At 41.4% G+C, this 72,089-nt stretch overlaps 2 protein-coding genes across 6 annotated transcripts; both read left to right on the forward strand.

Annotated features, from left to right (window-relative positions):
- Positions 1 to 43,584: 43,584 nt before the first annotated feature.
- On the forward strand, positions 43,585 to 57,674 carry LOC143883854 (fluoride export protein 1-like). 3 transcript variants are annotated; one of them, XM_077387204.1, is made up of 6 exons: positions 43,589 to 44,048; positions 49,197 to 49,274; positions 53,675 to 53,767; positions 54,020 to 54,212; positions 54,445 to 54,845; positions 57,251 to 57,674. In XM_077387204.1, exons 1-6 carry the CDS (start codon positions 43,869 to 43,871, stop codon positions 57,467 to 57,469), a joined length of 1,164 nt encoding a protein of 387 aa, XP_077243319.1. In that variant the 5' UTR covers positions 43,589 to 43,868; the 3' UTR covers positions 57,470 to 57,674. The 3 variants fall into 3 exon arrangements, with proteins under 3 accessions (XP_077243377.1, XP_077243448.1, XP_077243319.1); XM_077387262.1 differs by lacking the exon at positions 49,197 to 49,274 and having other exon boundaries at positions 43,585 to 44,048; XM_077387333.1 differs by lacking the exon at positions 53,675 to 53,767 and having other exon boundaries at positions 43,588 to 44,048.
- Positions 57,675 to 59,526: 1,852 nt separating this feature from the next.
- Positions 59,527 to 60,561, forward strand: LOC143882683 (cold shock protein 2-like). Of its 3 annotated transcripts, none has more exons than XM_077386144.1 (2): positions 59,529 to 59,893; positions 59,960 to 60,561. In XM_077386144.1, exons 1-2 carry the CDS (start codon positions 59,563 to 59,565, stop codon positions 60,274 to 60,276), a joined length of 648 nt encoding a protein of 215 aa, XP_077242259.1. In that variant the 5' UTR covers positions 59,529 to 59,562; the 3' UTR covers positions 60,277 to 60,561. The 3 variants fall into 3 exon arrangements, with proteins under 3 accessions (XP_077242251.1, XP_077242259.1, XP_077242264.1); XM_077386149.1 differs by having other exon boundaries at positions 59,963 to 60,561; XM_077386136.1 differs by having other exon boundaries at positions 59,527 to 60,561.
- Positions 60,562 to 72,089: the final 11,528 nt, after the last annotated feature.

The raw sequence follows: 72,089 nt of genomic DNA on the forward strand, positions 1-72,089 counted from the left end.
TTATATCAAATAATTCATGTTCTTTAGTGGTTTAAATAATGGCTAGAGATATATAGCTCCTCTGCGGTAAAATTGCATTAGGCTTTATGCTTTTGACATCAATGTAATGTTCGAGTATTAAGTTTCAAGTTCAGAATATTGTTTGCCAGGTTCATTATAAAGGTCTTGTATATCAATTTTATATTCATCTTATTGTAAGGATGCGATAACTCATATGGAGTCTTCTTCATTCTCTCAGGTCGCTAATTCCTATTTTGATAGTTATGTTTGGAAGGGGTCTAATCTTTTGATTAAAAATTCCACTCACCTTGGATTTTGATATATTTATCTGTTAGACAAGAATGACACAAAGTTTTTCCCTCAACCTTGATTTTACCTCCTTGTTGACTGCAAAATAAAATTCAAAAGATGTGGATCGGATTTGTTTTTTTTTAGAATTTATAAAAAAAAAAGAGGGGGATCATTCCCAACAGCTTGTTAATGTCAAAATATAAGGAGGGTTAGTGTAAGTACTTGGGATATGGAGGTAAAAGATATAAGTTCAGCTCATGTATTTTAAACAATTCAGGGTGTTGCATTTACCCGGCTAAGCTTATTTTTCTTCAAAGTATATGATGTCTTTAGATATTAAAAGATTTGATAAGTAAAAGCATATTTGAAAATCACCATGCTGACATTAGTTGTTTACATAGGATTTTTTTTTTTTTTAGCTTCCCATTGATTAACATTATTTAGTTTTGATAAGTACGTGGAATTAGTTCATTTTTGCTTAGAGATTGGAATACGCTTGGACAGGGGACTTTCATGCATTTATATTATTAATTTTAGATAATGGTATCGAATTTTCCAGCACTTCCTATCATATTTGGTAGCTCGGTTGAATGCTCGAGAGGTAGTTATTTTGTATAGGAGCCAAGCAAATAATGCAAGGAGTATTCATAGTGTCGCTCCATTTTATGCCTCAACTCTTGACATTAATTAGTTGCAATAGTAGTATGGAATGAATTTGTCATTGTTGTTTTAACCTGTTACATCTTTTATGCGATTGCAGCAGTCCATGTGATTATCTTGATGTAATTTTAAGATGTGAAGGTTCTTCATTTGTAGCATCCTCATCTTCTTTTGTTTCAATGGTAATCCACGTGCATGCCGTTATTCGTACGTTTTTGTACATAAAGCTTATTGAATTAATATGGTTGAAATCACTTATAAACAGTACATTAGTGGAGTCCAGTGGGAGTTTCATGCATAGCACCTTGGTTGGGTCTGATGAGATTACGTGTGCACAATTCACTACGTAATGGGTTTGAATTAAATGGTTACTTGCGCACAGGGCATTGGAGTTATAGGTGTTGGATGAAGGTGAAGCCCATATAGATTTGATTTCAATTAATGTGCATACGATGTGTGAGTTGAAATCTATGTGAGTTATGGTCTTAGTCTAGATTTGGTAGAACAAATGGGCATCCGGGTATTAATACTAGATAGAACTCAGCTGATTTTGAGATTTGGTTTAATATGCGTAGTACATGTGTTGTCTACACTTATTTTTAACATCATGAATACTTCGATATACATACGTCAAGGTCACTTAGAACTCTTTGTAAAACAAAATAGAATAGTATGGAGCACACTGTTTTGCTGCTTGCCAAAGGTTATTTTATACTTTGAATTTCGTCCTGAGTCATTTTATTTATAGACTTTGAAGGTGATATCCCTTTTTGCATGGCATTAGGATTGAAAGATTCACTCCATCATGTAACTGCATAGGAAATTTGGATATAGAGGTTCTGGTGGTTACTTAGAGAAGCCATGATAATTTTGATGATTCGAGATAATGTTGTGGTTGAAACATGACATATTTTAATGCTAAAGTTAAAGTATATTTGCTCAGCTTATCCTTTGCATGTGTTGTTTAATTTGAAAGAACACTTAGTGATGATGTTGGGATAATTAAATATTCTCTAATGGTGAGAAGTCTATCTGGAAGAATACAATATCAAATGGTATCAATGATTACAATCTCTCTTGTTTTGACATTTCTCATACCATAGTTCTTTGGTTATTTCATTCTATCATCGCAAGGGCGATGAAGGTGCTAGCCCAAGCCCATATTTAGAATGACATACCTTGTCATGGTAGTAACCCCTGTTTTCTTTCTCCTTCTTTAGATAGAAGTTTCTTAGCTTTTTAGACACCCTTTGAACCCTTGCCATTTCTCATTATGAAAGGGCGATGAAGGCGCTAGCCCAAGCCCATCCTTAGGGGACTCACTTAGTCCAAGTAGCACTCCCTTTTTTTCATTTAAAAGACTTGCCCAGTTTTTTAGTTGTATATCCTTTAAGACCTTAGGTTCCCCTTTTCATTGCACGGGCAATGAAAGAAATCTCTAGAGCCCTTGTTTAGGGAGACAGGCTATGTCTCGTACAGAGAAAATCATACCTTTTGAAAACAAGCTTTGTCTCATTAGCGAGTTATACATAGGAGACTATCCAAGTCTCAAATAGAACACCTCATTTAGGTTAAAGACCGACTTGGTCTGTTAAAAACCATACCCTTCTTATCATTGCAAGGGCAATGGAGCCATCTCTGTGTTTAGGAGACTTGCTTAGTCTCACTAGCACCCTTCTTTGTCTCATTTTCTTCTAAGAGACATGCCTTGTCTCATTAGCACCTCCCTTTCAGAGTTACCAGTTTCAGAACCAATTTTTTAGTGTAAGAGTCTATCCTTAGCCAGAGAGTCATTCTTTCAGGAGTCAGTCCTATCATCATAGGGGTTAGATTTCCGTCCAACCTCTTATCAAGTCATATGATTTTATCAAGTTCCTTGCAAGGTATAGGATGCTGTCCAACCCTTGCAGAGCTGTGATTCTGTTCTTTTCCCCCGCAAAGCATAAGATACTGTCCAACCTTTGCGGGATATTCAGGAGTCTGTCCTACCCTTATGATGATAGGATTCTGTCCTCTTATGTCAAAAATTCAAAAAATCCTGAAAAACCAAAAATCTCAAAAATCTTGAATCATTAGGAGAGTAGTTAGGAATTCTGTTCTGAACTACGTTGGCTTAATCCCTTTCAACAAGGTACGTAGTGCAGCTTGGGATTCACATCCCAAGTCTAGCCAAACCTTTTTTAAAAAAAATAATTTCAAATCTTGCAAAAATACAAAAATTCTTCAAAACCTTTTCAAAAAGATCTTCCCCTAGAGTTAGGAGCCTGTCTTAGCTGTTTGGGGTGTTTTAGAGTTAGGAGTCTGTCCTGATTTGTATTGATATGGTATGTCCTGTTGTGTGAGTGTCCCTAGAGTTAGGAGGCCTCAAGTTGATCGGTTAGACATTTAGTCGAACCGATGGCTAGACTAGGAAACATATAGTCAGCCCATGGTTTTCCTTAGGATGCACAGCCTAGTTGCACATAGGGTATAGGGCCCACCTGCATTAGCTTAAGGCTAACCAACTTGCATTAGTTAGGGCATATAGAGAGTCCTAAAAATTATAATTCACTTGAATTTAAGCAATCGTACAAAAAAGCTTTAAAAATCAATCGAGTCTAGTGGATCGAATCTAGGATAGCGGTTCAAGATGGTTAGGCATTGTAGTTTAGAATAGGTCATCGAACTACGTTGACTCCGATTCTTTCCGAGGCCGGGATACGTAGAGCAGCTGGGATGGACGGCCATCTTGGTCCGAGTCAAGTCTTGCATTAGAGTTTTAGAATTCGTCTTGTCCAGTCATGCATAGAGTTGATTTGTGTTGCGTGTTTTGCTGTGTTTTCTTACTTTCATGTACAGATCCTATACCTTTAGCTGTAGCATGCATGTGTTTGCACACCAAAATTTAGACATCAATTAGGTATGACACTAATAACCTAGCTATTCTCAGGTGACACTTATTTCATTTCTTTTATGTGTGCTTATTATTCCTCCGAGACATGCATGATTAGATAGACGTCTTCTCGGATATATGTGTTCCCATTTCACATGACTTTCGCCCAAAACTCTTCAAAATCAATAAGTAAATGGCATAAGAGACCAGGTGTTTGCACTTGGGCGGATGAGGTGCTCTTCGGACCTTCCAAATTCGTAACCAGGCACGAACCTTCTTTTATATCTCTGGTTATCCGTTGCAACAGAGCATAGTATGGGATCCAGGGCCTACTTCCTTGGATGGCGACTCTTCTTTGTTTAAGGTACGCCTCGAATCTGGGCTAGTCCCCGAATCGAGAGGTATCTCCCCTTGTATCGCCACTCATGCTGTGAGAGGCACATTCTTTCGAGAGTTCCTTGGTAGAGCTCTCCAATCACGTGGATGATTCCAGAGAGACTTAGCGTGGGGCCCGTCCCACGCCTCTCTCGGATCGGGGTCCACACACATGCATATGGAATTTTCCTCATCTCATTTCTTTCTAATTCATTCCTCGTACATTGTTCCTCTTGGAACTTATTACCCTTCAGTATAGGGGCTACACTAGACGAGTAGTTTTGCGTCCGAAATCTCTCTAGAATTTTGTTAATGTAGGCCTTCTGAGATAGTCCTAAAAGTCCTTGTGACCTATCTCTGTGAATCTCTACACCTATGACATAAAAGGCTTCACCCATATCCTTCATATCAAAATTCTTAGTGAGAAACTGCTTTACCTCATGTAGTAACCCTAGATCATTAATGGCTAGCAAAATGCCGTCTACGTATAGGACTAGAAATATAAATTTGCTCCCACTGACCTTAAGGTATATACATTGATCCACGACGTTCTCTATGAATCCGAACGAGGATATCACGTTGTGAAATTTAATATACCATTGGCGGGATGCCTGTTTTAGCCCATACATCGATTTCTTTAATTTGCATATCAGGTGCTTTCCTTTATCCGATGTGAACCCTTCAGCCTGATCCATATAAACTTCCTCGTCAAGATCCCCATTGAGGAAGGCCATTTTCACATCCATTTGGTGTAGCTCTAAATCAAAATGAGCCACCAATGCCATGATTACCCTTAATGAGTCCTTCTTAGAAACTGGAGAGAGGTCTCATGGTAATCCACGCCTTTACGTTGAGAAAATCCCTTAGCCACAATTTTTGCCTTATACCGTTCGATATTACCAGATGAGTCTCTTTTAACCTTATAAACTCATTTGCATCCAACGAGTTTGACTCCTTCTGGTACTTCAACGAGATCCCAGACTTGATTTTTAGCCATGGAATCTATCTCATCCTTCATGGTGTCATACCAAGACGTGGGATTTCTCCACTCATGGTTTGTGAAAATGAGATTGGGTCACCATCGGTATTAGCTTCATGGTCAATCTCTTGCAAGTACACCTCATAGTCATGTGGAATAGTCGATCTCCTTACTCTTGAGGATCTCCTTAAAGTCACATCTTCGTCTACTGGTTGTGGACTTAAGGCAATAGACATATAAAAAGAATTCTTGGAATTCCACGGGGATTCTTGATTGGTGCTAAGCTAACTATAGCGGAAAGGGTTCAGTGACGATCGGTTCCTCTTGGGACGGCACTGTATTGGTTGGTTGCTATATCGTGATATCCTGTGGGATGTCAAGGGGTGCAATCATCTCTAGTGCAGGTGTAAAATCCTGAACCCGCATCTCCTCGAGTTCGAGACTTCGAGGTTGCTCGCTCCCACTAATATCACTATCCTCAAGAAATCTGGCATTCCTAGCCTCAACTATTTTGGCCGAGTGGGAAGGACAATAGAATCTGTATCCCTGGACCTATCAGCATATCCTATAAAGAACCCACTGATAGTCATTAGGTCCAACTTATTCTCATGTGGATTATACACCCTTATCTCAGCTGGACAACTCCATATGTGTACATTGCCTTAACTGAATTTACAACCATTCCAAAGCTCAAAAGGAGTCTTTGGAACTGCCTTACTGGGAACCATGTTAAGAATGTATACAACGGTCTTAAGGGCTTCACTCCAGATAGAAATTGGGAGAGTGGAGTTGTTGAGCATACTCCTCACCATATCCATTACCGTACGATTCCTTCTTTCAGCCACGCCATTTTGTTGTGGCGTTCCCGGCATGGAGTATTGCGGAATGATACCCTCCTCCCTGAGGAAGTTTGCAAATGAACCAGGCTTTTGTTATGTTCCCGTGTACCTACCATAATACTCTCCTCCTCTATCTGACCTCAAGATTTTAATTTTCCTTTCCTTCTCTTTCTCTACCTCCGCCTTATAAGATTTGAAAGCATCTAGTGCCTCAGTTTTCTCAAATAGAAGGTACAGATACATGAATCGTGAATGGTCGTCGATAAAGGAGATAAAGTATCTTTGACCGTCCAAACATGGAGTAGGGAAAGGTATGCATATATCTATATGTATGATCTCTAAGGTCTCAGTACCCCTCATGTCACCTTTCTTGGTTTTGTTGGTCTGCTTTCCCTTTATGCAATCCACACAATCACCAAAGTCAGTGAAATCTAGTGTCTTTAAGATATTGTCATTCACTAACATTTTTATTCTTTCTATGGAGATAGTGCCTCAGTTTTCTCAAATAGAAGGTACAGATACATGAATCGTGAATGGTCGTTGATAAAGGAGATGAAGTATCTTTGACCGTCCAAACATGGAGTAGGGAAAGGTCTGCATATATCTGTATGTAGGGCTGCAACAAGGTCGGGTTGGGTCGGGTTTTCCAAAACCCTACCCCAACCTTGGATCCCATTATCTCGGCCCTGACCTGCCCTGACCCTGAGTCAGGGCCGAAAAACCTCAACCCATTACCCGCCCTATAGGGTATTGTGCTGGCCCTAGCCCGCCCTTATTGGCCCTGATTGGGCAGGGTCGGGCCGGCCCGACCCTAATTGACCCTAGTGCAAATACCTGTTAAGAGTACCAAAAATAAAGCAACCACTTATCATATGGAACAAAATGATCATAAACAGAGAAAGGAAACAAAATAAGACAATATGAATTCAACAACATGCGGGCAACAGAGACAATTAATAATAATAATCTAAAGAAACATCAATCCAAGATAATAGAAAACATTAGCAAAAGAAACATGCACAGATGGTTCAATTCTATAATAGAAAACTCAGGGTCGGGCCGGGTCAGGGTACTCGAGGCATTAACCCAAAACCCGCCCGACCTGAGTCAGGGTAAAAAAAAATGAACCCTGACCCGCCCTCAGGGTTAGAAAATCCAGCCCTGACCCTGGGTCAGGGGTGGGTCAGGGCTGACAGGGTATGATCTCTAAGGTCTCAGTACCTCTCATATCACTTTTCTTGGTTTTGTTGGTCTGCTTTCCCTTTATGCAGTCCACACAATCACCAAAGTCAGTGAAATCTAGTGTCTTTAAGATACCGTCATTCACTAACCTTTTTATTCTTTCTATGGAGATATATCCTAATCTCCTATGCCAGAGGATAGACGAGTCCTTATCTATATTACGTCTTTTAACGCCTCTTTTATCATGCAGGGCCATTGTAATCAGAAGGAGATTTAAGGTGTAATTTATACAAACCATCAACAAGATTACCATAGCCAATAACTGAATGGTTTTTAGATAGCTCAAATGTAGAGTCAAAGAAATTAAACGAAAAAGCACAAGCTGTAAGTTTGGAAATATAAATTAAGTTCCTAGAAAATGATGGAATGTAAAAGACCTTATCAAGGTGCAAACTAAAACCAGACTGAAGTGCAAGTGTATATGACCCAACTACTTCCACACGTGAGCTCATCCGGTTTCCTGAATAGATGAACTGCTCACCTTCAGTTGGGGTTCTGTGGTTGGTTAAGCCCTTCATGGTATTGTCAACATGGATTGAGGAACCAGAGTCAATCCACCATGAATCATGAAAGACGTCAACAATATGAGATTCATAACAAACACATGAACAGAGGTTACCTTTCTTTTCAAGCCACTTTGCATATTTGGGGCAGTCTTTCTTGATGTGCCTTTCTTCCTGCAGAAGAAGCAAGGGCGTTGATCTTTATCGCCAATAAACCGAGCCGATGGTTTCTTATGCTTCTTCTTGTGAACACCTGGACGCTTCTTTCCTCGCTTATTTCCATGAGTAGCTAGATGAGGACTTTCTAACTTCTCCTGCTTCAGCCTCCCTTCCTCTTGAACACACATGGTCAACAATTCATTTATGGACCAATTCACCTTATGTGTGTTATAAGATATCTTAAATGGCCTATACTGGCTTGGAAGGGAATTGAGTATGAAATTCATGAGGAAAGACTCAGAAATCTCAATCTCCAGTGAGTTGAGTTGAGCGGCTATATCCCTCATCCCCATGATGTGTTCGCAGATCCCTCTCTCTCCAGTATGTTTTAAAGAAAATAACATGCCCATTAGGGTGCCAGCCAGAGCCTTATCATAACTTACATACTGCTCTTCAATAGCAGGAAGAAATTATGTGGCCTTATCGCACTTGGGGATGAATCCCCTAATGCCTCTTAATTATGTGGCTCTATATGAGTAGAAAACTCAATCGGTTGGATTTATCCCACCTCTCATACAGATCGTTTTCCTCTGGCTTACTGGTTTCCGTGGGTTTAGGAGGTTCTTTCACACGGAAAGCCAAATCAAGGTCCATCCACCCTAATGTGAGCAAGACCTTATCTTTCCAGTCCGAGAAATTTTCCCCATTTAGAAAGGGAATATGAGTAACTTCATTACTTAACATAGCAGAACGTGCAACTGTAAAACATAAAAACATACCATTTTTAATAAAAATGCATGCTAGATTCCATTTAAATATATCAGGTCATCGACCCACATTAACGACACTAGCTGCAAATAAAATGCGTCATTGCAACCCACCTGTGTGCAAAGGTTACAACACACTAGTAATTTGCCAGAATTCATATTTATGGGGTCAACCAGTTACAAAACCAAACCCAAAGATATCCTTATACCTGGGGCCTCTAGACATATCCCCAAATTTGATCTCCCACTGTAGACACCCTCATTTTGCTACACTTTAGCCAACAATAACCTAATATATTGATCCGTAGAATTTCGCTGGTAAAATATGCATCCTTAAATTTCCTGAAAACCAAAATAATAAAGAGATGTACCTGGTAAGATGATTAGATCCGAAAAATTGAAAAAATGCCCTGATTGGTGACTTTAGAGTATTAAATCCATGTAAGAGTCCCTCTATCATGGATTTATATGTTTTAGGGCAACAATATCTCGATCTGACTTTACGGATCATCAATCGGGACAAAATAAGCTATGGTCACTTCACAACTCGGACCCTGATTCCATCCTGAGATCCGATTTCCGTAAATCGTCAGATCGAGGGCTGATTTTTGACCTAGGTATCTTTCTTTACCAAGAATTTGTGATCATTTATTCAAAATAATATCAATCAAGGTCGATCTTAAATTTGGATTAAACATTGGGCTACTTTAATTAAGCAAAAACCCAGTGAAAAGTTACGGATCAAGGCGGGATAAGCGAGATCCGTCGAAATCGTCCCAATAAATCATCGATATCAAAACTTTCTAATGTCTCAATCATTGTCAATATCATGGTTTAATGGTTTTAACAGTTGACCCAAAGTTGATCGAATCGGTTGGTTCGTTTAGATCGCCGATTTGCTCGATCTTTGGAAAAACGATCTACACGCGGAGATCGGGGGCCCTCACTGGTCGAAAATTTCAAAATCAGTATTTCTATGGCAATATTGGGCTTAAAAGAAAGAGGAAAAATCAACAATTCCAACGGCAAAAGAATTATCGAAATCGGACTTTAAAATCTCCTGAAAACCGCGTTTTTCGATTTACACATTCTAGGAGATTTGGAGGCATCATCCCATCCATTCTTTTGATCCCCTAAGGATTGCAATTGATCTCAACCACCCAATCTTAGTCCATATATTTCCAAAGATTTCAGGATATTTGGAGACCCCATCTCGCCCGTTCTTTCGATCACATGGAGATTACAGTTAATCGCAGCCATCCAAATCGTTGCCATTCTCTACAAAGGCAACCAAATTGGACATTTCCCTTGTCTTGAAATTTGATTCCAAATCCACAAAGATTCCAAGGACAAGTGGCATCATCCTGGACCTTGAATTATTCCTAAATCTTTAGTGCTTGATCCTGGCCGCATAAGTGCCTGCCATTTTGAACATGGCCATGTCTAAATGAGAAACTGCTAAAAAGTGGAGAGAATATTCTAGAAGGATTCAATCTTGGCCATTCGTTTTCCTTCCTTTTTCCCTCACTCAATCTCCACCCTACACCTCTAGAACCCAAAGATGGCAACTTAGGTCCTCCTTCACCTACTGTGTTCATGCTACTATGTGATAAGGCTATTTGTTGAGTTGCCACATTCGGTAGTGTTGTTTGTTACAATAGCGCTGGTGTTATCTTGGAGAATGATATATACCAGGCCATGATACCCTTTTGCCATAGTCTCGTACCCATGACCCTGTTCATGCTACTGTGTGATAAGGCTATTTGTTGAGTTGCCACATACGGTAGTGTTGTTTGTTACAATACGCTGGTGTTATCTTGGAGAATGATATATACCAGGCCATGATACCCTTTTGCCATAGTCTCGTACCCATGATGCCCTTTACATGCCATGTAAAATCAAAAGCCTAAACTACATGCATCGAATACATGTGCCCAAGTGAGTGGTTTGCATTGAATACATGAATACAGACTATAAATGGTCATATATATGCCTATGATGGTGCATACATGCAAATTTAAAAAAAAAAAAAAAAACACAGCCGAGTGAATGATATGCACTCTACAGGCATGAGATGCAAGCTTGTGTGCCAAGCCCTTTCAATGAAACCCAATACCTGTAATCCAGCCCCCTCTGTCCCTATCCACTTTGACCGAAACCATTTGACCCAATCCAACTCGGGTTGCACCCTCCTGCCCCCTCACTCTGCACCCCAACCCAACTCGGGTTGCACCCTGTTTAGCCCCTGGTTGCACCTTGTTTAGCCCCTGGTTGCATCCTGGTTCGCTGCTGGTTGCACCCTGGTTCCCTGCTGGTTCGCACCCTGGTTCCCTGCTAGTTCGCACCCTGGGCGCACCCTGGTTGTAACCTGGTTCTCCCTGGCACGCACCCTGGTTCACCCTCGCCCGCACCCTGGTTCACACCCTGCTTCCCCCTGGTTAGCCCCTGGTTGTACCCTGGTTCGCACCCTGGTTCACCCTGGTTCACCCTGGTTCACCCTGGTTCACACCCTCCTTCCCCCTGGTTAGCCCCTGGTTGCAGCCTGGTTCCCTGCTGGTTCGCACCCTGGTTACCTGCTAGTTCGCACCCTGGTCGCACCCTGGTTCACACCCTGGTCGCACCCTGGTTCACACCCTGGTTGTACCCTGGTTCGCACCCTGGTTCACACTGCTTCCCCCTGGTTAGCCCCTGGTTAGACCCTGGTTCGCACCCTGGTTCACCTTGGTCCGCACCCTGGTTCACACCCTGCTTCCCCCTGGTTAGACCCTGGCTAGTCTCGGGTTTGCTCCTAACTTAGACCCGACTCACTTGACCCTAACCATTAACCCAATCCAACCTAACCATTAACCCCACCTAAGCCCAAACCCACAGCCCCTACCCAAACCTTGTATCAGCCACACAATTCGAACCCGCATCAGTCCACAAACCCGACCCCGCATCAGCCCACAAGCCCGAACCCCGCAATATGATCCCACAAACCTGAGCCCCGCAACCTGATCCCGACCCCGCATCAGCCCAACAAACCCGAACCCCAAAAGCAATTTCCACTTTAGCTATTGGGTCATCCAATTCTAGCCAATTCGGCCAACTCTACCTCGATTCGAATCATAGTTAATTCGGCCCTATCATTTCCAGACCCTTGTACTTCACTCGATCAACTCATCCCATACCATCACCCTATGATCACAGCTGACCCATAGCCATGCCCCACCCTGTAAGTCGTAGCCATAACTACTTTTCATATTTAGTGTATTCATGTTTAGAACATCATCCCATGCATCCCAACAAACCCAACATTCACATCCCCATATACCTTGCCCCCACAACCGTAGCCCATCTATAAACAGGCCACTCCCATGACTATGGACCATCCACATTCCCATCCATCAGACCTCATCCGAGCCAACATCACTATAGCTACATAGATATGTAACCCATACCCCTCTCCCTTGGCCTCATCATCGCATCCCTATTCCAACCGAACCATTCCTACTTCTATAGCCCGAAATCAAATAACCTCATCCTCCAACAGTATACTCCACATCCCATCCTCATCTCCATTTACCGTGCTCCCATACCCATAGCAACCTATACCTCATACCCCATACCCAATATGTCATATTCCCATACCTTCATGGCCATATACCCTATCCATCTATGTTTAACAGCAGGCTTTATACCCCAAGAACACACAACCAAACTAACACCCAACGACCAGCAATGCTTCTGTACACGTGCAAGCCAACTCGGTTACAATCCGAGTCAGCCCGAGCCAACCCGGATTTAACCCGATCCAGCCCAAGCTAACATGGGTCCAACCCAACCCGACTTGACTCGATCCAACCCAACCGGACTTGGCCTTGCCCAACCTAGACCCAATTCGGCTCAACCCAAACCAATTGGACCAACCCGGTCCAATCCGACGTAATACGGTCCAACTCGGGCTCAACCTTGTTCAACCTGGTTCAGTCGACTCAAGCCAAGCCAAACCAAGTCTCTCCGAGTCACATCCCAACAAGCTAAACAGAGTCGCCACCGTGTTACACCCTCCCGTCACCCAAACCAAGTTACATCTTATTTTAATTCAACCAGGCTACACCCTCATTCCCAAATCCAATTCGAAGTTCCAAAATCCAGATGTCCAATTCCAAGATCTAAAAAGCCCAACCTACTTGATCAAATCTCATGGCCGAAATCTCATATGCTCATCCCTTAGATTCCAAATCCAAATCCCAATATTCAATCTTAGCTGTAAAATTCCCAAATCCTAACGGAACTACGTATGGCTTGATCCCCACGACGGGGTACGTAGGCAACTTGGCAAAACCAAGTTCAGCCGCACCTTTCTCCATCCTTCCCGTTCCCTCACACCCTTCTTTATCTCTTCCATCCCTCTTTCTATCCCTTCTCTCATTCTCAAATCATTGATTGCATGTTTAGTTCTTTGGTCATTTTGCATGATTAGTTACTTTGCTTCCCATGTTTAGTTTCTTTGCATGTTTTATCACTTAAAAATGGCATGTTAATTGTCTTTGGCAGAAATTGCATGTTTAGTTATTTTGTTTGAATTTGGAACTCTTTGGAATTTGAAAGCCTTAAAGAACCTAAGAACTTTCACCTAATTGAAAAATCACAATTCAAGATCAATTGTAAAAATGTTTTAGGTTCTAAACTTAGAGGTTGCACTTTAGGTTCCCTAATAGAATCTTAGAGCCCAAACTTCTCAAATATACTGAAAATGCAACTTAGGTCCATTGCATTAGATCTAGGTTCATATAGCATAGGGCATTTAAGTCAAATCAATTAATCAAATTCAACTTAAACTAAATCTCATCAAATCTCATAAAATGTCAAATCACTCATATAGGCATCTAAGCATTCTAGCTAGGCATTTAGGATCATCAATCCTGGCCCGCATGAGTCTAAACTGTGAACGGCCAAATCATTAGTAATATTTAGATTTCCCAAATAAAACTCACAGTTACCCCCTTTAGTTAAAACTTAAACAACTAAAGCATTTAAAAGGTAAAGTCTGACTTTCGTCAGGCAAGATCGATGCTGTACACTTTGTGCAGTACACCTTCCGATCTCGTAATCAGGTAACTTATTCAGAATTTAAATCGTAGACCAAATATACAGAGTTAATCATGGATCCTAGATCCCTAATCTAAGTGGTGACTCTGGTCCTGACTTCTCTCGTAAATTAGGATTTTTATCCCAAATTTACGAGAAAAGCAATCATATTCAAATCCAATAGACAAAGGCGCTATCATCATAAAAACACACACCCTCGTGGACCCCCCTCGGGATGGGATCCACAGATTGGCGACTCTCCTGGGGATAAATTACCTAACTTTATAACTTTTAAAAGCTTTAGTCATTTAAGTCGTAATTAAAGGGGATAAATGTGGAACAAAAAATAAAAAAAATCAAAAATCCAAATAGTCAAAAAAATCCAAAAAAACTTAAAAAACTCAAAAATTCAAAAAAGATTCAAAATAAAAGAGAAAAAGAACCAGAAGATGTTGTGTGCTTACTTGTGTGTGAAAAGAAAAGAACCTTGGTGTTGCTTCATTAATGAACAAAAAGGAAAAAGTGAAAACAATAATGCATGTTCATAAAATGTAATCACCCAAAACCTTTAAAAGATTAATTAAAGGACTTGAGGGCATTAGATTCGAATCCCCAAATTGCACACACTTACATCACTTGCATTTACACCCTTGCATATCACATTCACACACATCCTATTTTAGGAACCCGGAATGTTATTTAGCATGGTTGACTGGGAGGTCATGACCCGGTGTCTCTGTGTTAGAGAAGCATTCCACTCTTAGCCTAGTACCTTTATGGTGCGTAAACGGATCTGTTGGTTCACGTACTGCTACTCTGGACACCGGTAGAATATATTGAACATGGATTCGCGCTAAGGGAGTTCTTGGCCTTACCCCTACATTACCCCACACATTCATGTAGATCGGACATGTGTACTTCATGCATGTGAGCCTAGACTAGGAAATCATTTCCCATCTTTAGAATAGGTAGCCGATCTCTTGAGGCTACATCCGATGTCTTTGGAACACGAACAAAGTCATGAACCGATCATAATGGTTCCGCTAGATTAGGGGTTAGGAATTGCGCCCTCCAAATAAAGCACAAACATAAAATGCATTTGAGGTTGGGATAATAATCTCATTGTTCTTAGATCTAGGAAATCCCATCAATTCCTACCAATCATCTCTTCTTCATCAACAATTTTGCGAAATCATCACCATCTATTCCTTTTCTGTGGATCGTGGGGTAGTGTCCTATTGCTTAGGGTTCCCTTTCGAGGTCTCATCTCCTAACCACAGCTTAGGATTCCAGCTTCCTTTAGACTAGAGGCACCTTCCTCGAGTTCATCTTTAAAACCCCTAAAATGTCATTTCCTTCAAACTAGGGGCGTCCACTTTTGAGGATCATTCCATACCATTCATTGATCACATTCTTTCAAAAATGAATATCTTTTGAATGAAAGATCTGTCAGTCTCAAATGTGTTTGCAAAATGAGTCATTCTAGCCAATGCATGTTTTCAACCAAGAACACCAGTGTATCTAAACTTTTAATCATTTCTTTGTTAGGAGTTCTTGTGTCAACCATTGATCACCTTCAAGCATCTTAGGTTCGAGTAGACTCTCATCTGGTCAGAAAGTCATCTTCATCTCTAGTAGCCATGACAGAACCTACTGAGAATCTGCAACCCACTAACCTTGATGCAGTATTAGCCAATATCCTTCAGCAGATGAAAAAACTCAAAGAGGACAATCAGTTTTTGAAAGCCCAATTTGTAGAAAAGTTTGGTTCATCCTCTTCCTCACCTTCAAAAGAAAAAGAATCTGAATACCCAGTTGCATCTGAAATTCAACCACAGCCTAAAATTACTCCTCTTCAGATTGAAGTTCCAGATTCAGAGCAGTACGCAGAGAAAAATTGTAATCCAGTTATGAAATTCCAAGGGTGGTCCCTAGTACGGCAACTTATGAGGAGGGAAAAAATTAGGTTCTTAACAAGTTTTAACTCTTTGAAACTCAAACCCAATTTTAGAAGATTAAGAGATCAAAAATGAAATTCAAGCACACAAGTTAAATCTAAAGTGCAAATGCAAATTAAGAGCAAGAGTAAGAGAGATTGCACCCGAGATTTAAAGTGGTTCGGTCCTCAAAACACGAGGCCTACTCCACTCCACCAACCAAACCCGTTGATGGCTTTACTATGTGATCTTCTTAACTTCGGCGAAGATCAATGCCGATTACAATTCCAACCGCCTTTAACCTTGGTGGCGATCTTCACCAAATATGACCGTTCAAGGGCATAGTGGTAATTCCAGCAAAATTAACAACGGCTATTTTTCTTACCGTTATAGTGTTCTCGGAGTTTCGAGAAAAAATCTCGGAGTTCCGCAGAACTTGAAAAATTTCTACTGGACCAAATCTCGGAGTTCCGAGAAGCCTATCAGCAGCAGATTTTCATTTATGTTTCTTGGGCTTCCAACTTTACACCAAGTTGGGATTGCTATGGTGTTGGAACTCCACAAAGACAATCTCTTTGACATTTAAGGTGTGTGTTTATTTACTTTATTTATGCCTCTTAAAATCTAAATTAAGATTGGATCTTATACAATCTAAATTGACTTCGATCTTCAATGCGATTCTTCAGGTTCGTCTTGGATCTCCGATGTCTTTGGCCTTCATAATGTGATTCAATGAGATCTTCTTGGCCTCAATCCAAGCAATCTTGTCTTAGCACCAATGTGATCTACAACTTAGACAATCAAACACATTAGTGATCATAAATCACTTGTGTATTGCAATCATCAAAATAAGATGGGAATTGCCAAGGTGGGAACCATTGGGCTTACAATCTCCCCCTTTTTATGATACAAGCACAAGAGATTTTCCAATAAAAGCACACATATTTTTTCTTACACTAGAATTCTCTCCCCCTTTGGCATCAATCAAAAAGATTGGGGAAAAAGAAAAACAAAGGGATAAAATTTATAATTTTTAAACTCCCCCTTTTTCAAGGAAAAAGACAAACCTAGAACTCCCCCTATTTAGAAAACAAATTTAATACAAGAGGGGATTTTAATCTAACTATAAAAAGATATTCAAAATTTCGCATAAGCCCCTAAGCTAAGCACATATGAAGAGAATCATATGGGGGCTTTGGGAACCCAAGCTTTCTTGGTTCCACCGCAATCCCTAATCTTAGATGCACATTGGAATTGGTAATGACCATTTATTCCACAATAATGGCATCTAACATGAGGGTTGGATAAGCTAGTCCTATTATAAAATGCATGATTAGGTCTATGACTAGCCTTCTTTAAGATTATGTCAATAATTTTGTCACCATTTAGGAATTCATAGAGACATAATCTTAATCTTTCATTTTCATTATGAAGATGGGTTAATTGATTTAAAAAATCATTAATGTCATCTTCATAAGATTTGGAAGAGCTTGCCACATTTTGAAGTTGGCAAGTTTTCTCATCCAAACAACCCTTAAGGGTTTCAATCTCAAGTTTAAAATTTTCAATTTGTGCTTGAGATTTAGATATGGAAGAAGTTGACTCAATTTTCAAAATATCAAGTTCATTTTCTAATTTAGAAATAGATTTTTTAAGAACTTTATTTTTTGAAATTTGAAAATGCAAGGTTGAGCACAATTCATCATAAGATATTTTTTCACTATCACTACTTGATGAATTATAAGAGAGGTTAGAATTTACCTCAACTTCATGGGAGAGTGCCATAAGGCAAAGATCATCCTTTTTTGCTTCCCCTTCACTTGAGCTTTGTCCCGAAGTGCTCAAAGCATCCCAACCGGCGGCAAGAGCCTTATGCTTCTTCCAATCCTTCTTTCCTGTGTACTTAGAGGAAGATGACTTGAGAAGTGGACACTCTGGTCTTTTGTGTCCCGTCTTCTTGAAATTGTAACACCTTATAACTCCCTCAACATCACTTTCTTCTTTCTTCTTCTTTTTATCATTTTTATGCTTCTTTCTCCATAAGCTTTTAAATTTTCTTAAAGCTTCTTCTTCATCACTATCCGCCTCACTTGAGGATGATGAGTCCGCTTTTACCTTGGAGACATTTAGAGCTAAAGATCGACTTTCTTTTTCTTTCTCTTTTAGCTTTTTCTCCTCTTGTCGGCTAGTGAGGAGCATCTCATGGGTGATAAGAGATCCTACGAGCTCTTCCATAGTTAGCGCCTTGAGATCCTTTGATTCTTGAATGGTGGTGACTTTTGGATCCCAATGTGGAGGAAGTGACCTAAGCAACTTACTTACAAGCTCATCAGTAGGATAAGATTTACCAAGATTAGCTAATTCATTAGAAATTTTAGAAAATCGGGTATACATTTCGGAAATACTTTCATTTTGATCCATTCTAAACATTTCATATTTGCTCTTTAACAAGTTTATTTTGGAATCTTTAACTTGTGATGTTCCCTCATGGGTAACGGCAAGTGTATCCCAAATAACCTTGGCGGAATAAAAAAGAGCTACTCTATTAAACTCCTCCGTAGATAGGGCGCAAAACAAAGAATTTATAGCTTTGTAATTTAAATTTGCATGCCTTTTCTCTACAACATTCCATTCTTCAAATGGTTTGGAAAGCAACATGTATCCATTTTCAATAATGTGCCAAAGTTCCACATCTATCGAAAGAAGATAGATGCGCATCCTTGTCTTCCAATGTCCATAGTTGGACCCATTAAAGAAAGGAAGTCTAGTTGTGGAATGGCCCTCCGGAAGTCCGGTTCCATTTGTATTTGCCATTTCACAAAATAGAAAGTTGCCAAAGATCAAATGATCTTTCCCTTGTTAAAGATTTACCAAAGTTTTTAAGAAAATAAAAATCTTTTAAGAGCCAAGGCTCTGATACCAAGTGAAATTCCAAGGGTGGTCCCTAGTACGGCAAGTTAAATCTAAAGTGCAAATGCAAATTAAGAGCAAGAGTAAGAGAGATTGCACCCAAGATTTAAAGTGGTCCGGTCCTCAAAATGCGAGGCCTACTCCACTCCACCAACCAAACCCGTTGATGGCTTTACTATGTGATCTTCTTAACTTCGGCGAAGATCAATGCCGATTACAATTCCAACCGCCTTTAACCTTGGTGGCGATCTTCACCACGGAGAGTGGACTACGCTTCTCTGAACACTCGCCCGAATACAAGTTCTTGAAAAAGAAAGAAGGAAACAAAAAATCCCTCACAAGAGTTTACAACTTTGAATAAGATGTACAAATTGAGCATATGATCCAAATCCTAATCTTAGAGGATGAGAGGCATAAACAAGCTTTGATTCACTCTTGAGATATTCAAGTAGAGTTTTAGAGTGTTAGAATTCATCCTTAGTATGTTAGGAATACCCATATATATAGGAAAAGACAAATATGACCGTTCAAGGGCATAGTGGTAATTCCAGCTAAATTACCAACGGCTATTTTTCTTACCATTATAGTGTTCTCGGAGTTCCGGGAATACAAACAGAATTTGGAAAATTTCTACTGGACCAAATCTCGGAGCTCCGAGAGAATTCTCGGAGTTCCGAGAAGCCTATCAGCAACAGATTTTCATTTCTGTTTCTTGGGCTTCCAACTTTACACCAAGTTGGGATTGCTATGAGGGTTCGAAGGTGTTGGAACTCCACAAAGACAATCTCTTAGACATTTAGGGTGTGTGTTTATTTACTTTATTTATGCCTCTTAAAATCTAAATTAAGATTGGATCTTATACAATCTAAATTGACTTCGATCTTCAATGCGATTCTTCAAGTCTTCATTCGTCTTGGATCTCCGATGTCTTTGGCCTTCATAATGTGGTTCAATGAGATCTTCTTGGCATCAATCCAAGTAATCTTGTCTTAGCACCAATGTGATCTACAACTTAGACAATCAAACACATTAGTGATCATAAATTACTTGTGTATTGGAATCATCAAAATAAGATGGGAATTGCCAAGGTGGGAACCATTGGGCTTACAAGTTACCACTCAAGGGAACAAGTCTCTGGCTGAAATTTTTGAACAATTGTCCAAGAAGCTCGACAATATCAAGATTCGTGAACCTGGCAGCTTTAACCTTGATAATCTTACTCTCTTTCCAGAAGTCCATCTTCCGGCTAATTTCCAAATGCCAGACTTTGACAAATACAATGGTGTAGGTTGTCCCACTTCTCACCTTCGGATGTTTATAATAATGTGTCAACCTCAAGGCCTAACTCCTGAGCAGATGGCTCAACTATTTCCAATCTCCTTGACGGGAATTGCAAGAAAATGGTTTCTAAGTCTAGACAAAACCCGATACAAAATATGGAAAGATATTGGGGAGCAGTTCATTAAGCAGTTTGGTTATGAGGATGGAACAGAGATTACCCGTCGTGACTTAGAAACTACAAAGCAAGATTCCAATGAGTCATTCATGACCTTTGTGAAGAGGTGGAGGAAGAAGGCAGCACAGATGATGGATCGCCCGTCTGAGAGAGAACAAGTACAGATAGTTTTGAAGAACCTCTCCTCTCACATGTTACAGCATATGTCACTGCAGTTCTATCCAGATTTTGAACATTTTATTATAGCTGGCACGCAAATTGAAGATGCTATGGCATTGGAAATTTATAACAAGAGCAGCTTGGGTTCAAAGAAAGTTAAGAGACAAACACCAGCCCAAATCAGTAATATTTCTAGAACCACTCAGCCTCAAAAGGCTATAGTGTTTGATTACAGTCAACAGAGTGTCATGCCTCAAGAAAGGCCAAGAACAGAGTTTACTCATATCCCAGTTCCACCATCAGCTGTGCTCAAATAATGTTTGGCCTCTGGCCACATTACCTTACCAACTATTAAACCACCTCCCAACCCGCTTCCAAAGACATGGAGAGCGCAAGATCACTGCGAGTATCATCAAGGCCCAGGCCATATTACTGATCGATGCTTAAGCCTGAAGTTTGTAATCCAAAAGCTTATTGATAATGACCTACTTGTCTTTCCACCAAAGCCAAATGTAGTCAACAATCCTCTACCAAACCATGCTGTTGCACCTCCAGCCAATGTCAATGCCATATTTTTGGATGCCTCTCAGTTTGATCCCTCTACCTTAATTCATGCCTTTGATTCCCATCATCACCTTCATGTCCTTAACTAGGTAGGAGTAGAAGAGGAGGAGAAGAAGCACAGAAAGGAAGCCTTACTAGAATTGTAGTCAGAAGTTTATTTTGTTGAAAAATCAGAAGTTTGTTCAGATGAGGGACCAGAAGTTGAAGCTTCTTGCAGCTATCAAGGACAAAGCAACTTTCGCCGAATCTCAAATCCAGACAGTTGCAACCGAAGAAGTCTCTCCAAATAAAGTTCTATGTTTATGTTTAGTCCAACCATTATGTTGAGTCCAGTTGTTATATTCAGTTAGAATAAATGCCTAGTCCAGGCAAGTCATTATTTTCTGCATTTATTTCGAGTTCAGAATTGTGAATCCTGAACCTGTTCAAGAAGAGTCAGCAAATGTAGTTTCTTCTCATTCAATAAAATTTCTTTCTCAGTAGATTCAAGTGTATGCTACTAATTTAAATAATGAAAACAAGCCCTCCTCAGACGAGGATAAAAAGGTCGACAAAACTCCACTTGAGTTACAGCAAATGCTTAAACAAGAGGAGGAGCGTCAAATCCAGCTTTTCAGAGAAGAAATTGGAATTATAAACATTTGGACTTAAACTTTAATCCAAGAAATATGAATTGGGAACACATTACCCTCTAAGGAATGCAAGAAATCAATAAACCTACTACAAGAATACGGAAAAAGTCTCGCTTGGTCTTACAAAGATATGAAATCGAAGAATGAAGACACGTACACAAGGGGCATCAGTTAAGGCCACCTCTTATGTTTCCAATGGTCAAATCTATCAGAACTAATGTGCGGACACAAAATTCATTGCAAAAGAGTTCAAGATCAAATATCACAATCCAGTTATCAATACAAAGAGTAGTTGATCCACTTCCCAGATAAAATCTAGGTACCTTTGGAGATGAAGAATCGATGTTCGAATTCAAACAGAAGGAGTCAAGAACAAGATAAAGCCTTCAACGGGACCCTTACCTGGAAATGCCGTCAAACTTCGAAAAAAAATGAGAAAGAAAGTTTATGTAATGCCAACGAACCTGAATCAACTCAAAAAAAAAAAAAAATTCTATCAGTGAACACCGGAAGGCCTTCTTTGGCCGAATAAATCCCAGAAAGTTAAAACCCAAAAAATCAAATCCATTTTCAAACCCTTTGAGCCTGAATAAAATTTTCTTTCGAAACTCATCACACTAGGGGCATCTGCCCTGAACTACGCGTGACCTGATCCCTACATAGGGGTACGTAGGCAGCCTGGCAGACCCAGGTTCGATCGAAACCAAAAAATAAAAAAATAGAAGTGAGAAGAGCAGAAGAAAAAAAGAAGAGAAAAAGTAAAACCATCAATGAAAGATTCTATACTAGGGGCATCTGTCCTGAACTACGCGCAGCCTGATTCCTATGCTGGGATACGTAGGCAACCTGTGCACACAGGTTCGGTCGAAATTTGCATAAACCTCAAGCTTTTTCTTCAATGAACCTTATCCTACCCATAAAGTCCTTCCGGCGCACAATGCAAAGGTTCCAGGCAAATAAAAAAAATAAGAAAAAAATCGGAGTTTGAAGACCTGCTAGGCTAGAAACCCGCAAGGGTGGTCTAGGCAAAAGTTAAGGTCATTCACCTGCTAAGTTGAAAATCCAAAAGGACGGCTTAGGCAAAAATCAAGGTACAAGCCCGCTGAAATGAAAACCTGAAAAGGGTAGTTCAGGCAAAAGCTAGGGCAGACGGTCTGCCAAGTTGAAAACCCGAAAAGGGTAACTTGGTCATGGTAAGGGTTATCCACGAAGGCTACATTCGTCATTTTCACAGAGTGATCCATCAATTGAAAATAACTCGGAATTTCAAGAAAGTCAGGCAAGACTACATGTAATTCTTGGAACTAGGGGCATGAAAATCAAGCAATCCAAGGAGCGGTAATAACATCCATGAAGTAATACTGTTTTAAAGGAAATGTTCAAATGTATGAAAGGCCAGACTTACCAACCAAAAAATTAAAAAAGTCAGAAGCATCACTGTCTTTTATTCCAATCAGTCCATTCAAGTCTATTCTTTTTCAGAATCTCTCAGTTTCTCAAATAGTGTCTTTTGCCAATTCTTCACTTTAATGCAAGTCGATTGTCGTCCTCGTGTCATAAGGTTGCAACTGTTTCGGTGAAGAGGTAAGGTATCACCTTTACTTGCAAATGCATCAGAGCCAAATCGATCATGAAGACTTTAAGAGACAAGTGAGATAAGCCAGTTTAAGCAAAGCCAGTTTAAAAGAGAATTCAGAAGTGAAGACTTTTGAAAACCCAATTCTTATCAGAATAGCATCCAACCAAAACTCATCTCAGGCTTGGAAGAATCTGAGATGTAATGGTTAAAAACAGCTACCCTCAGGAGTTGTGAGCATTCAAACCTTCCTTTACTCATAAGTTCATCAGGTCCAGTTTGCTGATTGTCCTTTCTTGTCAAAGAAAATGAAATATCCATATCCCCAGCGACAAAGCTCCTTTATAGAAAAAGTTTTCCAACTCCCAGGTTTTCCAAACACCCAGTCTCAATTCCATCAAGCCCCATCAATATCCTTACATCCTAATATTTCTTCCATCAGTTTCAATCCATCCTAATCTCAACCCATCTCGATTTTCATCTACATCACAATCACATTTTTTCCAAAGTTCAAAAATCCATTATTCTATTGTTCATAATCCATCATTCATTCATAAATTATTCCAGCTACCCAGAGCTTTCAAGTTTACAATCCATATTCATTTCATTCAAATACTCTTCAGACATCCAGCTCAGAAAACCATGGTCAAGATTGTCTCACATTATGTGAGGCCTTCTTGGTCGCTTCCAGAAAAATCCTATTTTAAATTACCAAGCTATGGTGTTTAGATTATGTCTACTAGCTTCCAGAAAAATCCTATTCTAAATTACCAGGCTATGTCGTCTAGATTAGGTCTACCAGCTTCCAGAAAAATTCTATTCTAGATTACCAGGCTATGGTGTCTAGATTTGGTCTTCCAATTACCAGATTTTTAGGAAAAATCCTATTCTAGATTACCTGGCTATGGTGCCTAGATTAGGTCTACCAGTTTCCAAAAAAAATTCTACTCTAGATTACCTGGCTATGGTGTCTAGATTAGGTCTACCAGTTTCCAGAAAAAATCATATTCTAGATTCACTGGCTATGGTGCCTAGGTCTACCAGTTTCCAAAAAAAATCCTACTCTAGATTACCTGGCTATGGTGTCTAGATTAGGTCTACCAGTTTCCAGAAAAAATCATATTCTAGATTACCTGGCCATGGTGCCTAGATTAGGTCTACCAGTTTTCAAAAAAAATCCGACTCTAGATTACCTGGCTATGGTGTCTAGATTAGGTCTACCAGTTTCCAGAAAAAATCCTATTCTAGATTACCTGGCTATGGTGTCTAGATTAGGTCTACCAGTTTCCAGAAAAAATCATATTCTAGATTACCTGACTATGGTGTCTAGATTAGGACTACCAGATTTTTCAGAAAAAATTCATCATAGATTACCAGGCTATGGTCTCTAGATTAGGTCTCCTATCATCATCTTTTTAATCATCTGTAACCTTCACCCACACTTCTATCATCCCATCTTGCATCATTAGGATAGAAAAGCATGTTGTATGAAAAAAATAATAAAAATCACAAAAATTATGCATTAGTCTGCATTTAGGATTGCATTGCATTGGGGGCTATCGGTTGTTTTGTTTGGAATATTTCATTAAAATTTCCATAGAAATACAAATTGATACATCACATCGTCCATCTGAACTGGGCTATTGTCGGTTAAAGTTCCACAAAATGAAAATGTCTCTTTAGCTTTGGCATGCGGTTACTAAGTAACAGTTGCCAAAGAGGAGCATCTGTAGACACCCTCATTTTGCTACACTTTAACCAACAATAACCTAATATATTGATCCGTGGAATTTCGCTGGTAAAATATGCATCCTTAAATTCCCTGAAAACCAAAATAATAAAGAGATGTACCTGGTAAGATGATTAGATCCGAAAAATTGAAAAAATGCCCTGATTTGTGACTTTAGAGTATTAAATCGATGTAAGAGTCCCTCTAGGGCTGGCAACGGAACGGGTCGGGGCCGGATGTTGGGGTCCCCTACTCCTTCCCCTCTGCGGGGAATTTTCCCCTCCCCTTCCCCTCCCCACTGCGGGGATGGTGGGGAATCCCCCTCCCCTCCGCACGGGGAATATCTAATCCCCATCCCCTCCCCTTCGCCGCCCCGCATCCTTAGGGGACAATCACTTTACTTTGTTAAATGTTAGGTTTAAAACTAAAGATTTGCTAGGGACAATCACTTCGGGCATGTTGCGGCTTGGCTGTTGCATGTGAGAGTAGCCACATAACCCACATAGGCTAAGATTTTGTCTTATTCATTTTATTAACATGGGGATAAAGGTGGTTGCTCTCAGATTCATTTAATTGATCAATAGTCCCTAGCAGATCCCTAATTCCCCATCCCACTTGCCAAAAAGTACTGTACGTGCCACACCATAGGAAGATCCAAACCGTCCATTTGATGGGCACACCATACTACCATAAGCATAGGATGATCCAAACCTTCCACTTGATGGGCACATTGTAGGATAATCCAAACTGTCCTTTTGATGGGCCACAATGTAAATAGGTTGTGGCCCAGAAATCATTTCCATAGGATAATCCCAACCCTCTGATCTATAGAGGAATTGCATATTATGGTACCTTCTATAGATCGGAGGGTTGCAATCATCCTATGGAAATGATTTTTGGGCCACAATCTATTTACGTTGTGGCCCATCAAATGGACGGTTTGGATGATCTATGGTGTGGCCTGTAAAGTACTTTTAAATTGTAGCCTATCAAATGGACGGTTTGGATCATCCTATGGTGTAGCCCATACATGACTTTTTGAAAAATAATGAACTATACGAGCGCACACCATATAAAATCTCATCACTCATCAGAGAGATGTTGCCTTTATTTGGGGGAGGGAGATTTTCAAAGAATTTAATGTTGCCTTACAGTGATGGTTCGATGGAGAGATTTTAGGGATTTCTAAGGGTAATATACTAATATAATAAGGGACAATGCCCAATGGATTATGGGTAAAAGAAAACATAAAAAGCTATTTCAGGGACAAAACTGTACTAATGGAAATTATGAAAATTTTGGGGGAAATCTTGTAGATATGTTTTGATCCAAGGGGTTTCTACCAGTTTTCCCAAAAAAAAAAAAACACTTAAAAAATACAAGAAAAAAATGAAATTAATGCGGGGTGGGCGGGGCGAACTCCATCCCCTTCTCCTCCCCTTCCCTGCACCGGGGAATTTTTTTAACCCCCTTCCCCTTCCCCTTCCCCACTCAAATCGGGGAATCCCCTCCCCAAGCGGGGCAAGGCGGATCCCCGCTTTCCCGGGTGAAATTGCCAGCCCTAAGTCCCTCTATCATGGATTTATATGTTTTAGGGCATTAATATCTCGATCTGATTTACGGATCATCAATCGGGACAAAATAACCTATGGTCACTTAACAACTCGGACCCTGATTCCATCCTGAGACCCGATTTCCGTAAATCGTCAGATCGAGGGCTGATTTTTGACCTGGGTATCTTTCTTTACCAAGAATTTGTGATCATTTGTTCAAAATAATATCAATCAAGGTCGATCTCAAATTTGGATTAAACATTGGGCCACTTTAATTAAGCAAAAACCCAGTGAAAAGTTAAGGATCAAGGCGGGATAAGCGAGATCCGTCGAAATCGTCCCATTAAATCATCGATATCAAAACTTTATAATGTCTCAATCATTGTCAATATCATGGTTTAATGGTTTTTACCGTTGACCCAAAGTTGATCGAATCGGTTGGTTCGTTTAGATCGCCGATTTGCTCGATCTTTGGAAAAACAATCTACATGCGGAGATCGGGGGCCCTCACTGGTCGAAAATTTCAAAATCAGTATTTCTATGGCAATATTGGGCTTAAAAGAAAGAGGAAAAATCAACAATTCCAACGGCAAAAGAATTATCGAAATCGGACTTTAAAATCTCCTGAAAACCGCGTTTTTCGATTTACACATTCTAGGAGATTTGGAGGCATCATCTCATCCATTCTTTTGATCCCCTAAGGATTGCAATTGATCTCAACCACCCAATCTTAGTCCATATCTTTGCAAAGATTTCAGGATATTTGGAGACCCCATCTCGCCCGTTCTTTCGATCATATGGAGATTACAGTTAATCGCAGCCATCCAAATCGTTGCCATTCTCTACAAAGGCAACCAAATTGGACATTTCCCTTGTCTTGAAATTTGATTCCAAATCCACAAAGATTCCAAGGACAAGTGGCATCATCCTGGACCTTGAATTATTCCTAAATCTTTAGTGCTTGATCCTGGCCGCATAAGTGCCTGTCATTTTGAACATGGCCATGTCCAAATGAGAAACTGCTAAAAATTGGAGAGAATATTCTAGAAGGATTCAATCTTGGCCATTCTTTTTCCTCTAGAACCCAAAGATGGAAACTTAGCTCCTCCTTCACCTATAAATACCCTCTCATCCCTCCATCCCATGACATGGATTTTTAGCCCTCCCCTCCTAAAGTTCATCCAAACCTCCTCTCATTTCTTCTTATCTTCTCTCTTTGGTGGTATCGCTAAGGAATCAAGTCATCTTCAAAGAATCATCTTCATCGCCTGGAGCAAGGATCGACACCAAACAACGGATAGGTAAGCCAAAACTATTGAGAAGTAATGTAAATTCTTTTAAAATTTTAAAGGGGTACTGCTATAGGAATCGAGAGCACCATTGATATTGGAACCCAACAACCCTGTTCATGCTACTGTGTGATAAGGCTATTTGTTGAGTTGCCACATTCGGTAGTGTTGTTTGTTACAATAGCGCTGGTGTTATCTTGGAGAATGATATATACCAGGCCATGATACCCTTTTGCCATAGTTTCGTACCCATGATGGCCTTTACAAGCCATGTAAAATCAAAAGCCTAAACTACATGCATCGAATACCTGTGCCCAAGTGAGTGGTTTGCATTGAATACATGACTACAGACTATAAATGGTCATATATATGCCTATGATGGTGCATACATGCAAATTTTAAAAAAAAAAAAAAAAAAAAAAAAAAAAAACAGCCGAGTGAATGATATGCACTCTACAGGCATGAGATGCAAGCTTGTGTGCCAAGCCCTTTCAATGAAACCCAATACCTGTAATCCAGCCCCCTCTGTCCCTATCAACTTTGACCCAAACCATTTGACCCAATCCAACTCGGGTTGCACCCTCCTGCCCCCCTCACTCTGAACCCCAACCCAACTCGGGTTGCACCCTGTTTAGCCCCTGGTTGCATCCTGGTTTGCTGCTGGTTGCACCCTGGTTCCCTGCTGGTTCGCACCCTGGTTCCCTGCTAGTTCGCACCCTGGTCGCACCCTGGTTCACACCCTGGTTGTACCCTGGTTCGCACCCTGGTTCACCCTAGCACGCACCCTGGTTCACCCTCGCCCGCACCCTGGTTCACACCCTGCTTCCCTAGCCCCTGGTTGTACCCTGGTTCGCACCCTGATTCACCCTGGTTCACACCCTGCTTCCCCCTGGTTAGCCCCTGGTTGCACCCTGGTTCGCTGCTGGTTGCACCCTGGTTCGCTGCTGGTTCGCACCCTGGTTACCTGCTAGTTCTGGTTCACCCTCGCCCACACCCTGGTTCACACCCTGCTTCCCCCTGGTTAGCCCCTGGTTGTACCCTGGTTGTACCCTGGTTCGCTGCTGGTTGCACCCTGGTTCACTGCTGGTTCGCACCCTGGTTACCTGCTAGTTCTGGTTCACCCTCGCCCGCACCCTGGTTCACACCCTGCTTCCCCCTGGTTAGCCCCTGGTTGTACCCTGGTTCGCACCCTGATTCACTCTGGTTCACACCCTGCTTCCCCCTGGTTAGCCCCTGGTTGCACCCTGGTTCGCTGCTGGTTGCACCCTGGTTCCCTGCTGGTTCGCACCCTGGTCGCACCCTGGTTCACACCCTGGTCGCACCCTGGTTCACACCCTGGTGGCACCCTGGTTCGCACCCTGGTTCACCCTGCCCCGCACCCTGGTTCACACCCTGCTTCCCCTTGGTTAGACCCTGGTTCGCACCCTGGTTCACCCTGGTTCACACCCTGCTTCCCCCTGGTTAGACCCTGGCTAGTCTCGGGTTTGCTCCTAACTTAGACCCGACTCACTTAACCCTAACCATTAACCCAATCCAACCTAACCATTAACCCCACCTAAGCCCGAACCCACAGCCCCTACCCGAACCTTGCATCAGCCCACAAACCCGACCCCGCATCAGCCCACAAACCCGAACCCCAAAACCAATTTCCACTTTAGCTATTGGGTCATCCAATTCTAGCCAATTCGGCCAACTCTACCTCGATTCGAATCATAGTTAATTCGGCCCTATCATTTCCAGACCCTTGTACTTCACTCGATCAACTCATCCGTAGTGGGCCTTGCAAAACATATAACCTGCATACCTTAAGGTCCCAAAACAACTTTATACACTAAAAACCCATATTGATGAAACCTTAACCTCTTTTGCTTTAAACATATTATGGGCATTTAATTTCTATGTTTGGGCTCAAACAATAGTAATGGGCTGGGTTATCTGGACCCTGGGCTTGGTCCCAAGTCTCTGGATCCAAAACAAGGTACTGGGCTCAGGGTCTTGATCCAGGCTCAAGTTTTAAATTTCAGTCCAAAAAGATCATGAAATGCCCACTCCGCCGAAGAAAGATAGCACGAATACATCTATGTTAAAGTCCTTTAATATAGCATAAAAGGGATCTCGTATGCATAATATAGCCATTTATATCCTTCTTCTTCTTCACACTCATATGAAAAAGAGGAACAAAGGTACTGAGAGGGTTGAAGGCATTATATTAAATTACTTGTTGGACAAATTAGATGTTGTCCAGTAGGGTCTGATATATGGCTTGATTGAATCCAGAAATTAGAAATGTAAATAAATCAGTACTTAGCTTTTGTAGAAAACGTTTCTGTAAAACAGATCGAGAAAAAGAAGGCTGAGTCGTGCCACTGGTCACTCTCCTTAAGAATCGTATCCGTCCCCTACCGGTGCAAACCGGGATCCGCGAACCGATGCTCCAAGATAAAACAGCCAAAGTTGGCTCCAGTCCACGTGCACTCGCTGACTGGTCCACCCAGAATCACCGTAGAACTGTGCTCAGATCAGAACGGAGGAAAGGAAGAAGACAAGCAGAAACTTTGATGTTTTTTTCTGTAAAAAACTATATCCTCCAATGGTGATGTTCTCTTCTTTTTATAGATGAGAATATGACTGTTGGAGGATAATTAATCACCATTAAAAGACCAAAACGTTTCTCTTTTAATCACCATTAAAAGACAAAAAACTTTTCTCTCTTAATCACCATTAAAAGACAAAAAACGTTTCTCTTTTAATCACCATTAAAAGACAAAAAACGTTTCTCTTTTAATCACCATTAAAAGACAAAAATGTTTCTCTCTTAATTACCATTAAAAGACAAAAACGTTTCTCTTTTAATCACCATTAAAAGACAAAAATATTTCTCTCTTAATTACCATTAAAAGACATAAACGTTTCTCTCTTAATTACCATTAAAAGATAAAAATGGTTTTGGTTTTGAAAACACACCACAAGCACACTCACCAAGGTCTTGGGTTCAAGTCCCCACATATGCAAAAGTATTTTGCTTTAAAACAAGAGAGGGAAACATAATTTGAATCTTCCCTCCAAATTTTTTTTTTAAACATAAAGAAAAAGCATCTTTAACTTTTCAAATATTTTTATTATTTTGTTTAAAAAAATTCTAACAATCCCCCACAAGATTCAAAATACAGTTGAAAATTGAAAACGGAAGTATCTGAGCACATTAGAAAATAGAGTGGATTCATACCGGTGTCTTTTGGACTTCAACCGATATTTAGGATAAACAGATTACGTTACCGAGTACGGGTAGAGTTAGACTCCTTCAACCTTTCCTCGTGGGTGTAACTGACTAACCTGTTATCCACACTCTACATTCGATTCCTTGGTGATTCATTCACAGTTTTGGAACATTTTGGCCTTGTTCCCCTCTTGGTTCTCATGAATGTTCTAGAGAATTACTCGTTAAATTCTCATAGGAAGCGGCCTTACCTCCACATTCACTTAGGTCAGTCATCAAGTATGCACTGCAAGTAACATACCACCCAATACAGGTTATGATATGATTAAGAGTCTATAACTCATCCTCTCTCATTTGCAGTGAACACTATCTTTCATCATTTTGCATCTAGGAGTAGGGGGTGATAGTGTTAACAAACCATCCGGTGACTTGTTAGTACCCATTGAACCAAATTCCAGGGATCTCCTTTCACATTGGTTGGGTGTCCATCACTAATGATTCATGCTACGAGCTTTAATCCCATTCCTTGCGATGTCTCATAAACCACCTTGTTTATCTGTGGTTTTGTCAGAGGATCTGCCAGATTCCTCTCCGACCTTACAAAGTCGAGTGCTATTGTTCCCTCACTCAAGTATTGCTTTACCAAATTATGCCTCAGGCGTATATGCCTTCTTTTGCCATTATAGGTCTTACTTTTGGCCTTGGCTAAAGCAGCTTGACTATCACAGTGTAAAGACACTGAGGAAACCAGCCTTGGCCATAAACGCATATCTGCCATAAAATGCCTGAGCCATTCGGCTTCAGCTCTTGCTAGGGCTAAGGCTATAAATTCTGCTTCCATAGTGGAACTTGTACTACAAGTTTGTTTAACCGATTTCCAAGAAATCGCACCACCACCAAGGGTGAATACATATCCACTGGTAGACACTGAATCTCTTGAATCAGAGATCCAATTCGCATCACTATAGACTTCTAAGACAGCAGAAAACCCCCTAAAATGCAGTCCAAAATTTATTGTACCTTTTAAGTACCTCAACAACCTAGTCAAAGCCCGCCAGTGTTCATGTCCTGGTCTATGTGTGTGTTGACTGAGTTTTCAAACTGCTAGTGCAATGTCAGGTCTAGTACAGTTCATTAAATATGACACTAAACCTATAATACTTGAGTATTCCTTTTGGGATACCAACTCACCTTTGTTTTTCTTTAGGTGTACCTGACAATCTAAAGGTGTCTTTGCAGGTGAACTATCATATTGTTCAAATTTTCTTAGAATGCTCTCTACATAATAAGACTGAGACAATATTATTTCATTTTCTTTTCTGATGATCTTCATCCCTAAGATTACATCAGCTTCACCCATATATTTGGTTTCAAAATTTGACATTAAAAATCTCTTAGTAGATTTTACTATGTCCAAATTAGTACCAATAATTAGTATATCATCTACATATACACAAAGTATTACACCTTTATCCCCATTAAACTTACTATAAACCCATTTGTCGGATTCATTTATCTTATACCCATTTGTAATTAAGACACTATCAAATTTGTCATTCCACTGTTTAGGTGCTTGTTTCAAACCATACAGTGACTTAATTAGTTTACAAACTTTGTTTTCATGACCAGACACAATGAATCCTTCAGGTTGTTTAATGTAAATTTCTTCTTCTAAATCTCCATTTAAGAAAGCTGTTTTTACATCCATTTGATGTATTACCAATTTATGAATAGAAGCTATAGCTAATAATATCCTAATGGTGGACAACCTAGCAACAGGAGAATAGGCATCAAAATAATCTATCTCATTTTTCTGTCTAAAGCCTTTAGCTACTAGTCTTGCTTTAAACTTGTCAATTGTCCCATCAGATCTTAGCTTCTTTTTAAATATCCACTTGCTATCTAGTGCTTTGGTTCCAGGTGGAAGGTCCACTAGTTCCCAAGTGTGATTTTCTATTATGGAATCTAATTCACTTTTAATAGCTTCTTTCCAAAATACAGCATCTGGAGATGTTACAGCTTCAGAGTAAGTTACAAGATCTTTATCTATTAGATAGGTGAACATCCCATCTCCTAGATTTGTTTCTTTTCTTTGTCTTTTACTTCTTCTGAGTTCTTGAAACTCAGAATCCAATTCCTTTTCAGTTTCAGGTTGATTTCTTGAATCATTACTAGGTTCTTTAGGAATTTCTTTCTTCATAGGGAAGTGATGTTCAAAGAACTCAACATCCCTAGATTCAATTATAGTGTTATATTCAAGGATATTTTTAACTGATTTTAAAACTAGAAATCTATAGGCTGTACTATTTTGAGCATATCCTATGAATACACAATCACATGTTTTAGGTCCTAGTTTTCTTTTCTTAGGTTCTGGTATTCCAACCTTAGCCAAACAACCCCAAACTTTCAAATGAGATAAACTAGGCATTTTGTTATGCCAGAGATCATATGGTATTTGACCCTTTTTCTTTGGAGGTATCCTGTTATATATATAACAAGCTGAAAGAAGTGCTTCCCCCCACAAGTTCAAGGGTAAACCAGAACTTATCAACATAGCATTAAACATATCCTTTAATGTTCTGTTCATTCGTTCTGCTATACATTTGATTCAGGTTGGTACGGGGCTGTGGTTTCATGGATAATACCATTATCATCACAGAACTTAGTTATAGAGTATTTTGTACCTCTATCTGTTCTAAGTCTTTTAATTCTTCTATCTAACTGATTTTTCACTTCATTTTTATATTTGATAAAGGCTTGTTCAGCCTCATCTTTAGTTCTAAGAAGATATACTTTAGTGTATCTAGAGTAATCATCTATAAAGGTCACATAGTACCTTTTACCTCCTCTAAATTCAAGATTTCTAAAATCAGCTAGATCACTATGAATTAACTCTAATAAGTCAGATTTTCTTTCAACACTAAAGTGAGGTTTCTTTGTGAAAGGACAATCGTGTCCTTCTCCTTCTCCAAACAAAAGGTTACAGAGGAAGGGTATAACCCAAGCAATTTCGATGGGGTTTTGTCAAAGCGGTCACGACCATGGCTTCCCCTGCCGGCGGACGAAATCTAATCGCGTCGAAAATCCGACAATGGTGGATGGACCGGCCAGTCGGAGACGAGGTGACTGCCGCGGTCCGAACGAACCCCAAAATCTCTTGAAACCCATTTCTCAATAGCCCCTGTCATCCACACATTCCACTGTCCATGTATGGAATCCATAATAGGACCCGCTTGAAATACAACCACCAACTAGGGGTGGACATGGTTCCGGTTTGAACCGAGGAACCGAACCGAACCGGCACATTTGGTTCGGTTCGGTTCGGTTCCGGTTCCAAAATCCGGGAACCGGTGAAAATTCGGTTTGGTTCTGGGTTTGGGATCCCGGAACCGAGAACCGAACCGAGAACCGAATTGGTTTAATGAGGGCCTGTTTGCTTTGGATATTAGGGCCTGATTATTTTCCAAATTTGTAGTTCATGGCTTCATGCATTGCCAAAATTTGTGCATGATTATCCCACCTGTTTGTACTTCTTCATACTTCATATAAGTTTTGCATTGCCCAAATTTGTGCCTGTTACTGTTATTGTTAGTGCTTGTAATTCATATATAAACAGGGCCATTGGTGAAGGTTGGGTAAACCCAGAACCGAACCGAACCGAACCGATTATATATGGTTCTGGTTCGGTTCGGTTCCACAGATATATGGTTCGGTTCTGGTTCCAATTTCAGGGAACCGATTATACATGGTTTGGTTCTGGGTTTAGCCCAAAACCGAACCGAACCGAACCATGTCCACCCCTACCACCAACCATCCATTGCTCCCTAATTTCTGGCGATGTGAACAACACACACGGTTAGCAATGAATGACCGGATTCCTTGACGGTTGTAGGACCCAATCCCGCGAGAGGGGAATGGCCCGCGAGCACGCGAGGCGCCACACTCTCTCTTGGTCTCTCGTACCCACGCGATTGGCGCGTGTCTTTTATTATTTTTATTATTGATTACCCAACCAAGCCGGCAACAACCAAGCCATAGGGTGCAAACAAACGTGCAACCCAGTACCGACAAGGGCAAGGGTAAGCCGCCGAGCCTAGCAATGTATGATTTAATTCATCATTTCCGTGAACTTGGGATCACTAAAAGAATCTGAATTTCACACAAAGGAGAATGACAGAGTCGCCACCTAGAAGAGGGATCTAGGACCCATAAATAACCAGAAATCTAGACTCGTTACCTGGTTACGAGAATGGAATGTATGAGGAGTTACCACCACATGCACCATCCTCGCCCGATAATCCGGTCTTCGAATCTAAAAGTTAACTCTCTTGAATTTATTTTAAATGGCTCATTTAACTCTATTGAAGTGCGAACTACGTGACATGCATCCTAAAATCTAATTTTAATGTAATTCTTAAATGTGTATCTTGATTTTCTTAATTTGTTTAAATTCAATCTAAGTTAAAGTTCTCCTAAAATTCTAATTTCATGAAAAGTTCTAAATGATTTAATTACTTTTAATTTAAGGATTAATATACAAAACCCCACCACTTATGTGTGGAGCCGACTCGAGCTTGGTATGCCACTCAAATATCCAAGTTGCCTACGTATCCCTGCCTCACTGGAATCAGAGTCGATCGTAGTTCGGTGCCTGAACTAAGCTCATGCCTAAGACATCTAGGACACCAATCTAGACTGGAAGGACTGTTTCAACAATTTAAGAGAGAATATTTAGTTCAAGTTAATTACGTTTTATTATCTTAGGACTTCATCTAAGATGCTATATGATCCTATCTAAATGCAAGACACTCCCTAGACTAATGCAGGTGGGCCCTACATCCTAGGTTAACTAGGCATGTCCTCATGTCCTATAGAAAAAAGGGGTTAACTAGTGAAACTTAATCTATGGCTCAGTTGCTATCAATAGCATCTGACCGTGATGAGGCTAACCAGACTGCTAACTCTAGGACTCCCTAAGACCTAGAACTCGACGTGACCTAAGTGCTCCTAAAGGGGGCTCTAAAGGTTCCTAAAGGAATTTTGAATCCAAAAGCTCTTAGGAATCTTGAGTTCTTTTTTGATTTGTTGAGTCTTTTAGAGTTTTCTTAAAGCTTTTAATTATTTGAGAGTTCTTATGTGTGTTTGGAGTCTTTTAGGTTGTTTATTATAAGGCTTTAGTTTCACTTGCAACATTTAGTGGTCTTTTGGTTAATGGCTTTTAACGAATTTAGATCGGTGGATTTTAAATGGGTGAATTTTAGATTTGTGACTTTTAGGTTGGATGTATTTTAGATTAGTGTCTTTTGATTTCAGTATGGAGAATGTCATTAACATAATCATGTTTCGACAATTGCACAATCTCAACAAAACCTTGACCATTTAAAGATCTAACAAACACAGCTCACTAAAACTGTCATAACTCTTTAACCGTTTGGCCCAATTTTGATCGTAGATATGTGTTGGAAAGATCTTTCAAAGGGCAACAACTTTGTAGTTTATCATTTTCTGTGAATCTATGATTTAGAGGTTAGAAATTTGGTCACAAGACCGGCAGCCAGCACTATGGCGGGAATGATATTGGCACTACCACATTTTGTCCTATTAGATGAAGAGTAACCATGGGTTTCATGTAGATGAAGAGTAACCATGGGTTTCATGCTCTGATGGTCGCATGAAGGTGAGTTGGGGTTCGAATATCAATTGGAGTGGGATGTACTAAAAATGGGTTGTGAACATCAATTAGAAAGTGGGGGCTGCAAATATCAAGATGGAATGGGGGCTGTAGATTTTAAATGGAATTGAGCTGTTGATCAATGGATTTAATTTTCCGGGATTTTGAATTCTGGGTTTTTATCTATATTGGAAAATGATTTCCAATATGTTTTCCTACATTGAAAAATAATTTCCAGCATGAAAACTATACCAGAAAACGATTTTCATTAGATTTTCTTACATTCGAAAGTGATTGTTAAGATCAAATTGAAATGGGTTGTGTGAGAAATTAAATGAAGTTGTATTATGTCGTTTTTATTTTTTAACGTACTGTTGGTGGAATTTAATTATTTGATTCATTTTTTTCCAAAATAAATTCAAAATTCCTAATAAAGCTTAGGATTTCAAAATTCCACCCTAAGTAGGTCCTAATGGAGAAACCCAAATTAAACTCTAAGTAGTCAAAAAATATTAATTAAAAATTATTACCTGATGGGACACTAATACGGCGTCGCCCCCAGACATCGCCACGTGTCGCCCATGCACAAATAAGGCATAGACCATCATGAAGAAAAGCGTGGGAAAATGGCAAGACCATAAGGTCACGACACGTGTCGTTCTCTCGCCGTCCAGGCCTCATCATCACAAGTTATGGAAGGAAACACCCGGCAAAGCCACGCGCGCCGGCGAAGCAGGGGAACGGCCCAATCTCGCAAAAGAAGGTTTTCTCTCCATAATGATGAAAAGGCCCGCCCGCCTCCCTTTAAAAGGGAGGGAGGGAAAGAAGAGAGGAGGCCACGTTTTGGGAAAAGACTTCCCCATTATCAGCTCCGCAAAAACAACTAGAAAAATAGGCGAGGCAACAACAGAGGAGACGAGGAACTCAATCCTACTCTCCCTGCTAGTCCCCTCCGACCCACCCATTCACACACCCAGAAAAGAACCCGCGTTTTTGTCCTGGTAACCCTGATCAAACCTCTTCCTCTTCTCGCTGTCCTTTATATTGATTGGTCGAAGGATCTGACTTGGGGTCGAAGTGGTCGTCCGGGACCCACCCCGGACCCCTTGACCCCCTTTGTTTGTGATTGCAGACCCCGCGGAGGCCCTCTACCGACCGCGCGATCGCAGACCCGGATTCAGACACCATCATATTGGCGCCATCCGTGGGACTCGTCGAGTACCGAACGCCTTATGGCGATGAGAAACCACACCCAACAGCAAGAAATAGGGGTGATGACCAGGAACCAGGCTCAACGCGCACAAACCAACACCTCAAGCTCCCGGGAGCCCAACTCACCGCTCTCGGGCCGACACCAGCCCTCCTCTAGCGTACCGCAAATGGTCCCCACCATGGAGATGTTCAACGAACTCCGCCGAGAACTACTCCAGCGCTTGCCTCCTCCGGCCCCGGAGAGGCCCCTGACAACGCAGGACCAGACGGAAGCCTATGACGAAGGCAACGAGGAACAGCCAGGGGAGCGTCATCCCCGGCAAAAGCGAGCATCGACTCGAGGGTCCCCATCGGTGAATAGCCCTTTGCCCCCCGCAGCTAGGGGACACCAACGAGACAGCGGGAAGCAGGCTACGCTAAGCCGCGCTCCCTCTGTCCGGGCTGCGCGTTTCCAGGAACCGCCCCCGGCTCGGGCGGAAGAAGTAGCAACCTCAGCGCAACCGCCCAGCATGGATCCGATAGCCGACCTACAGTGGCAAATCCGAGAGGTAAAACTGGAAATGAAAAAGCCCTACGCCCACGGCATCCTCGATGAATGGGAGAGGGAAACGGCATCCCCATTCACCTCGCAGGTCTTAAAAAACCCCAGCAGAAGCAGGGATAGACCTCTCCTGTTTCGGTCTGTACGATGGAAGCACAGACCCCCTCGAGTTCCTCCAAACTTTCAAAAGGGTGATGACGCTCTGGGGCGCGTCGGACGGATTCATGTGCAGAGCCTTTGCCTCCCTGTTAAGAAAGACCGCTAACGACTGGTACATGAGATTGGAGCCCGACTCCATCGCATCCTTCCACGAATTCGGAAGGAAGTTCAGCGCAAGGTTCGCCAACAACCGCCTCCGCCATGATCCAGCGGACGCCCTCTTAGCCCTCCGGCAGGGAAGAAACGAGACCCTAAGAGACTTCATGTTAAAATTCAACGCCGAATTGGCCCAACTTTCTAACATGGACGTCCAAATAGCGGTCGCAACACTAAAGCATGCCACCACCGATCCGAATCTCAAGCTGCATCTCACCCTCAAGCCACCACGGGACCTGCAGGAACTTGAATCCAAGGCTGACAAGTTCGTACGAGCAGAAGAAGCCTGCGCCCTAGAGCAGAATCAGCCCGGCCCCGTTGAAAGAAAAAACAACGACGGCCGAAGGATCATGAGGCCAAGGGCCGAGGATAAACAGGCGAGCCGGAACCCCATCCCCGTCTTTGAAAGACTGGGAAACGCCCCACTAAAGGTTCCCCTCTCCCATGTCCTACTAGCCATCAGAGATCAGGGTCTCCTGACCCCCCCCCCCAAGAGAATGGCCACGGACCCAAAGAAGCGGTCCGCCAAAAAGTTCTGCGAATTCCACGGGGACCACGACCACGAAACTGACCATTGCTTCCACCTCCGCCTCCAGCTGGAAAAGCTGGCCGAAGAAGGGCACCTGAATCAATATCTCAGGAGCCCTGGCGAAAGTTCGCGCGAGGTCCAGCATCCACCCGACGAGCCCAGAGGCAGGCGTCAGTCACCCAATAGGCGCCGGTCCAGTAGCCGCCACCGATCCACAAGCCGACACCGATCCCCGAGCAGGCATCGCTCCCGAAGCAGACGTCGATCCCGCAGTAGGCACTACGCACGCCGCCACCAGCGCTCCCGAAAAGAAGATCCCCCCGAACAACCGCAGGCCCGCCAACAGTCGCCTACCATCATAGGAAAAATCAATATCATCACAGGAGGGCCGGCAGCGGGAGGGCCGACAACAGCTGGTCGGCGGGCATATGCAGAGCGGGTGTTCTCCATGGATATGCCTTCTAAAAAGGCCCGAACGGATCCGCCCTGTCAAGACCAGTTCTCCAAGTCATTGTGGTGATTTGGGGAAGTATGAGGCTGCTTTCCTGAGCGGTTACGTGAGCCAGCGCTTGGGACGGTCGGATAAGATGAAGATAGAGATCTAGCCGGACATGACTTCTGCACAGCCCGGGATGGTCGGAAAAATAAAGTGAAATGATCTGTCCGGCCTGGGACGAGTAGAAGTATGAAGTAGAAAATCTGTCCGGCCAAGCCGTCTGTCTGGCCTGGGACAGGCAGAAGTTTGAAGTGAAAAATCTATCCGGCCTGGGACAAGCAGAGATGAGAAGTGGAAAATCTGTCCAGCCGAGCCGTCTGTCCGGCCTGGGACGGGCAGAAGTTTGAAGTGGAAAATCTGTTCGGCCGAGCCGTCTGTCCAGCCTGGGACGAGCAGAAGTTTGGAGTGGAAAATCTGTCCGGCCTGGGACGGCCAGAAGTTTGCAGTGGAGAATCTGTGTGGCCTGGGACAAGCAAAAGTTTGAAGTGGAAAATCTGTCCGGCCAAGCCGTCTAACCGGCCTGGGACGGGCAGAAGTTTGAAGTGGAAAATCTGTCCGGCCTAGGACGGGCAGAAGTTTGGAGTGGAAAATCTGTCCGGCCAAGCCGTCTGTCCGGTCTGGGACGAGCAGAAGTTTGCAGTGGAAAGTCTGTCCGGCCTGGAACGGGCAAAAGTTTGAAGTGGAAAATATGTCCGACCTGAGACGACCAGATTTTTATCATTGTCTGCACGCGTCATATCCTGGCTGGCTTGGGACGACCAGATTTTTGTCGTTTTGTGAAACGCGTCATATTCTGGCCGGCTTGGGACGACCAGATTTTTGTCATTTTCTGCACGCTCCATATCCTAGCCAGCTTGGGACGCCCAGATTTTTGTCGTCTTCTGCACGCGCCATATCCTGGCCGGCTTGGGACGCCCAGATTTTTGTCGATTTGCGAAACGCGTTATATTCTGGCCGGCTTGAGACGAGCACAAACACTTGGGAGATTTTCCGCCCCCAGACACTTGGAAGATTTTCCCCTTTTGCCCTGAAGCGCGTATCCAAGGAAGCCGTGTACATATGGTATATACATGCGTATTATACGTTCCAATATACGTATACGTACGCTCACCTCGCAAGGTGTGCCCTCCTTCATTTATGAGGGACACACGGAGCCCCCTGGTTCGCGGATGCGAACCGCCTCAAGGCCCCAAGGCTATATAAGTAAAGGTATTCACCTTTCACTTTTCACTTTTCATTTTTTACTTCTGCCTTCTTTTTTGCTCTGCCTGCTTGGCTCTTTATAGGTTGCGATTTGTGAAATAGGAGCCTTTCTCTTCTGACCGGTAATTTTCTTTAGCGCGTCTTTATTTGATTCTTTTTCTGTGTCCTTTATGTCGGGTAGTACTTCTAGTTCTGAGTTCGGTTCTAGGTCGTCTTCAGGGGAGTCCGCATCTTCTAGTAGTTCAGGGTCTAGCTCGTCGGAGAGCACCCAAACTAATCCAACCAGCATTCTCCATGAGTTCGGCGCAACTTGAGCTGGGGCTAGGCCGTAGTATCGGAGAACCTCCACAAAGAAGGGGTGCAGGGGAAACCTAAGCCCGGCTCTTAGGGATTCCTAATAGATAATTGGTCGTTGCTTTTCATACCCCATTAGACTCGATCATAATGTTGCCAATAACCCAATAGGCATCCTACATTTTGAAGGGCGGGACTTTAGCTAATGGCTATTAATTTATATATCATGGAGAGGGAGAAAGAGAGAGAGAGAGAGAGAGAGAGAGTTGGTATGCTTTTAGGCGGAATATGTACATAAACAGGAGGGGGTGTGGAGAGAGAGAGAGAGAGAGAGAGAGAGAGAGAGAGAGAGAGAGAGAGAGTTGGTCTGCTTTTAGGGGGAATATGTACATAAACATGAGGGGGTGTAACCATGGCCACTCTTTTGATCCACTTGCGCTCCCCTTTTTTTATCATATCCATCACTATCTCCTTTTCATGATGTTCTACTTATAAAATATATTCTGATATTGTGGCCTGCTTGCGCTCCCCTTTGTATCATATCCATTCCACTTATAAAATATCTTCTCATATTATGGTCCACTTGCGTTCTCCTTTGTATCATATCCATTCCTCTTATAAAATATTTTCTCATGTTGTGGTCCACTTGCTTTCCCCTTTGTATCATATCCATAAGTATCTCCTTTTTAACGCATTCCACTTATAAAATATTTTCTCATGTTGTGATCCACTAGCACAAAAGTCCCCTCACACCTTGAAAAATATCATCAAAATAATGCAATCCTTATTTTTCCATAATAAAGAGTGATCGTCCAAAGATCATCATCAATCCTAACCATCAAAATAATGCCATCCTAATCGGGATCACTTATCTGGTGGACCATCATTCGGCGCCGGAATGGTCTTGGCGTCACGCCCGAATATGTGTGATATTAGCGGTTATGGTTCAATCACAAACCATAATTGACGAAATATAGATCAAAGGGTTTGGATCATTTGATCAAGGTGGGGCCAATGGGGCCAGTGACAATGAGCCAGACTTCTGGTTCCACATCAGATCAACAGACTAGATCACTTACACGTGGCACATGGGCCCTTAGTGTGATGCTTTTTTTAGAGCTGCTAAGAAGACCTGCGTGTGTCGAGGATCTTAATAACCGCCCTCAGTGTAAAAAGCGACACATTTAGCATTACATTAATGACTATTTTCTTATGATAAGAGTAGTTTTATTTGTATGATAAAATGATACGCACACACCCTTTTTTACAATCAATGGCACTCCTAACCTGGCTATTAATAGTTTTTGGGGAATGTAAATAGTGATATTTACACACCTTTCCCAATTATTTCACAAGGTCAACAAAACCCGACCTTCCAAATTGCTTTTCCACCAAATGTTGAGGGAAGTGCTAATATTCACCCCCTTTCCATTTCCACTTTTAGCCATTTCCACCAAATATTCGGGGCATGGTTTCAAATTTCGGTTTGGGAATGTGTTTCGTCCTCACCCTAACCGAAATTTTGAAATTTCGGCCCAAATCCGAAGAAATCAATTAAAATAATATTTTAACTCGTACAAAATTTAGGCTGAAATTTCAGGAAAATATTAAATAATGAAACAAATTGAGATTTTTGGGTGAAATTTCTTAAATTTCGGACAAAATTTCAGGACTAAATTTAAGGGAAAACGAAATTTCGACCCAAAAGAAATTTCACTAAAAATTTTGTTAAGTTTCGGGAATACCCGATTTGGGTTTCGGTTTGAAATTTTGGATTTCGGTCGAAATTTAAAACAATGACTCCAGGAAAATGACTACTCTTTTAATTGGTAGAGCCCACTCAAGTGTATTATCAGACTACTCTTATACATTACAGTGGGCTGTCTGTAGACCAGGCAAAATTGACCTGTGCCGGCGGGTCGACCCATCCCACCCGCAAATTTGCGGGTATGGGTTGGCATTTGAGTGACCTGTCAAAATTGACCCACGGGTCACCCAACCCGCCAAAACATGGGTTGGGTGGGGTGAACCTACGGGAACTCGCGGATACCTGTATTTCGTTTCTTCTTCTTCTTCTTTTTCGGTTCGAGTAGAGATCGGCCGCATTTCCTAACTCGCAACAAGAGCAGCTTTCAGATAAAAGAGGGGATTTCTCTCTTTTGGAGGGTACTCCAGGCATTTTATTGTACTTCATTGAGAAGCAATCCATACGAACCGTGCGATCAAAGAAAAAGAGACATGAATGGTCTAGATTAAGAGGAAATGCAACCTAGTATAAAAGGGACAAGGGTTCATTTGCAATAGGAGTACTCGAGGCATTTTTTTTTTTTTTTTCTTTTCCAAGTCTCTTCTTCTATTTTATTTTCTATAATTTCCTTATTTACCAAAAGAAAAAACTCTTTGGCAAAAAATTGCAGGTTACTAACAAGTGGTCCCAACCCCACCCCGCGGGTCATTTTTGACCGAACCTGTTTGACCCGCGGGTAACCAACCGAGCCCATTTCACAATATTCCACTAGACACAAACCAACGACAGAACCTTGCCCAACTACACATCATCAAATTTCAGCCGTCCGATCGTCCAATGTTATTAGTAGGCTTCGGGTTGAAAACTTGAAATTACACGCCCCTCCTTCCTTTCTCTCCCTCTCTCCGCCGCCTTTCCGGAAGAAGAAAAGATAGAAAGAAAAAGTGCCCAGTCCCTGTTCTAGTTTCAGAAAGGAGAAAAAAAAAATGGTAGAAAATACACAATGGAAGTTTTGTTGGGAAGGATATAAGATAAGATCTAGGGTTAGGGTGTTTTTTTTTTTATTGGAGTTGGAGAGATGGACGAGAACGGCATTGTGGCTGAGGTATCGGAGCTCACTCCTGAAGACTCTCGCAAGATCATAGAACACGTGGATGTCCTGGACGCCATCCGATTAATCGCCGATCGTGATCCCGCCCAGCGTAAGATCTTCATCCGTGGCCTAGCGTTGGACACCAACAACGTCCCATTTTCATCTGTAAGTTCTCTTAGAAAAAAAAAAAATCTGTTTTTAATATTATTTTTTCCGTCAATTCTCCAGCCAAAGTTCGTAGGTTTTGAGTCTGTATAATTAATTTATCAATCAACACGGACTGAAAATGACCCAAATATATAAAATAAAAGCAACTATCACATGTAAGAGAACCCTATTAAAAATGAGAGATGGGGAGAGAAGCTGGTCTGAATTTTGATTACGTGACACAAATTTAATTGTTGAAAACAAAATCAACATAAGAGAGCCCAAATAAAAAAAAAGGGGAAATGATATATTCGCCTTTTTTTTTTTACTTGGGACAGCCACTTCTAGTGTAAAAGTGTAGTCATAAGTACAGTAGAGGGGGCTGTCCCAAGTAAACAAAAAGGCCAGATATAATTGTTGAGAAAAATCCGCCGGGCATACCTATCCGATCGTGCACAAATTAAACGGAAAAGAAAAATAACACAAGCTACAAGATGAACACCAAGATTTTACATGGTTCGGCCAAGCCTACTCCATGGCCGAGAAACACGATCTTTCACTATGAGAAAACAATATACGAGGATTACAATGGATTAAACCCAAACCCAAAAACCCGCATCCCTTTCCTTACTTCTCGACTAATGACCGTACAAAAGAACACCGAGAAGAAAACCCAAGAGAAAATCCAAAGAGAACACCCAAGAGAAAAACCCAAAGAAAAACCCACTTTCTCCTTCTCCTTCTCCTTCTCTCCCCCCCCCTCTCTCTCTCTCTCTCTCTCTCTCCTTCGGTAGCCAACACACCCAAGCCTCTTGTTTTTTTTTTTTGCCGCACACAAGAGAGGAAAACCCTACTTTTATTATTACCTAGGTTTTCTTAAAACCCAAAAAACCAAGTTTCTATTTCACCACTTGCCTTCCTACCGATCATGGTGGGAAATAAGGCAACTTTCCAACAATCTCCACCTTGGCTTATTTCCCAGCCACCTGAAGATTTTTCTTTTGATATTGCCACTGGTCCGCTATTGCCGCAAACCACAATTGGCCGTCTGAAGTACCAGCTACACACCCCTTGAATCATCCTGGTTCCGACTCTTTCCGATTCGATCAACACGACCAATGCACATGTGTAGCTGTCAACCCGTTGACTCACCTAGTCAACCCTGGAGTGGGATCTCGATCCATCTTCCTCAACGCAGGTACTGTCGTCCTCTCACCATCGTCTGCGACCTGGAAACTTGTCTCTGCATCAACTGCGAAAGAGACCCTACGCGTGCACGCGCTACTACTCTGTTTCCATCTAACTATCGAGATCTTGGGAACACTAGTCACCGTGTCCCTAACCAGACGATACAATCTGCCACACTTCTCTCCTTTCATCAGAACCATACAGCCGCGTGTGATTTTCATGGCTCCATCTGCAGCTTAAAACCTGCAACCCCTGGAGTCAACTGACTAAGAGATACTAGATTCTTCCGTAGCTTTGGGACATACGCCACACCGCCCAAAGTACGAACAACTCCATCGAACATCTTGATCTTCACCGTCCTAACTCCCGTGACGTCACAAGTAGACCCGTCAGCCAAGGACACTACACCCGCCCTTGTCCCTTGGAACGTATCAAAATATTCTCTCCTAGAGCATACATGAACAGAGCACCGTGAAGCTAAAATCCACTCACCATGAGGAGAAGTGTGATTACCTGTGGAGACTGTGAGAACGTCTCCAAACATTTCGCTCTGTTCATCTGTTATCGCCACCACAGTATTCATAGCACCATTGTCTGCCTGGTCAGCTCGCTTCGGACAATCCCGCTTAATGTGGCCATATTGCTTGCAATGGTAACATTGCACGCCTTTTCCGCCGACCCTGGATCTTGACCTGCCTTTTCTTGATCCCCTGTCAAAGGACCTTCCTCTTTGATTTCCACCATGAACAATCAACTCATGCTCTTCACTTACACCAAGAACATGTTTCTTCCCCGTCTCATTCAAGTGACGCCTTGACTTCCTCTAATTTATTGTATCCTTACCATACAATAAAGTCGTCGCCACGTTGTCATATGAATCAGGAAGAGAAGTAAGAAGCAAACGGGCCTTATCTTCTTCCTTCAACTTTTCGTCAACCTTGTGGAGTTGATCCACAAGCCCGTCGAACACCGTAATGTGTTCTAGAAGATCCCTGCCTTCCTGCATCTTTAGCCCGTACAATTGTCGCTTCAGATACAACCGGCTGGCCATGTTTTTTGACATGTAAAGCTTTTCCAACTTCTCCCATAATTTAGGCGCATCTTCTTCTTCCATAACGTTAAACATAACGCTATCTGCTAGACATAGTCGAATTGTGCTGACCGCCTTCGACTCAATGTCTTCCCACTCGGCATCCGTCATCTTCTCTTGCTTCCCATCCTTTCCCTTTAATGCCTTAGCCAAGCCCTGTTGAATTAGGATGTCTTTCACCCTCATCTACCATAGGGTGAAACTGCCCTTTCCGTCAAATCTATCGATGTTGAACCGAGTAGAACTTGATTTTACCGCTGTCTTAGATTACTCCACACTTCACGGTGTAGCGCAAAGATTGATTGGCTTCTCCCCCTAAAGGTTTCTTCTCCTCACTCTAATTCCGTCTCTTCTTTTCTATCTTCTTCCCTTCGTCTTCTCTCCTATTCTTCTTCTATTCTCTTCTTCCCCCATTCGTCTTTTCTTCTATTCTCCTTCTTATCTTCTTTTCTTCCCCTGTTCTTCTCTCTCTTCTCTTCTTCTAATTCTATCCCCTTTCTTCTACTTTGCTTCCCGGTCCTACATCAATTTGGTATCAAAGCTTTTGTTTGTGAGATCTTGCATCACAGTTTGTTGGTCAATTTAACCGAAATTGCTGCAATAGTTGTCTTCCATAATCGATAAGCAAGCAAGAAGCTGAGTTGTTGATGTGGCACACCACTTCACGTCTCCTTATCATAGAAGGAGAAGGACTTTCCCACCCGATCCAAAAGGATTTGAAAAAAGAAAAAAATCCAAAGACCATCATAGGAGGTTGCAACGTGTTTCTCTTATCTGATTGAGTCCAAGGATATTTTCCACCTAAGGTTTAGGAGTTGAGTAGTTGTAGTCTAGTTAGAGTTTTATTTAGAGTGAAGATAGGAAACGTAATTAGTGTTGCCATCGTTTTTTTTTTGTTAGTTAGAGTTATTAACAACCCTTAGATCAAATCAATGGTATGGGTTGAGTTGGTTTTATAAAAGCCTAACGTGCAGGGTTGTTCCGTGGATTCGTTGAACACCCTTCGTGGATTCGAAGGTTTATTCGATTGGAGGTCGACGTCAATCAACCTCTGACTTGTTCTTCGCGCTTCCGGCTACGCAAAGTGGTATCAGAGCGTTGCTACTTTCTATGGCTTTCCACGGAGAACGAGAAAATCAAGAATCTATGACGATGGAGATTTTTAACACTCTTCAGACTACCGTTAATCAAATAGCAGAGTAATTGGCACGGTTGAATTCTATTGAGCACGGGCAACCCTATATCGACGACGGTGATCGGCGACGGCATGCTCAAGCTCTACAACGAGTGCCACGTCTCGGCCCTAGAATTCCGTATCTTCTCGACGAAGATTACTCTAGGGATGAGGAATTTGAAGACATCATCCATCCGAGGAATACTTATGATCGTGCCCCGCAAACCACGACTCGTGATCACAATTATTGTATTAAGGTGGATTTACCCGAGTTTAATGGCTAACTCGACATCGAAGAATTTCTTGATTGGCTTGCCTCGGTCGAGATATTTTTCGACTACGTGGACATACCCGAGGAAAAGAAAACAAAGCTTGTGGCTATCAAGCTTGAGGGAGGTGCTTCGGCGTGGTGGGAGCAATTACAACTCTCACATACAAGGATGGGAAAGAAACCAATCCGAACGTGAGCACGGATGCGTCAAATCTTTCGTGAGAGATTTCTTCTTATTGATTATGATCAGGTACTCTTTCAACCGTACCAAAATTGTCGCCGAGGTAGTGCTGTCTGAGGCAGTAAAGATGGCGGAACAAGTTGAGACCATGCTCGCCGATTGGCCCAGAGGGATTTTTATGAGAGTCAAACCGTAGTAGAGACACCGCAGACGATGATTTCGACAACGAAAGAGAAGGCAGTTTTGGATCTTCCTGTTGGGGCAAGCAAGTCTGCCCAAGCGTTCCCAACACAAGGAAGAGGACGTGGAGATGTTTCATCTACTTCGGCAATGACTCCCGTCCAAGGATGTGATCCGTACGAGTTGCAGTTCGAGCAACGAATCGTGTGCTACAAGTGCAATCAATTGGGTCACAAATCTAACAAGTGTCCCAAACGTGGTCGGCATACTGCAAATCTAATCATTGGTGACAAACATGAAGAAGACGAAGGAGAGCATGAAGATGGGCAAAATATAGAAGACCCCATTCCTACTACGTGTGCTCTTGGGCGATCATTGGTGATGCATCGTGTTATTTGCACGTCAAAAGTAGAGGAGTTCGCGCAACGGAACAATCTCTTTAGTTGCAAGTGCAAGGTCAAAGAAAGAATTTGCAACTCATCATTGATGGAGGTAGCATGGAGAATTGTGTGGTGAAGAAACTCAAGTTAAAGACAGAGAAGCACCCTACTCCCTACAAGCTTGGCTGGATTTTTAAACGTTACGAAGAGAAGGTAACAGAACAATGTTGCCAAGAAATAATAAGATCGCATTCTATTCGTACGCCAGTCCAATTAAGAAAATGAAACAAGTCTCCAAACCAGGAATGTTCTGTGCTAGCGCACTAGTGTTTGCTATCTTCTTCTTCTTCTTCTTCTTGAATGGTGTTTGCCATCTTCTTCCATGTAAAGTTCTTGCATGTCCCATTATCCCTCCCGAGACTAATGTTCTTTTAGTACTTCTTTTACTTCTGTACTTAAATATTTTAAAAATGAATCTAAAAGGATCTCATCATCTTACACTACAAAACCAGAGTAATGCTGCAAGCCTATATAACAGTATGATGTATCATCATGTGATCTTTTTCCTGTTATTTTTAAACTCTGACATTAGTACTTTTTTCATTTAATAAATAATGTTCACGAATACCTCCCCCGGTCACGAGAGACCTAAAAAAAAGAAAATAAAATCAGATTACTCACGGAAGGAATCTTTATTTGCAGGATAATCAGAAAAGGTTTCCTCGGTTATTGGAGTGTATTTCACGCCTTACTCATTTAGCTGTTTTTGGAATTATGGGGGTAAATGGCTACACCTCTTTGGTTCAGCACTGAGTAGATTTCTCATCAAATATCTCATAGAAATATTATGTTGGTTGTTATAAAGGCAGTCAATTAATCCTTTGGGAACCTTCAATATGGTTGACCATTGCAGAGCATGCTACATTCCTCTTTCTTCAGGCGCTACTTGCATTCCTTATCCCTTTTAAGTTTTCTTGGCTATTCGTGCATAATCACATTGCACCAGAAACCTACCCGTGTTTTATTGCTTATGTTTCAGTGAAATAAATCTGGACAACCTAACATGAGATGCAAAGGCCACTAAGTTGTGTAAAAGATCAATTACGGTCAGTTGAAAATGACTGTTTATCATAACCAATGTTCCGGAAGTCAAATCTGATTATTCTACTTGTAAGAGGGCTAGAATGAATCAAATCTTAAAATTGGATAGTTAATAATAATATCTTTTAAGCACTTTAGAAAACTTGTAAAGCTAGTAAAACTGGTAAAGATATAGCTAAATCAGCCATATTCCAAAATTCTCCATCAAATTTTATTCTGGCAATAGTATTCTTTAGCTCCCTATCTAGATAAGTACACTTGTTGAAAAACAGCAAAATAAGAAATATTTCCGAACTGGTATAATGGCATAATTAGTTGGTATTGTTCCCTCATTCTATTGCTCTGTTGTTTGCAGTGATGGAGCAGCTAAAATCTCAACTGTTTTTTCCTATCAATAAGTTTTCTTTCAATGGATAACTTTGTAATCTGTTTCTGGTGAGTTAAGGGGCCACAGAAAAATATGGTTTTAAAAGTTTAACGTACGAGACAGAATGTCCATATGAAGTTTTGTATCCCAATGTACGGCTTAACATTTTTCAATATGACATGTCATGGATGTTCTGTTCTTAGAAGACTTCTTAATTTCCGCTTTGACCACAATGCATTGCCTAGTATAAGCATTCCATGCCTTGGATATCCTTATGTATGTTGGGTGCATTCTTTCTAATTTATTAATATGTTAGCAAAGTTTTAAATTTCTACCAAAATCTACATGAAACGACTGAAATGCTACAATTTCCATCCCACCAAAATATATACTGAACATAAATGGATACCGAAACCAAAACCATAGAAGTATATATTACATTATTTCGATCGAAACTTGAAAGTATGTCAGTTTGAGTTGGAAATTTCAGTAAAAATCCTATAAAAACAAGAAAACAAATGAAGGCATATGCAAATGATAGAAATTTAAGATAAAATATGGCGAAATGCTAAAATTATTTGTTTCATTTAAAATAAAAATGATTATTTTTCGTATTAAAAATATAAACATTATAAAATAATAAATAATATTTAAAAATTATAAAAAATTAGAATGGACAAGAAGATTATATATAAATAACACAATTCATACTAATATATTGCATTTTACAATATTATTATTATTTTGTATTTTTATTAAAATTTATAAAAAATATATTTAAAATTTATAAAAAATTAGAATGGTAAGGAAGATTATATAAATAACAAAATTCATACTAATATATTACATTTTACAGCGTTATTACTATTTTGTATTTTTATTAAATTTTTTTAAAAGAATAATAAAATTTGAGAAAAACTAACAAACTCAGGGCATGTGCATATTTAGCCATGCCCTCTTATACAAAAAATCTTTGTTATATTTTAGAGGAAGTCTAAACTGAAGGGAGCCCTTGTAAAAAAGAGGCGAAAGGGCTCTCCCATTGGTTGCACGTCACCATCATGCATTAATAACGGTTGAAAAGTCAAACATGATTGTGACGTGCAGCCAATGGGGGAGCCCTTTCAACACTTTTTTGCAAGGGCTCCCTTTAGTCTAGAATTCCTCTATATTTTATAACTATTTTCTATTTTGTTATAATTTTAATAAATTGTTAAAAACTATTTTAAAAAGGAAAACTATTCCTTTCTTCATCATTTAGTGTAGCAGTGGTATACTATACTCGTAAGTGTTACATAATTATATTTATGTAAAGTGCGTATGAAATGTGGTGCATGTATTATGTATAAATATTTATATGTATTATATGTGAAATCTTAAATGTATTCAATTATCAAACACGCATGACAACACATCATTTGGTGTTCAATGTTGTTAAACCATTATCGGTGGTTTTTTTCTTATTTGATAATTTGTGAGGTCTATTTGTGCTTATTCTAACACCTCCTGAAGTTTCATCTTAAATGTCCATCTTTTGCTTGTTTTCATACGGTTTGTTTTACATGATTTTAACCAAAATTCCCATCCAAAACCGACGTGTTTCCATTTCCGTAAAGACCGAAATGCGTCAAGACCAAAATGCATACCGAGGTTGAAACTCGAAACCTTGTACGTTAGACACATGCTAGTGGAACTTAAATTTCAGAAAGACTTCTATGAAAGCATTTCTATGTATTGTTCTCGTGCTAGATTTCATGAGTAAAAACTCATCTCAAGGAGGCTTCCTAATAGTCGGGAAGCATTACAAGTATGAGGAAATTTGTCGCAGGTATTGAAAATTTCTAGATGATAAATGACTTTTTACGTTTACAATGAATATAGCCATTATGAAAGAATGTGACAAATTTCCGGGCCTTCTCCATTATAACATCAATGTCAATCATCTTCCCTATATTAATAATTAGTACCTACCGAATAAATAAATAGATAAATAAAAGCATTTATTGATGTGTCAATTGATTAGGAAGCTTACGCACTGGCATGGACGGATATCTCACACTTGATTAGGAAGCTTATGCACTGGTCTCATTAATGTATGGACACTGACAGTGTTTAAACTTTTAAGTCACAACCTGAAAATGAACAAATTAAATAAAAGAATGCATGTACATCTTATACTCCCCCTCAAGCAGAGATTAGTCTGCAATGCATCAAGAGGTTGTTACATAGATGACTGCACTGATCTATTAAATCCACTTCATTTTTTTTTTAATGGTATTAAATCCACTTCATCTGTTATAAAAATAGCAATGAAATAATTAATAAATCCACTTCAGTTAGAATATTAGTCAGTTGGTCACTGACTGAACATATTGAGGCTTTACTACTGTGGCACCCTGTTGCTCAGTTTCTCCCTTTGTAAGGTGGTATCAACCGATCTCTATATCCTCAGTCCTGGCATAAAGATACCAGATTCATGACGAAAATTGGTAGTAGTTTAGTTGCTTCATACTCAGTTTACTGCAAATGTAATAAAATGTGTATTTTTTTTTTTGAAAATTGACAAATATATTCATACTAGCAAAATTTACAACGGGGACCAGTAGTCCGACCAAATTTACATAGTATGAATTGCCCAGGAGCATTCTCCTTGGCCCAAAAGAGCCCATACTCCCCTTACATTACCCAATAGCCTCCATTGTAACGAATCCAACAAAAAAAAGCCATATTTTGGGGCCCACCAAGTCAAGATCTTGACCTGCCACATCACACAAACTTCTCCACCACATTCCGAATTCGATTTTCAAAAATCCCGCTCGAAGGCTAAGAGCTATTGTACGCCCTTAACCGTGCACGATAGTCGACCACTAACACCGTCGGATCTCCGGCGGCCTCCACCTCGTACCACCACCAAAATCCAGCGGGTCATCCTCCAATCCCTTATATGTCTTCTCCACAAAAGCACTCTTATTAATATAGGAAAATAATTTTAGCACTCCATTATTTTGATATGTCACGAAAGCTTCTTGTCCTTTTGTTTTTAACTGGCATTATCATCAGAGCTTTTTGGAAACTGTAAATAACATTTTGACAGGCCTTAAAACGCTGGAAGACAAGAAACTTTCACCACATATCAAAACAGTGGAGTGCTGAATTCATTTCCTTTAATATATCTGGGATTGCACCCCCATCTTAACTTTACACTAGACGGCAATGCCACTGAACTAGAAGGGCCAGACAAATATTGGAAACCCTATATTAGAAAAGCCTGTTTAAAACTTTTTGTCCAAGTTGGAACTCTCTCTCTCTCTCTCTCTCTCTCTCTCTCTCTGAATGTCCTTTGGAACGAAACTAAGAATCTAAAATCAAAAGATGGCTTTGATCAGAACCTGCGAGATACCTTCTCCCAACATGCAAGGTTGATACAAAAGAACAAAAGAAAAAAATAATCACGTGAAACCCAAGATCTAAACACAGCTCTTTCTCCATTCAAATGCAGAATCCATCTCCTTCAATGCTCTAGTCACAACAGTCTCTTGTCTTTATCGTATATTTGATTTCAATAGCCAACCAATAAATATATCTATTGAGCATGGTCATTGATTTAAGCCATACAAAGCACTCTACAAATATCCATACATTTAATTCAAATTGAGGGGAGCTTGTGTAAGACTATTGTCTACTATACTTACCTTTGTTATATTGCTTCTAGGTGTTTGCAAGGTATCTATTGCAAAAGCTATTCAGACCTAGTGTTGCCACATGGGACCAAAGCCCTTTCTATCTTGACCTCCCCTCTAACATGGTACTCTCTCTCTCTCTCTCTCTCTCTCTCCCGTTTTAAATCCGATTTTAGAGAAATGATATCTGCACTCCATGACTTTAATAATGTCTTTCTTTCTTCGCTTTATCTAATTAGCCTAAGGCAGTTAAAATTCTCAAAAATGAATCAACAACCAATTATAGAAATGTTTAATAAAGTGATAAGTGTCATTATCAAAACAAGTGAGTACAGTTATCATTCCCCCTTTTGTATTGCTATAATACATTTTTTCAGGTGGGGTCATTCTTAATGGGGTGGTTGGGCATTGTGTTCAAAGCAGACATAAATCAGGTGTCTCACCTGTTAGCCATTGGTCTGACCACCGGATTCTTGGGCAGTCTCACCACATTCAGTGGCTGGAATCAAAAAATGCTTGAGCTCTCTGCCAATGGTCACTGGGTAGCTTCCATGCTTGGCCTGCTCATAGGTAAAAAAAGAAAAAAACAAGTAATAACCACTAAACATCAACATAAGAGAAATCATCCAATGTGATGTTTCGCTATGGGTGAATCTTATTATTGTCATTAACAAGATCTTATTGTTGTGGGGGAGGTGGACCCACTTCACATCACCTCTCGATTGTTGATCAAACTGCGATAAGATTCACCTACTGTGTTCGCCGTCACATTGTTGCTGACTACATTTGTGATTGGTGCTAGGAATGCTGCTTGTGGATATATCAATCCGTGTGGGAGTCGAGACTGCCACAGGTTTCAGATGTCTTCTCAATCGACGTGGCATGTTGAACTCGAGCACTTGGACGGTGGATAGTTACAGGCGACAGATTTGTGTCTGGGTGGTGTTGTTCTTGTTGGGCCTACTGTGGATTATCAGTGGGACATTGGTTCGGTCCCGGTTGGAGGGTGAACATAGGAGTGCTGTACTGTGGTTGGCTTTCATGGTGGGTCCCCCTGGTGTTTGGCTCAGGCGGTTCTTGGCTCGACTCAATGGTCGAGGTTTAGGAAGGAAGGGTTTGATGAAGTGGGTTCCATTCGGGACTCTAGTCGCTAATGTCTTTGCAGCTTGTCTTATGGCAGCCCTGGCCACAATAAGAAACGTGGTAAGAATTTTTTTTTTTTTTTTTGGAAAATTGACACTTATTATTCCTAAAACTTTTGTTTAGTATAGGGATGATCACTTGGACTGGTGCCAGTATGCCGGTCTAGTCCACCTTAATATTTTGTAATGCAGGATGGGACTACTGGTCCCGATTGCTATCTCAATATTAATGGAAATATGTCAATTTTCAAAAAAGAAAAAAATTCCCTAAAGAGCCAAATAAGGGACAAGATGTCCCCTGACAGGCTACAACAGTACAGCATGGTAAGAAATTTAATAAAAAGCAAGAATCCGATGTGAAAAAAACTACGCAGGATTGGTGTGAGGCACATGTTTTGCTACTCGACTTGACTGGACAGTTGGGAAAATGTCTCACGCCATAATTCGATGTGGTCACCCGACATCTAATAATTTCTTATGTGTTATATATTACTCTCTACAACATTTGGTCAATTAGACACTGGAAATTGAACAACCCAATCCTGCGTAGTTATTTTCACATCGGATTCTTGTTTTTTATTCAATTTCTTACCATGGTGTACTGTTTTTTTTTTTTTGAAAATTGACAGAAATATATTGATAATTCATACAAGAATTACATGAAGAAGGGACCAGGAGTCCCCTATGAACTACATCATATGAGGACCTAGGAGATAACTCCAGGGCCCTAAAAGAAAAAACCAAACCTATTCCCCTTTACCATCCCCCTTTACCTTCACCAGTCCAAAATAAAAAACACTAAAATTTCAAATTCTGCAATCTTCCTAGGAGTTGTCCCTGATATCCATGATAATAACACCCATCCAGTAATTACAATCCCCTGAATACAATTCAGTGATCCTCCCTATCAGGTGCAATAAAGACATTCGTGACCAGGAAAAACACCTTCTTTGGCCAGGCAGTCTACCATCACATTTGCCAACCTCCTCCTAGTGCTATCATCAATCTGATTTCATGAACAAGGTCCTTGATATCCGAAACCATTTGCTCATCTAATCAGAATAAGTCCTCCTTCCAGACGGCAATAATACCCCCAGCGGTTCCAACTGCATCTTATGAGTACCATTGACGATTGTTTCGACACCAAATCTCATTGATAGAATTCTCTGCTATCCCCGAAATTTAGAGTCAATGATATAAAAATTGTCAGGTTTTCTCCTATGGCAGATGTCGTTTGCCGCCATCTACTTTCTCTCCGTCCCCAAACCCCTAATCTTCCAGATTATGATATTCTTTTGAGAAAACGAGTGCCCCTCCCACAATACCCTCTAAGCTTAGCGCGTCGCGAGGCTTTGTGCTTCCTTTTTCCTTTTCCCAAGCCTTTTGATTTATGTTTCCCGGCTCGATCCTTGTTTTCGATCTCCATGGAAGTCTTTCGGGTGCAAACAACATCATTCTTATACAGTGTGCCGAGATCGTCACCCATAGCATTCACGGCGACAAGCTCATCATCCATGTCCTTATCCACTGAAAACTCACCGACCTGGCTCCAAAAAAAACGAGATTTTATGTTCTTGAAAAGCGCCCTATATAAACTCACAACCTTCTCGTTGTTGTCCATCCCCAAACTGCTGTTTTCAACGGTCTCGATTGTAGGTTGAGCGGTAGCGACAGCCGCGGATTCATCATCAGGGACCAAATCATCAGCTAATCCCGACCGCTCCGCCACCGGGACAAAAGCATCTTTCGACTCAGCCACATCAACCTCCACCTCCACCACCTGTGGGTTTTTCCTGGTCATTTCGATCACAGGAATCGCATCATCAGGGACCAAATCATCAATAAATCTCGACTGTTCCGCCACCGGAACATCGGCATCTTCCGGCCCCACCACAGCCACCTCCACCTCCAGTGGGTTTGTCGTCTTTTTTATCATAGTTATCGCTTCATTATCCGTCATCGTTTTAGATTTCAGTTTCATAAGCTCTTGGGCAAACTCCTCATTTGTAGGAAAATCATTTGCATAGGCCTGTGCTTTATCTCCACCGCCCATATCCAGTCTTCGATGACGAGACCGCATGGCAGCCAGCTGTCCTTCATGCATTAACTGCCTCTCTGATGGCACCCATCTGCCCCCTCCACGAAAGGAATTAACATTACTTGGTCCACCCGCTGTAGCCTGTTAGGGGACATCTTGTCCCTTATTTGGCTCTTTTAGGAATAATAAGTGTCACTTTCGTCTGAAGTGGTTTACCCCGAAATGGCTTACCTCCTCTTACTTACCCGCCCTGGAAAAGGCCATAGTGAAAATTGTCCCTTCCATAATTAGACTAATTAAGACTATTTGCCCATAGCATCAAGATGTTTCTTGTGTTTCATTCAAAAGAGAAACGGTATTAAGATGCAAATCATCCCAAAAATAACTCTTGTTGACATAAAAAATGGGGTTGAATTTGTGGTGTGCAGGTTGACACAAAGCGGTGTGATATCATCGTGACCGGCATTCAGTTTGGATTCTTAGGGTGTTTGAGTACAGTGTCTACCTTTGTTGCAGAGTATCATGATTTGAGGCAAAGCAAGCATCCACGGAGGGCATTTGTCTATTCGATGATTACGATCGTTCCCTCCTTTGCATTGGGCACTTTGATATACTCTGTGCCCGTGTGGACAAAAGGTTATCAGTAAGTCTTGTTTCTATAATTGGTATGCTTTTAGGAGGAATATGTACTAACTCAGCTCAACTAAGCCTTTGTCCCAAACTAGTTGGGGTCGGCTGATGAATCCCTTAGAAAATTTTCATGAAGAAGGTGTTTAGGAGGAATATGTACAGACAAATATTTGAAGAAATGCCAGGGATTAATGGGAGGTGTTCCATGACCACTCTTTTGATCCACTTGTATCATATCCATCAGGACCGTCATTATCTTCCTTTATCTCATTCCACTTATAAATATAGGGAGATGATTTTTTCGCCTCCCCTGTAGGGTTATGCGCCCCCTTATAAAGTGAATTGTGGGCAGACTTTTAACGTTTTTTGACGTCAAATCACGTTTGGTCTCATGCTGAAATGTATGTAAGATTAGCGGCTATGACTCAATCACAAATCTTAATTGGCGTCTTATAGATCAAGGGGGGTTTGGATCATTCGATCATGGTGGGGCCAATGACAATGAGGAGACGCTAGTGTTAGGAAGTCTAATAACAACAATCCGTAATAAGCCTCACATTCAGCATTGTCACATTACTGAGTATTTTCTTATGATGAGAATAATCTAATTTGTATGATTAAATGCCATACGACCGGTTACTCCAAAAGTTGAAGACACAAGTGGCCCCTCTTTCTAAGGTTGGCCTACACGTGCCCTGCTTTTGGGTTTGTCCATTGCATGTGGAATTCTGCTATCCATGAGATTTGAACTCAGGACCTTTGCTATGATACTATGTCATACAACAAGTAACTCCAAAAGCTAAAGCTATTGGAGAAGGTGTCATTTAATCTTTTATACTTCAACGCGTACATAACCCTATTTTAGTATATCTCACACGCACGCACGGTAGAACCATACCCCCAAAGGTGAATTTTTGGTGGGGCCCCACTTGTAAGTTCTCTCTCTTCTCTCCTCTATCTTCAAGCGATGGGCCCAACAATAAATGGTTTAGATTATTGGAGGTGGACCCCATAAAAAGTAGATTTTCTTTTAAAAATCACTTGGGTGTTCTTGATTCAAAGATCCAAACTGTTCATCTAGGCTACTTTGTTCAAAGATCCAAATTGTTCATTTATTGAGCCTCGATGTAAATAGGCTATGCCCCAAAAATCCTAGAGAGATGCTATCAGTCGTATTAGATTGTAGGCTTAGGATCACCCGATGTTAATGATTTTTGGGGCACAACCTATTTATGTCGAGGCTCAACAAATCAACAGTTTGGATCTTTGAACAAAGTAGCCCAACTGAATTTTCTAAACAAAATACGTGTTTTATGACGTATGCTATAATAGGTGGGCCCTAATGTATATTGTGTCCGTTGGTGAACATATATTTTGAAAAATACAATGAAGCTTATCTTGTTAGAAGATACAAACCTACTGGGCTCCAATATTAAAAGATTGTGCCCCAAAAATCAATTCATTGAATGATCTAACACTCTGTGTAGGTAAGCTATACCATATAGAAACTTCTATAGATAGCAGTTAGGAACATCGAATGGGGTTGATTTTCGTGGTATGACGAATTTATGTTGGGTCTAACAACTAAATGATTTAGATCTTTGAACAAGGCACTATTTTTACAAAAATACATGCACACATTTTTATTAAAAAAATTCGTTGCGGCCTACAATATTCTAATATCCAGATCGTTCATTGAGCCCCATTCTAAATAGGCCTTTTCCTGAAAATTTATCACCATATGATGATCTAACTCTCCGATTCGTAAAGGTTGGTAGGAGGGTTTGTATCATCCTATGGAGATGATTTTTTGGGACGCTGGGGCCTAACAAATGATTGCTTTAAATCTTTAAGTCAAGAAGGCTCAAAGTGTTTTTTTTTTCTACGGGCGATGATATTTTCACCCCCCCCCCTACATTATGCATGCGCTCCCCCTTTTGACCTGATTTATGTCAAAAAGCGTTAAAGTTGCTCATTGTACATGTCAAATCAAGGTATAAGTGGGGCGCATGAGTACTGCTGGGGGAGTGAAAATGTCATCTCCCTTTTTTAAATATACTTTTTATGGCCCCAATAACACACTGTCGAATTTCAGCCGTCCGATCATCCAATGCTGTATGGAGGTTTTGTTCAGGGGACTATAACTTGTGATCTAGGGTTAGGGTTTTTCAGCTTAGGGGTTACAAAGATGGCAGAGGGAAAGCGATCGACCGGGATCGTGAAATGGTTTAGCGGGCAGAAGGGTTTCGGATTTATAACTCCTGATGATGGAAGCGAAGATCTCTTTGTCCACCAGACCTCCATCCGATCCGAAGGTTTCCGCAGTCTATCTGACGGAGAGGCTGTGGAATTCGAGATCGATTGTGGCGATGATGGACGGACTAAAGCTGTCGATGTGACGGGGCCTGATGGATCTGAAGTTTCCGGTGGTGGCGGTGGCGGTGGCGGTAGAGGGTTTTCCGGTGGTGGTGGGAGAGGGTTTTCCGGTGATGGTGGTTTTGGGAGAGGAGGAAGGAATGGTGGGAGAGGAGGTTTTGGTGGTGGTGGTGGTGGAGGTTATGGTGGTGGTGGTGGTGGAGGTTATAGTGGTGGTGGTGGAGGTTATGGTGGTGGCGGTGGTGGCGGTGCGTGTTATAATTGTGGGGAAAGTGGTCATTTGGCGAGGGACTGTAATCAAGGAAGGGGTGGGGGTGGGGGTGGTGGAGGGAGGTTTGGGGGTGGCGGATATTCGGGTGGAGGAGGTGGTGGTGGTGGTGGTGGTGGTTGTTATAGTTGTGGAGAACCAGGGCATTTTGCGAAGGAATGTCCAAATGCTCAGAAATGATGAGGATGTTTATGCATTTAGTTTTTTGGGTTTCAAAGTTTATGGGGGAGTCTGGATTTTGTTCTTTGTCTTGTAGGTTCTCGGTTGGGTGGAGAAGATGGATTGGTGGAGGAGGGGTGGCTTTTGGCTTTCGTCCTCGATTTTGCCTCTTTTGGATTCTCATTCCTTTAATTGGGTAATTTGGGATTGTGTTAATTGTTTACAGAAGATATACTTTTTCTTCTTTTTGATCCTTTACTGAATGTCTTTGGCTATGAATTAATGGAGTTCCTTTTTTGATGATTACTCTCTTTGCGTTTTATCTTCTGAATTCTTTATTTGGATATGGGATGGGCTTGGTAAGAGATCCTAAGATATCGTAGTACCGTCTGATTTTCTCTTGTCAAACATCTTATCTTTTGTATGTGTGATTCGGTGCCCTTGGTTTTTTATAGAAGGGATCATATATTTTAGCTTGTATACTGTCTTCATAATTGCACATTACCGCATTTAATTCCTTGAAGTTTATGAGGATTTTTTTAACCAGAAAAGGATCAGATAGGAATTGAAGTTTATGAAGATGTTTAGTCCAGGATGTCTATTCTTCAAAAAGATCACTTGGGTTTCCTTCATAAATTGTCTTGGTATTCATGTAGATAGAAATATGTATAGTTACTCAATGAAAAATTATTTGGAGAAATGCCTTGGCAAATTGAGACCAGGGATGAAACTGGGTATTTTTATGGAAATATTTAATGGTTGGGTCTAGTAAATTACTTATCTTTTAGCCGTGCATGTAATGACTTCAGAAATGTACTATGGCAATGCAAGAAATGCTGATCCTTTGCCAACAGTATTCCCATTTACATGCCTGTAGATAATTCTTTGAAAGTGGTTAAAGTACTTGTATGCTCTTCAAATGATTGTTCTTCTAGAAAAATTATCTTTGCTTCTTTTATATGGTCAAAAGAATAAGGAAATAATTTATTGTTACCATTCAAAAAAAAAAGAAGGAAATAATTTGTAGGGTGACCTTACCATTCTTTAGCGTGAAGAGTCTATAATAGTGTTAGGCATCTACTGACAATCTTATAAAAAAGGCCAACACCAAGACCCTACTCTCTTGATCTGTCAGGTTGGTTTTTTATTTCCATCAAAGAATTATAAACCATTGATTTTAGTTGACATTTATCTTATGCATGGGATGTCCGTTATGGATGGGACCGAGATTATATTAGTAAGCCTCATGATGTTCTATATGATCGACGATCTTGATTTCATATACATGCTCATTCTAATTTGATGCAGGTGTGTAATCTGAAACTTCAGTGATTGCTCATAGTACTTAGTGTTTTATCACCCTTCTCATAAAAAAATTATTTTTTATAACTCACTTATAGAGATACAAACGTAGATCTGGAGATGATTTTATCCATCTTTATCCATCCATTTCAAATGAAGTGAGATCATCATCGAGTTTGAGCCATATATATTTGCAACCATCAAATCTAAACTATCAGATCATCAAATCCTTGTTTTTAACGTAGTTATGAATTCAAAAACTCAAAGATTAGGAATACCTTGTATGATTGGCTCTGTTGATGTCAACAGAGGCCACAAGCCCACCAAAATTCTATTGAAAACACATGATTGGATTATCCTAGGTCTTTAATTATGTACATGTCTTATATGTGAGATGTTCATTTACAGGAGACCAATACCATGTGACTCATTTCGTGATTAACTGTCTTAATTTCACATGCATGTTCTCGGCTCAATAATTGTTTACTTTTTATACATGTGATCAATTTGTTTTTTAGACATGTTAGTGAAGTTAAATGATTGTTGAGATCAAGCCCAAATTGAGTGTCTTTGATATATTTGGATGACGTAATTGATCACTTATTTATTATGTGATTTATTACATGAAATTAATACCTATGATTTGCTAAATGATGAATTGTGTATACTCTTGTGATTATGATTAAAGCATGTGAACTTATCTAGGTTCATCTAATTTTACGTATTAGACTAGTAATAAAAAATTAATGATTCTTTTCATGCATAAGTGTATCAGATACATATGGCCATGGCGCATAAAATTGGGATTCATGATACATCATATTGGGATGATACATATCTTAAATAACATAATTTGTAGATTATATTGTGTGTCATGAAATACTTACGGTTTCGTAAGTTGTGTAGGGGTGCGCATAAGGACAAATAGAATAAGTTATCATTTTGTAATAACTACTCATAAATGTGGGGGTTTGACATTGGATAGAATGGAAGAACTGAGAACATGACCTTGTATAGGATAGAATGGAAGAAAGTAATCCATGTAGACGAACCCAACTAGTGTCAGGATTAGACTTAGTCAATTTGAGCCGGGTAGATCCTTTCACCTTCTTCATGAAAATTTTCTAAAGGATTCATTAGCCGACCCCAACTAGTATGGGACAAAGGCTTAGTTGAGTCGAGTTGTACTCATAAATGTCGGGGTTTGACATTGTTACATGATTGAAATGTGACGAATTACAACATAGAGAGGTATGTTGAAAATATCATTACAGTGCACTACTAATGCACTTTATATTCCATGCATGTTTAAATACAAGATATCATGTTTTTCTGAATCGGTGAGAATTTATTAATCAAGCAATCTTCGACCGAGACGGTCGAAAAGGCAATAGTACAAAGAAAAATCAACAAAATACAGAAACGACTACTCATGGAGGAAGGGAGTTGAGAAAAACACTATCTCCTTCCTAGATACTATGGAATGGTCTTGCCAGTCTGCCTCTTTATTAGCCGATCTTCTAACGTGATTAAAGTGCACCAAGTGGCCCCCTACTAGATATTATGTTTTAAGCATGATAGTTGATTATCATGAGAGACATAATTATGATATAATTATATGGTTGACATACTCTTATCATGAGAGAATAATGATAATGTATATATGTTTGACACAATCATAATGATGGCTTCAGGATTTCTGAGGTCTGAAAGCAATATATTTGATTCTTTAATACAAAGGACTAGCGCGGAGGCTAGTCATATAATTATTGAGGGGAATATGACTGAAGCCCATAAGTTAGTCACCACAGTGGATACCCAACTTCGGCGATTAGAGATCCCATAATGTGGTTCAGTGGGTAAAAATGAAGATGTAGAGTGACTGGAAGAAGCACTGAATATTTAAGAGGTATTCCCTTGTCTCATTCCTATGGTGACCGTGCTCATTATTGTGACATTGTTTATGATGGGTATCTTCTCTAATAAGTCAAAGGTAGGATTCTTCAGGGTTTAAGTCACAGAGCACTGTTGGAGGACACACCTAGTGAGGTCACTACTGTGGGAAGCTAGGCTACTCCCCATAGTTTTAAATTTCAGTCGAAATCCGAAATTTCGGCTGAAATATTTTAGTTTCGGTTTGGACCGAAGCCGAAAGGACACTGAATCTGATTTTTACATGATTTCCCTGAAATTTCGTGGAAATTCGAAATTTCAATCAAAATTTCGTTTTCACACTTATTTACAATATTTCTACCGAGATGTTAAAGATTTCCACAGAACTGGATGAAATTTCAACAAAAATGGTCGAAATTTATGCCAAAATGGTTGGAAATTCCCTCGAAACCAAAATATTTCGGTTCCGATGGTGGCCGAAACCCGCATTTAAAACCTTGCTACTCCCTAAAAGCACTCATGAAAACACCATACATACGCATGACAATAAAGTGCAAAACTTACTAAATATCAACTACTTGTCGGTACTATATGGAAAGATGAAGTCTGAACTCAAGGGCCTAGTTCAAGACTTAGTTCACTACGGGTCCTTTAGACGGAAACTTGCTTACACTAAGTGTAGGTTCAAGTATGGAAGACACACCCGTTGCCCAGTAAAGTCGCTTATGCCTTTTTATTTAAAATTTTAAATCATATGGGAGATTGTTGTAACTAATTAAAAAATTTAAAGCCTTTTTATTTGGTTTTATTTTTGCTTTAACTTTCCTTAAGTTTAGGAAATAAAGGTGTGAAATGTTAAGGGGGAAGTGATAGACTTTGGGGATTTGGAGACCTTTAATAAAATCCTTTCTTTTTCTCTATAAAAACCCTCATTCTTATCTCTAAGAAAAACCACGCTCTAACTTCCCTTCTTCTTTCTCTAAAGGCCTATTTGATAAAGCTCTATGGATTTTTTTTTTGATTTTCCATATTCTATTCTACTTTTCGTGATACGGGTGATTACGAGTTCGTGGAGAGCATTTCACTGCACAAAAACAACCCTAAAGGATCGTTGTATCTTAGTAGACAAACGCTGGTGAACTTAGTGCAGAAGGGGGAAGGGGTGCGTATTTACTTTAAGGAGAGCGCAATTTCTGACATAAGTCTATCTATAAACATACCCTTTCTAAACCTTTTTTATTTATATTGTTTTTATTTTGATTAATTATTATTGAATTAGTGGTAGATAGTATTTTTAGAGGACTTTTACATTTTTGACAGAATTAACTGGCTTTCATTACGAAATGGCGAAAACATAGCTTCATTCGTGTCCTTGACGAGGAGTTGAGACATGAGTGGTGAAAAGAGAAGAAAGGGTATGCAATGCCTAGATATCCTTGACTGGTGGATGGGGCGTATCACCAACTCGTTCTTCTCATGCCTCCTTGGCTGAGATCTAATGCAGCGGTACTCTCCCTACCTATTCTTCCCCACCTGCTTGGGATTGGGTACTGGGTGCGGATTATTCCTCGGGTTCCTACTGCTTCTGGTTGGTGGATCAAAAGAGTCGCAATCGTCACTCCGGCCTATCACCAGAAGAATCTAAATGGAGATGTGTCCTAGTGCGTCTCGCCTTACTAAATAGGGGCCCTCTTCGCTCGATCAAGCTGGGGAAGGTGCATGATATTTTAGGGTAAGCACTCGTGCAAATGGAGATTCAAGAACTGATCTAATTCATTGTGCTGAACAAAAGCCAATCCTGTCTGTACAGAATTACCAACGACTTTTATAAAAAAAAGGGGGGGAAACGTCCAGATTTCATGAACAAAAACCCAATCTCTCTTCAATCGTTTCTCCCTTGAATTCCCACTTCGTCAATCCTTATTCGTTGATTGCATTCCGCAAGGGCTTCATAAGTGTCTAGCGAGCAGTGGACGGCTTATCCTTTCGAAGACTGTGTGAGATTGATGGGTGAACCCTCAGACGGTGTCGTGGAAGCTGATCCCGGTTCACCTCTCTCTTTCAGACCTCCTTCATACTTTCCAGGTCCGCCCCAGCCAGAGAGGTCAGTTCAAGACCCTTTAGCTCATCCCCTTTGATCAGGGCTCCCTGAGGATGATAAATGTAAGGATTCAACAAAGTGTGAACCAAGACTTGAGAGTCTGATTCAATCCAAATCTTTTCGAAGCCTCGAGCCAAGGCAATCCGGAGACCAGTACGGACAGCCCAAGCCCAGAGTTCAGCAGTCAAGTTTGTTGCAACTCCAATTCTAGCTGCATAACCTCGAAGCCAGACGCCCTATCTTCCTCGATCCCACTCATGTTCGGATTCACTAACCATTCCCTTTCTCTTTTTGCATTTCTTATTTCTTGGTCGGTTGCTTCCTTTTGCTTTCATGCGGAAGGCCCCCTACCGGCCAGAAAGAAATAATTCTTTTAGATAGTATAGCGTTGGCTATGGTGCCATTTGCGAAGAAATGAGTTTATGCGCTTTCTTCATAGTGATGTTATTGTCAACAAACGATGGGATCTTGATCGGATTCAAAGGCCGCTGCCTACTTACTTCTTTACTTCTCCACCTCACAGTCTATAGCCTACCTGCCTTGGTATGAGTTGAGAGGCTCGGACTGACGAGGTTTAGAACCCTAGTCTAGGGGCATTTCTACCATTATTAGGAAGTCAAAGAGGAACTAAGACATCCACTCTCAAAGGAACGCCCCCTAACTCAAATGCCACTCTTCCCTCTGGTTCAAAGGAATGAGACCTTCTAAGCCCCATACCTGCCACCCCTGCTATACCCGTTATACCCAAACCATACCGAAGCCATACCCAGGCCATACCCGAACTCACCTCCCATGTCCGGCCAGAAAGGTTTTTTGGAGAGCTCGCACGACGAAAGAAAGAGCTTTACTAGCGGAATTGCCCTTCTTCACCGCTATTGCTGGATCGGTAGCTAAACCCGTTGATAGCTACTTAGATGGGTCACAAGCTCGGCTCGGTGTGTTCGTATGGATTACCTTTCTTCTGCGCATCGCTTGAAGGCCAATCTGTCTATATCAAGAGGAAGGGTCTTTCAACTTCAAACTTCTGAACGTAATTCACTTCTTCTATTTTTGAGATTTCAGATATTATGAGATGCCTGCCAAAAAGGAAAGTCAAAGCCAAAGAAGGATGGTGTAAGCTTGGTTACCTAGAGCGAAAACAAAAGATACGGAGGCGGGGGCTCTGGTCATAGCCCCCATGGATTGATACGGAACCCCCCTGACCCTGTTGTTGATCCGCTAGCACCATAAAGCTGATACCGAGGCATTTGAACTTGAACCGGAGCTTTCAGCAGTTTGATACTCGGGCTTCAGTATCCGATAGGAGGTGGACTATAACTCGTTGACCATGCAAAAAAAATCCGAAAAGGCACCATTGGAAGCAAAGGCTCGGGCTCAGATATCAATAGCAGCCAGCCAGTTAGTTGAACCAATGCCAGTTGACCGTGTCAAAGAAATAGATCCAATTTCGAGCGCGGTCACAGAACCACTACGGGATAGTCCGTGAGACAAGATCGGGATCCAGATTCATATCCCTCAGCCACTAGTGGAAGACCTTTCAAAGGAAAAGATTGGTTGGGAGCGGGAGGGAGTCAATTATAGAAAGAGTAGAGACGGATATGGGGACTCTAGCTCCGACCATGTCAACTATGATGGTCTCGCTGCTGCCAGTCCTTCCACTAGTGAATGCTGGCACGCGCTACTTTTCGAACCCCCCGTGTCTAGATCCTGCCGAAAAAGACTGAAGCGGATCTAATTCGTAGAATTAGCCTCGCCGATCGATCTTAGCACTATGCTTAGCACATGCAATTCTAAGTGTGTTTTCGGGGCGAATCTACAAAGGTCAGGAAGAAAAAGGACGACTCTATCTCTTAGTTAGCCAGGATTTAAACCTATCTCCAGAAAGCAAGCTGAGCAGTTCTCACTCTGTCTGGTGACCAAGCTTAAAGAATGCCGTAAAATGATCACAGAAACTTCAAACCGATTCGCCACGTGAAAGCGAGCTTAAGGTAAGGCAGGAAAGACTAGCGCCGAAGGATATGTTTTGAAGAAAGAGATCTGCAGGCTGAAGAAAGGACTTGACTGATGGAAGGAACAGATTTTAGCAAAAGCCGAAGGAGATGCGAATGCAGATCCGAAGGCGGTTGCGGCAGGGGCGCGTCTAGTGGTATAGTATATAAGATCACGGTTGCTTTTAGGAGTGATCTTTCCCTCTTCTGAAAGCCGGCCTTGATCCTACTCTCGAAAAAGAGTCTCGACGCGGTGGTCTACATATAGTTCCTATAGCATGTAGCCAATAATGAAGACCGAACAAGAAATGAAAAGTAGTACTACAACAACTGTAAACATTCCCTGCCCGCTCTGACTTTGATCGACTTGCCCACACAGCGTCTTTTTTGAGAGAAGATGTCAAGGGGCTAAGTGACTCTCGAAAGTCGTCTTTTGTATCGCGTCAAGATAAATGACATAGAGAAAGACGATCATTGCTTTAAGAGTTTCATTGTCGAATTGATCTCGGAATTGGATCTCAATAGTAGCTGCTGCCCAAAGGTGCTTTATGAAAGCCGGTCCACAGTAGTGAAAGTACGATTGATTCCGGTCGAAACTCTCTTGCCATCGTTCTGACTGACCACTGAAAGTCAAGTAACGAGGATAAGCAAAATAAAGAAGAGAACGACAGAAACTCCGGGTGACTGGGGCCCCTCGGCGGCAAAGTGGGATCCACACCAAAGGAAATAGGGCCCCTAAAAAAACAAAAAAGTAAAAAAGTGAAGGGCCACTCCACTCCACTCCCCTTCCCCTTATCACGGAAGCAACCAAACGTAACTCACCATGACCAGGGCCAGCGCTCTCACTGCGAATCCTCTCCCGCGTAACACCGGCTTGAAAGCCAAGCCGAGTCATCGGTTCAAATCCGAACAAATAACGTAGTACAAGAACAAGAATGAGAAAGATTTAGGGATTTATAAAAAAGTAAAACATCACCTCTCCAAAGTGATTTTGGGATTCTGTTGTCCCGGACCACTCCCATTAGGTTCTCCCCCACCTCATACATCGACCTTTGTGGCCATCTCAACCCCGTCCCCTACTGAATCGAAGAGCAAGATTTTTGACTTGGGGGAGTAAACAATAATAAGAATCGAGAAGTGACGGACGGAGAATCATCTTTCCTTCCCATTGATCCCTACTTATCCATCCCCTCCCTCTTTCTGCCTCTTCAGTTGGAACGACTGCCTACCCTTGGCCGGTGAAAGCTATGCACTGATTCCCTCTTCTCTTATCGGGTTGGGAACGAAAGCTTTCTAATGTGGGCAGAAACTTCAGGATCGACCATAACTGAAGGATCCTCTGGTTCGACATTCTATCTCTCTGGGTGCTCTTACAATCTAAGACATTTGTTTTCATTCCCCCGGTGGGTGGATTGTCTGGGCCAGTTGATATCTCTTCATTCGGACCAGGGGAGGGAAAGAGAATGGATCATGTTATCCATGGGTCCGGCGGAACGAACATTGATGGTCGGATCCCTCTAGTTGCATTCCTTTGTTGAGAGTAGCATGTCTAGTATTCCTGGTTCAATTTAGACTTGACTCTATACTATCGTTTGCGAGACTTCACTGCTCCGGTCATCTTTAGGAATATGTTACTGCCATCTCCGGTGCATCCATCCATAAAGAGCATGCCTCCCCCATCGGATTAGCTTGGCTGCCCGGCTCTAGTAAGCCCTATTCTATATAGTAGTAAGACTTCTTCCCACGTGAAGCTAGCATGGGCCTCCCATTCGGTATCAGGACTAAGAGCCCAGTCCAGGGACTGTTTGAGACTAATAAGACTGAATAGACCGACCCTGCTCTTTTTCCCCGTCTCCCGCACCGGTATCGGTGGCTAAACCGCAACTGCTAGTGATGGGACAAAGAAAGAACTCCTCCCCGTCAGATTGGTTCTCTCTCTCTCAAATTAGGAGAGGCTTATAAGAAATCGTTTCAGATGCTATTCCCCGCCCATCCATCGGAGAGAGGAACTGTCCTAGCTGAGTTCTAACTCCTCGATTCAAGAAGAGCTCGGAGATTGGAGGAGAATAAGAGGTTAGCAACGTACGAACGTTTTCCAATTCCAAGCGAGCCATGGGAGTCTAGGTTTTGCGAGCTAGCCTGGAAAAGAGGCAAGCCTGTATAAAGGTTTAGGTCCAATCATTCTCCCCATGTGCTGCTATCGGGCATAACCGTGGGGATTAGGACATAACTCCCGTTGTTTAAGGGTAAAAGGTTCATGAATGACGTAGTTAAGAAAAAAAGGTTAGCCGGGGTTGGGATTGGTAACGGACTCGTGCGGAATGCCTAATAGCAAAATATATGTCAAAAATGGCATATACATGAATTGAAAGACAGATAGATATCGAAGTGGGCCAGCGAATGAGTCCACCAGCCGTCTATAAAGTATCTAACTCGTCTCTCTAGCTTGGATAGAAGATCCAACCCCCTGAAGCAAGGTATACACGAACCACTTGGGCGAGCTGGAAGCCTAAGCAAACTACCAAGGGGCCGGTCGAAAAGTAGTTGGATAGGCCGATGCCACCTATCTACCCCAATCCCTTTCAGTTTGTTTATCTGTTCCCTTTCTCGCCTCCGAGACAATCATAAAGTCATAAAATGTAAAAAATGGATTCCCAGGTTTCCGTCTCTTTATGACCAGCAAAACTCACTCGCGGGGACGGGACCAGCAGGGGATAGCTTTGATTGAGGAGTTGGGCTTTTCTTCGCCGATGAATCGATTACATTTTGTACCGATTCACTCGTTGGTTCATTAAGAAAATAAAGAGAGCAAGTAGTCTGGATTTCGCGAACAGCAGTGACAAAGGAAAGGAGGACGAAACCCCAAAACTGTAGACCGCGTAACACCGTTCCGTCCGGCTGGAGTAGATCGTTGTGTCAGGGAAAGGAAATCCTCCCGATCATTGGGGAATCTTCGAATTCAGGGACCAATTTCTTGACAAGGAGCTGGGCCTAGTACTAGTGAGCCACGGCCCTGATCCTTTCCTCCCTAAGAGATCATGTATCAATCTTCTAAGATATATAGACATGTTGCCAAGGTGTCCCCTTGCCTTGCGAGGCACCCTATCTCTTAGTGTACTGGGGCTAGTGCCGTCGAAGAGGCCCTATTAGTAAGGGAAAGGCTTTAGTATCCGTAGTTGCTTTAGCCCCCTATTAGAGAGGGCAGGGGTCGGATAGGAATGCGTGTGATGTGGAGTGGCCCAAGAGGATGAGACTCGGCCATTCTCCTCTGGCAGATGATGGCCTTCCGTGCACGGATTCAAAGCATCAAAGTGAAAGAGCTCCCCTAGGGAAGGGGAGGGCCCTGACTCTCCCGGCCGTGCCAATCATTGTGATTGGCCGAACGCTAAGGTAAATGGCGAGTGGTAATATCATAGTTAAGAGTGACTCGGGCTGTACACGAGAAAGGTGCTTTCCAAATTTTCTTTTCCACGAGAGCAAGTCTGTTGATAACTGAAATAAGGCTAGCATAGCATGCCCACCTCCTAAGCTATATTTTGAGGCTCTTGCACTTGTAGCGCCCCGTCGCTGCGTTAAGGGGCCTTGGTTGGCTGCACGAAAGACTAAAAAAAAGAAAGTAGGAACGGTCGTATTCATGCTTACTTGGCAATCGTGAGCTCCTTCCTTCCTCCGGCCCTTGGTGACATCGCTAACGAACTGAGCCCTGACCTTCAAACCTCCCATTCCTAGGGCTACAATAGAGTGTCGATTGACTTAGTTATAGGCGATTTTCGTGAGTTTGACAGAGATGGCGGGTATGCCTAGTTTTGAACCTTGCCCCAAGGCGGCGATGAAGTAGCCTAACCGTTCACCCACCAGTATGAATGGTGGACACCGAGTCTAACTCTATTTGTTCTTGCAGAGCGAACACTCCCCCTCTAGGTTAAAGTCCTGGTAAGGAGTCTCGAACGAAGGAAGATGAGGCTAAACAGTAGAATATAGTAAGCATAGAGCAAGCTTACTTTCTAGCCCACTAGAAAGCCAAGCGGGGGAGAGCGTGAGGACGCGCGCAAAAAGGTTGTACGGTAGGTGCGCAAGGATGCAAGCGTGAGGGGCCCTTGATCCGGGAAGGAATGAATGGTAAGCCTGCCATTTCTAAAAAAAGAAGAAAGAAGAGCCCTAGTTACCGAGAGAGGCTTCTCCCGGGCCAGCAGTCTTCTCTACCTCTAGTCGACCGCCATGGGCTGCCCTTAGGTGAACTCTGCTCCTCTCACGAGAAGAGGTAGATAGGCCGAACCCCTTTGATCTATAGAATCGAATAGATCGTCAATTCTGGCGCCCTTCCTTGATCAATAACTTTCAAGCTGCTGCTTCTTGCTCTTCCACAATATAGAGCTGTCTCCAATGACAATACAATCTATTTCCAGTGATGGATTCCCCTTCCTCCGTTAATTCAATATCTGCCTCGCCCGCGAATCCTTATCCCTATCCCTTTGTTGATGAATCGCATCTCCCCCCTGTTTGAGTAAGATGAGGAAGAAGAAAAAGAAGAATCATAGGATAGTCAGAAA

The sequence above is a fragment of the Tasmannia lanceolata genome, unplaced genomic scaffold (genome assembly GCF_043159265.1).
Source record: "Tasmannia lanceolata isolate RefF3 unplaced genomic scaffold, GAP_Taslan_0.1 ptg000002l, whole genome shotgun sequence".
NCBI lineage: Eukaryota > Viridiplantae > Streptophyta > Magnoliopsida > Canellales > Winteraceae > Tasmannia > Tasmannia lanceolata.

Excerpts from the sequence above, each read along its gene's own strand:
- LOC143883854 (XM_077387204.1), top strand. The coding sequence starts at position 43,869 with ATGGACGAGAACGGCATTGTGGCTGAGGTATCGGAGCTCACTCCTGAA. Across the intron at positions 44,049-49,196 it reads ACAACGTCCCATTTTCATCT|GATAATCAGAAAAGGTTTCC; the intron begins GTAAGTTCTCTT and ends CTTTATTTGCAG. Across the intron at positions 54,213-54,444 it reads CATGCTTGGCCTGCTCATAG|GAATGCTGCTTGTGGATATA; the intron begins GTAAAAAAAGAA and ends GATTGGTGCTAG.
- LOC143882683 (XM_077386136.1), top strand. The coding sequence starts at position 59,563 with ATGCTGTATGGAGGTTTTGTTCAGGGGACTATAACTTGTGATCTAGGG.